General features: G+C 39.2%; 1 protein-coding gene and 1 non-coding gene across 2 annotated transcripts; both read right to left on the reverse strand.

Annotated features, from left to right (window-relative positions):
* Window positions 1-1,811: 1,811 nt before the first annotated feature.
* Window positions 1,812-43,291, reverse strand: dcn (decorin). The gene is made up of 8 exons (XM_003221044.4): window positions 43,079-43,291; window positions 35,461-35,701; window positions 18,790-18,902; window positions 9,809-10,022; window positions 8,802-8,915; window positions 6,808-6,901; window positions 4,733-4,871; window positions 1,812-3,169 (listed from the first exon to the last, which is right to left on the reverse strand). The coding sequence occupies exons 2-8, from the start codon at window positions 35,663-35,665 to the stop codon at window positions 2,975-2,977; spliced, it is 1,074 nt and encodes a 357-aa protein (XP_003221092.1). The 5' UTR covers window positions 35,666-35,701; window positions 43,079-43,291; the 3' UTR covers window positions 1,812-2,974.
* On the reverse strand, window positions 37,068-37,148 carry mir5425 (microRNA mir-5425). Its single transcript, NR_130025.1, has one exon. It is a non-coding gene; the product is annotated as a microRNA mir-5425 (primary transcript).
* Window positions 43,292-72,089: the final 28,798 nt, after the last annotated feature.

Here is a 72,089-nt window from a genome sequence, read left to right on the forward strand (position 1 = left end):
ATGAAGTCATATATTAAAGTTTTTGGGACATGTACATGGATATGTGTGCATATGTAGCAGGGTGTCATGGATCACTGCAGCTCTTCATCTGCAGAAAAGTCTGTAGTGGAACTGCCACTTACCTAGTTACCTAACAACACCTTCAAATGCAGCTTCTCCAGGGAAGTGGGCATGGAGACATAAAAGTATCAGGATCAGATGAGGATGGGGGAACTGCCAGAGTCTCAGAACAGCAGATTTCTGCCACTAAAGCTCCTCAAAACAAGATGTAAAATCAGAGTCTCAAGTGACAACAAGAGAGGAGAAAGACCCTTGTAAAAGTATTTAAAGCCAAAGGAACACCCTTGACTAGCTACTGTTGAACCTGGGACAACTATTACAAGGTTAGCAGCTTAACGTCATCATTTCTATAATCAGTTCTTCCCCAGTAACTAGGTTCTGCTTGCCCACTCCTCAGGATCAACCCTTAGGGCTTGAGCCAGCCTTACCTGGCCAAAGCGGCCTGGCTAGCAACTCCTGAGCAACATCTAGCAGCGGAGCGTTAACCTGGAAGGCCTTATCTGAAAAAAGATGCTGGAATGATCTATTGGCATCAACATCCAGCACTTCCTAAGTTTGGCAGCTGGGCCCAGAATTGACTTATCAGATTCCAGGATCAACCTAGATGGATGTAAGGGCTAATTCTGGAAGTGACTTCTCCTTCCCTTTTGTCCAGTCCCAAAGCCAGCCAACCTTAAATCCAGCAGCTACTGAAGGAGGTGAGTCTGGCTACACCGTGACTCTTTACCCTGAAGAGGACCTTCTGTTGCACCTCCAAAATCAAGGGGGATTGGTCTATGGCAAAATTTATTCATTTCAATAGGGTTTGCTGTTATCCATAGTTTAATTTTTCCACAATAAATTCAAGAACATATCCCCCACAGATATGGGGAGTGTTATAACTCACAACCTCTGAGGATGCCTGCCATAGATGTAGGTGAAAAGTCAGGAGAGAATACTTCGGGAACATAGCCAAACAGCCTGGAAAACACACAACAACCCTGTGATTCCAGCCATGAAAGCCTTCAACAACATATGGGGGTGTTACATTATATGCTTTTAATTTTTTTTGTACACTTCTATAATAATAAATAATATATCTGTCTATTCAGGCAAAAGACTTTAGGACTGTGGTGGGAGAGTGACGAATAGCATCACTAGTGCCAGTGTGTAATCTTACAATGCAGAAGTCAAATATAGTGTTAGGAAGTGAATCTTAATTACAACTGGAGACACAAAAATAATGCAAGTATTTTTATGTTTAGACCAGATCCATAGAAATCAACAAGACATATGTTAATTATGACTAACTTTTTCTGCTGATCTGAGTTGGTGTGTTCTGATGGCTAACATAGAACAAATTTACGATCTCTAATGTAATTTACATGTGGCAAATCTAGACACAAATATTTTTACCCACAATATCAGAGATTTGTGCATTTGTTCATCATCCTGTGTGATATATGGCACTCTCTGTCAGCAATGCCATTCTGCTTTTTACATAGGATGATCAGAGTATAAAATGGACATTGATATGACATGAGAATTTACAGTGCCCCCAAACCATTTTTTATTTAAAAAACCTATTGTCTGTTGGAATGTTCCTATATATAATAGGTTGGATCCAAACTAAGGTAGTCATGATTTGCTCCATGGACACCAGGGAAGTGAAAAATTGTTTAAGCTTGATCTATGTGTATTAGTTTATTTCAGTATATATTAGTATGTTGACATTGTTACAGATGGCAGAGTTTATAGAAGACACACAGATATTGGAGTTTGCCAGTACTGTTTAATATAAAAACATACATACATTGAAAATATTGTAATTTTGGACAATGAAGAGGTATCTAGACTTATTTTTAAGGTGACACGTGGAAAAATATACCGTTAAATTTGAAGGCAGTGATCCACAGAAATGTGCAGTCTTCTTTTAATATGTTTGCTACTAAAGCCAGTTATAGAGATGCATAGAGAAGTTTTACTTCGGATGGTTTTTAAAAAAGAAATTTTAAAAATGCTTTGCTAGTTCTAGTCAGCTGATGTTTTCTTGTTCCCAGACATCATTCCAGACATAGATGAACTAGTTTAATTTTCTATATTATATTTCAAAATACTGTTTAAACCTAAATGTAGATGAATATGCACTTCTGTATTTAAGAGAATTACCCAATTTTGGCTTAAGTTCATTGGTCATAATCCATTCAGGATTTTTTCCTTAGGTTTTCTAAAACTGGAAATTGTACGATAATATTGCTTGATGATTATGATCAAAATAGTTTATCAAGAACTGTTCCTTTAGAAATTAACTGTTGTAACACAAAAAGGACAGTATCCAGGGATATGACAATGTAATATTTACCTGATGTTTCACAGAATTATCTGGGATGAATTAAACGTATTTCAAAAGAAAGTATTATTTTAACCAAAATACTAACAAAAGCAACATTTTTATATTGCTTCTGCTATATATAATGTAAATCCTTGCATATATGGCTTTAAACATGGCGTAAGTGATAATTAGATCAATGGGACTTGATTAAGGCTTCAGTTGATTAATTTTCCCTAAAATAAAACAATATACAAACACTGAAAGTTTAATCTGATCCTCTCCCCAAGTGATATTTTTGTGCTGCTATAGAAAACATTATCTACATAATTTGTCATTATGTAAAGCTTGAGAAATATTTACCCTCAGTCTCATGTAGTGGAATATTGAAACCTTTCTTGCTTAACTAATTCAGAGATACCACAGAACTATACCATTTGCTGGCAATCAAATAAAAACAAATTAGATGCAGCAATTTGTTTTGAAATGATCTTTTAGGTTGTCTACATATATAATAATATCCACTCTGCACTTAAGTCTTCAGTATTTTTAATGGAACAATTTTAACAGGCAACAGATTTCTATAGCCAAAATCTATTTGTGCAGTTATTTGTAATTTCCAAGTTGTATTACAGATCGTTCATAGATACATCTGAAAGAAGATGGCTGAATTTCCCAATACTGCACAGGGTTACTGAACAGACTCACTCCCGAATAAGAAGCTTTCTTGGTATTGTATCCAGGAGGACAAAAATCATTGGGTCCAACAGCAGCAATTTTGTTGTTGTGCAGATACACCACCTGAAAGTTATAAACATTGCAGAAATGAAACTATTAAGCTCTTTTGATGCAATAAACAAGGACGTGCAGAGTTATATTCCAACTCAAACTGGACATTCACCAAACATTAGTGTTGAGTAACTGTGGAAGGCCAGCAACTCCACATATATACACACACACACACACATATATATATATATATATATATATATATACACATATACATATACATATACATATACATATACATATACATATACATATACATACATACACATACACACACACACACAACCCAAAATGTCTTTTGGGTATGTGTTTGCAATGTTTTTAGTTTATAAAACCAAGTTTTCTGGTTACTTAATGTTTGTTTATTTTTTTTCAAATATCTATTGGAATGAAGTTACTCTGAGGGATGGAGTACAAAAAAGCAAAATATTGTGCCCCAGAGCACTGCTTCTTAAACTGTGGGTTCTGATCCTAAATAAGTTGGGGTCCCAAAATTTGGTAACAGTAAAAGGTTTCTGAATGTCATCCAGTAGCTGTTTTAGACATTTACATGAATATGTTGTGCAGTGTTTACAGTCAATTCTGCAGAAGATACTACAGCTGTACTTAATTAAAAGAAAAATCAGTCTGTTTTGCAAAACTTGCAAATGCTGATTTGTTATCAATATTTGATTTTTATACCTATTTTATATACCTCTATACCTGGATCACGTACGAAGTTCTTACACCAAAAGGGGTTGCAAGTGGAAAGGTTTAAAGAGCCCTGCCCTAGAGGACATTTGTAGGGAAATTTTGATCCCTGAGGTCCTCAAGGACCGCTTGGGGTCGCATGAAATCTGTACATCACATTTTGCCCACTAGGATAATGCAGATATTTGCAAAAAAAGTACTTGGCCATAACAGTTATATTTCCAAAATAAATTAATGTAGTTTCACTTGTAAAGACTATTGCAAGATCATTTCATCGCTCAATGTACAATTTTGTAATGTAATTAAAATAAAATTTCTTCAATATGAATATAAGTCATACCTATAGAACTGTTGTTCCCAACATTTGCTCCTCCAAGTGTGTTGGACTTCAGCTCCCACAATTCCTAACAGCTGATAAGATGAATGGGATTTCTGGGAGCGGAAATCCAGAAAACCTGGAGGACCAAAAGTTAGAAACCACTGCTATAGAATATATGCAGATATGGACACAACAGAGCCAACGTGGTATAGCAGTAAGTGCTAGATTAGGAATCTGGGAGACCAGGATTCAAATCCCCACTCAGCTATGGAAACTGGCAGGGTGACTCTGAGCAAGTCACACTCTCTTAACCTCAGCAGAAGGCAATGGCAAATCTCCTCTAAATAAATCTTACCAAGAAATTTCCATAACAGGTTTGCCTCAGGGTCATCATAAATTAGAAATGACTTGCGGGCACACAACAACAATCCACAGTGAATGGAAAAAGCCCACATTTGGGTGCCTTTTAGACACCCGACACCCCACAAACCAATGGTTAATATAGTTAGAGTTAAACATGTCTAATTTATTTTATTTTGCATTCAAGTCCTTATGGCATGCTTTACCTGTATGTATTTATGCTCTCCTAGTCCAGGAGGTACTTTGGAAAGGTCATTGTTGTCTAAATGCAGTTCTCTCAAATGTGGTACATTGGTTAAAGTCCCATTATCCACACTAGCAATGTCATTGAAACTGAGGCCAAGTCTACAAGGAGAAAAATAATTTTAGAAGTTGTAAGTATATAACTTTTCCCCCTCAAAGAATAGATTGCTTTTATATCCATAAATTTAATTATTATCAGCTCCTTAAGTTAGTTTTATTATTCTTGTAATCATTCTTTATTATATATATTCTTTAACTGTCACAAGATATGAAAGTGCATTTTATTCACAATTCTTTAGCAGTGATTCTAAATAGGCATTTACTATGATGATGTGGGATTTGGGGGAAATGTAATCCTAAAATTAAATTTTCCCATCTTTGTGCTGTTGCCACATAAACATATAAGTAATTTCACATTATACAGGCAGTCCCCAAGTTACAAACATCTTACAAATGACTCAGTTAAGAACAGGGGTGAGACAACAGGAAGGGAGAGAATTTTCTTTCTCTAGGAAGGAAAATTCCCTCCTGAAAGAGTTGTCATGGGGAAAAAGGTGTCTCTACTGAAGCTTTATCACCCATCCTTGTTTCTACAACAAGCCATTTTTTTTTCAAAATCCAATTCTCAAAGGGGCAAAAAGTGAGGTGAAATCCTCTGAACGGGGGCACAGACACAAAACAAACACCACAGGAGTATTAACTCTTCTCTGCACTTTCCAAAGCTATACACTTAAAAATGTACCTTTTCCAACTTACATACAAATTCTACTTAAGAACAAACCTGCAGAATTTATCTTGTTCATAACTTGAGGACTGCTTATATATGATCAATAATAATGTAGCCCACCCATCAGATTAGTAACTGGGTAATGTAAAAATTTGAACCTATCAGATTTACCTATTGCCAGCAGCACACAACTAAACTGTGTGAATTTGAACCCAAGGGCTGAGCAATGCACATTTTTCTTATAAATTTGCAGATTTCAATCATTTTCAATGTCTAAGTATGTCTACTGCCAAGCTCTTTCTGAAATTTGTGCCTGAAATAAATATTTTCAAAGCTTTCCCCCAAGAAAGTAAAAGCTCTAGGTACCCTTGACTGGCAGAGCCTGCCACTCCCCAAATACTTGATATACTCAGGTATAAATCTATAAATTTTAGTTAAAAAACCAATCTCCAAAACCTAGGTTGACTTATCCACAGATTAATGTAAGTGCTGCACCTTAACTCTTATCAAAAAATGTATCTTCCCCTTCTCTAAACGGAGTGGCAAAAGGCAAGAGCTGAGTCCACCCATGGGAACCTAAAGTGAGTCCCGACCCCTTGACTCTATCTGCCATGGTGCCACTTCTGGCCTCTTTAAATGCTTGGGCAGGAAAATGGCAGCAGACCAGGGTCAACTGGCTACCTGAGGTAGCATTGGTAATTGATTTATTTTACCTTTAATTGTTTTTGTCTGTAATCTATTACAATATTTGTTTTAGTACCCTATTATATTTAAAATTAGTAGTACCAGATACAGATTTAATATCTGTACTTTTAGCTACAGCTAGAGGGACCTATTCAACCACAATACTAAAATAAGGGTGAGGGAGGTTGCTTTGAATAGAGCAGAATAAAATAATGAGCATATTTGTGGACAAACTCCATCGTAACAATGACATAGATGTACTTTATTTCTTTATTGTCATGTATATACAGTTCTAATGAATATATACCCAGTCTCAACCTGGTCCTTAATTGAGCAATTGCAGAGAAACCTAAGTAAAAGTATGGTTGTTTCTTAACGTAATAGATTTTACTTGGCCATAAAAGCATAAAGAATATAAAGCTAGAAAAGTAATTAATTTGGAGGAAGATTTTTATTCTTTCTGCAAGATGCTTAATACTGTTACTTTTCAGGAATTTTCCCCACCAGATTGACCCTGATTTTGGCTCAAGATCCTGAAACTCATTAAAGAATGAGCTGAGCCTATAGAGAATGTTGTTGGTTACCAGTTGTACACAATGCTGAAAAACTGCATAAAAAGAAATTTACTTAGCCAAATTGTCAAGCCCATTTAGACTATCTGCATCAACTTTGTTGATCTTGTTGCCATCAAGATGAAGTTCTGTCAGAGATGAAGGCAGGCCTGCAATAAAAGATGTCACAAACAACCTTTTTCATTGAACATGACAAGACAGGACTGTCTCTCTTCCTGCAACACTCACTAAAGAAAACAAACCTAAGATTGACTCAACGTAGCACTATTTCAAAACTTACAAATGTTATCTGTACTGTTTCATATTGATATAAATAATATTTGACAACCATAAGCAATGGGAAATACTGATAAAATGAATCATAGATTGAGTGGAATAAAAACTGATGAAAAGAATCTTAGATGGATGAGAATCTTCACTGTTCAGAACTTATTCTGCACAATAATTATGTATGGGCTTTTTTGCAAAAGAAACTGCATTTTGCAAAGAGCAGAATATGCTGTGAGTGTATGAATTTTACACAGATACATCCTAAACAGGTTACCGTTTCAAATGTAGTGCAGTTTTTAAAGACATTTTGCAATGGGAGTAAAATGGATAAAATTATTTGTTGCTTCTTTGAGGGACTGTTTAGGTAACGGGTACATCTGTCTTATACGTATGGAAATATCATTGCTGTCCTGACTGCTAAGGAACTCTTTGGAAAAGAATTTACCCAGAGTCAACTTCCATATGGGTATAAATAATATCTTAGCATCCCCTCCTAGTTCATATCAAACCACAGTCATTCTAGAAATATATTTGAATAAAACCCAGTAGCCATTTCCATAGGGATAGAACACTGGAGAAGATGAGGTTATGAGGCATCTACATATGCCAAAAATGACAATGCTGATCTGCAGTGGGATACGTTGCACCAGAATTGTCATGATCTGCATAGCCAGGAACTGAACTGGGTTGGGGACCCTGCACTCTACACCAAGCCCGCCCAGTGGCTGAATTGTGTCTGCATGATGCAGCGGTACTGGAACCAGTTCAGTACATATTGGGCCACCACTCTTACCTTCCTCTCATTGTTCTGGGCTTTCCAGTTCCCACCAGGCACAAAAATGGCACTGGTCTGCTCAGTATCTGTAATGACTATAGCCAGAGCAATGCAAGAGAGAAGAGAAGAGACAATCTCCGAGGATGCCTGCCATAGATGTGGGTGAAACATTAGGAGGGAACACTTCTGAAACATGGCCATACAGCCCGGAAAACTCACAGCAACCTAATCACTCCCCCCCTTTCTCCCCTTCCTTCTGCTCTGGCTAGTGTAATTCCAGATGCTCAGAAATAAACACTACCATATATGTTTCCAGTGGGCACTGCAAAGATGGGGCAAGGTAAATGCCACCTCCTGTCCCCAGGCTGCCCAAGCTTGGAGAAAATGGAAAGATTGTGTAAATAGGCTTCCCAAATAGCAACCAGCAATAACTGTTTATACTGACCCAAAACACTGATGAACTCTTGAGCTTCAGGGAAGTTGCAAAGTATCCCATAACCTTTTAAAACTTAGGACAAGGCTCAGATAAGGCAAATGGACCCCACGAATCATATTGAGGCAACTGAGTCAATTCACCCTCAAACTGACTCATTTGGCCCAAGTATGCCTCTCACTGTCATTATTGCAGATCTAAAAAGTAAACAGAGACTTGCTGTTTTTATAGGAATTTGGTATTCTAAATCTTGCATTTGATGCTCCATTTTAAATTGGGTCATCTCATTTAAGGGGAAATTTTAACTGCATAGCTCCTTTCTCGGTAAGATGTGAGTACCTATTTCTTTTTATGGGAAGAAAAGAATAGTGAGAACTCTAGCTCGAAAAAGTTTTTTTATTCTTTTTTAAAGACTACAGCTTGCAGAATGCTCTAGCCAGAGTGGATTCAAGAAGTTCTAGTCCAAGAAAAGAAGCTTTCGAGTTCCTGGGAGCTCTTGACTCATATTATGTAGATACAGATGGGGAAATGAGAACAAAATTGGATATAGTAACCAAATCAGTGTACTTACCTTTGGGGATATTAGTTATATTAGTATCTGAAATACGAATGTAGGAAAGTCTCTTCATTCCCTGAAAAGCTCCATTTTCGATACCTGAACTTTTTATTGGGTTGGTACCCAGTTCTAAAAATGAAATACAAATAAGATAATGAATATATAGTTAGCAATTCTGATGGTTTTTAGCAACAGATGTGTATTTCTCTTGTACCAAATTGTGCAGAATTGCATTACTTGCGAGTTTTTCAGTTTTAGGGTTGTTGAATGTCTTTCAGACTGTGTGGCCATGTTCCAGAAGTATTAGGAGAGAATACTTCTGGAACATGGCCACACAGCCCGAAAGACATACAACAACCCTGTGATACCGGCCATGAAAGCCTTCGACAACACATTTTCAGTTTTATATCAACAACTAATGACTAAGTTGTTGTTATGATATATCTGCAAAGATCACTTAACACAAATAAAGGGTTCAGAGTCAGAAATATTCAGTCAATACAAACCTTTTGGAGGTTTCTTTTACTTAATTTTATTCTTGGGTTCACTATCTGTTGTGAAATTTCATTCCACTAAGAAAACAAAAACCAGGGAAGCTAGGAAGCTAAAGTTTCTACCAATTTATTTGAGAAGAAAATACAGGGTGTTTCAAAATGCACTATAGGTTTAATTGTATATGCTATCTATTCTCCCCCTATAATTCTCAACTACTGCTAAGAAAAATGGGTCATATACTATCAGATGTAATGATAGCTGACCATATAAGAATCCATCACTTTCTATGTACTTCAGAACTTTACTGACCTCTGCATGAACCATGACAAATGCAATCACATTTCCTTCATATTTACACTCATCCACCCATTCTTGTATCATCTCTTGGGTGTGTTTATATCATCTGTTCAATTAAGATACTCTTCTATCATCTGGATTTTGTCAAATTACACTTGATATTTTGAATTTAGCCATTTTTCCCTAACATTCTCTTTTTATGTACTTTCTTTGAATTCAGTGGCACATACCTACAACAATCATATTATTTAGTCCACTGAAGACAGCTTTCCGTAGTTTGTTGATATCATTTTCATGCGCCCGGAGTTCTTGCAAACTTTTGGGCATATTTTCTGGTAGTTCCTTCAAATTGTTTTTTGAAAGGTAAAGTCTCTCCAATTTCTTGAGTGGTGCAAAAGCTCTGGGGCTGATTTTGCTGATTTTGTTGTTAACAAGGATCAGTGCCTGAAAAAAAAACCAGGAAACAGTAAAAATGTGAACATGTTGTTAATACCACATGAATTTGTAACAGAGGGAGAGCATAGGTGCTGGCAGATTAATTCTATATGGCTTAGTTTGCATTGTTCCTTTGATGGGCATTTCTATAAAAAGTGCAGAACTAGAAATGTGACAACTGTTGTATTGCTATATGACTAGAAAAAGTATTGACATTAAGATGAATTTGTGATCAATCTCTCCTGCTGTGCTTAGTGTGTGTGTTTTGTGCTGAATGCCACAAAGTGAAAAGATACTTCTTTTGCACCAAAAGGAGTTTTAACCCAAATGATATTTCATGCAAGCTGCAAAATCCAGTGTCAGCATCAACAAACTGATGTTGCAGCTGATATAAAATCTCATATGGAGGTTTCCAAATGCTGTCAGTGAACCCTTACCACACCAAGATGAACAGATTTGTGTAAATGCTGCAAGGAACAAAAAAAATATCTCGGCCCTAAACCCAAAGCACATGACAAGATGCCCATTAAGACCTTGATTCTTGAATACCCTAGGAATTAATTATAGTGTCTCTTTTACCTTTAGCATCACATTATGTGTTCAAAGAGCATTCCTGCTTCAAAATGTATGCAATCTTGTAGCAGCCAGGTCCACATGTGCACTAGTCCGAGTTCTTTGACTTCCTGCCCAACTCTATAAATGTTCATGATTCTCCCTCACCTCAAGACTATGTTTGTATAAGATCTAATCCTAGAAAACTGCTTTCATTCAGTACCTAGGGTGAAACTTCAAAGTACTCCATCCTGTCTTTTAAGAGAAGGTCATTCCATATCCACCTCTCTATCCACCTCTCAACCTTCTTTTCAAGTAAAAACCTGTGATAATAAGATAGTGAGCACCAATCAGACTTAGCCAGCGCCCCATCCTTTATCATCAATGGAGTCAACAGGTTTTGTACCTCCCCTATGAAATATTTAACCATGCTGGAGGTTTCCCGCCACCAGAGGGCCTTCACTCTGGCACGATGCCATGCCCTCCCATGTACCGTATTGGAAGGTCATTGCCGGAAGACCCCATATGCCGAGAGACTGTGCCCCTGTGACACATAGAGACAATGGAACATGTGCTTCTTCAGTGCCTGGTCTATAGAGATATTTGATCCCGTCATATTACGCCATGTCTATACAAACACCCAGGATGCTCTGGACAATTTTACATCTCCCTGCTGCTTTCAGACACTAACTCAGCTATAACTTACAATGTCTCCGAGTTTTGCACAGCATTGATTACAATTTGGCAGTCAATGACTGAGAGCACAAGTTAGCACAAGCTGGGACTTCATACTAGCAGAAAATTGGGGTCACAGTCTTTTAATTATAATATGGATGTTGCTCCCTCCTCTGTTTGACTGGACCTCTCTTCCCTGTGCCACATGAGCACCCCTGTTCCTTCCCCTCCCCTTAATTCCATAAATATTGTTGGGTGTTAATATAATTCTGTATATGGCTTTTAACTTAGCTTAGATTCCTAAGTTAATTATCTTAATGTCCTAACAATGATACGCTTATTTTAAAGTTTTAAATCTCTTAACCCATAACTCAGATATGCTTGTACGGGACTATGTCCTTCCTCTCTTGAACTGGTCATTGACCGTAATAAAGTGAACTTGACTTGACTTGTGATAATAGGAGCAAAAGAAACATCTTAAAAATATCTTTACCATATGGAATCTGGAGTGAGACAGAAGTTCCCAAGTTAGAACTGGAAGGTTCAGGAGGCAAACTAAGGGGTACTGGCAGATGAGTTTTGCTAGTGTTTCTCTGGCACACAGATTGTTTCATGGGAATTTTAGTTGCCCATCCTGTTCTCTCCCTGGCATAGGGCAGCAGTCCTTCACACTAGTGGACCATGCTTCAAGCAGAGGTGGGCATTTCATCCACCGATGTGGAGTGAATTACCCCCTCTCTGACCATGAAGCACCACTGTAAAGTAGAGAAGCAACACCACTGACACAGAGAAAATTCATAGTAAAGTCACACATAAACCTTGAAGGGAGATTTTAAAAGATTCCTTTGCTCATAGCAACCAGCTACATTTGCACTCAGATTCCCAATTAATCAATTCACTACAGGGATTAATCATTCCTTTTCTTCTTTTTCTGTGTCCCTGCTTCCACATCGATTTGCACACTGTTTGAATCAAGGGTTTCACAATGATAACCATAACATAATATGGAATACCACATGGACTGCATTCATCTCATGTAAAACAGGATGGTGGATAAAAAAGACATTAGCAATCAAAGTAGAGTAACAGAGTAGACTTTCAATTAAGTGGTATTGGTAGATGCTACATAGATGTAATTTCTAGTTGTTTGAAAGCTATTATTAAAAATAGGTCTAAAAATACTATACTCCATATTATACCATATCATGAGTCACAAGGAGAGGCAGGTAATAAATCAATAAATGATTCTGTATTGACCTCATATTAATATTAAAATAAAATAATGAAAACAAATTAGTTTTAGTTTATTATAAAAACAATTTTGTGAATCTAATATGCAATTTTTGTTAATTTTTTCTGCTTGCTTGAGAGTTCCAGTTGCTTGAATTCTGGTTAACTAAGACTCTACTGTGCCTTTATAGAACCATCAAATTTTTTTATGAATGAATCCAAATGTCTGAATTCTTCAGAACTCTTACCTAAAATTATCACTACAAAATTGAGATAAAGAAACAATAAAATCTAAAAAGTGTCCTTACCAAATGATACAGATAGATAGTGCAGTTAGTAGGCATGGGCAAATTCCTCGGAATTGTCATTAATCGGAATAAAAACGTATCTATTTTGGATTCCGAACAGGGTTCTGAGGTGGTTTGGCGATTCAGAATTAACTTTCCAATTCAAAGCATTGGAGCCCATTTATTTAATGGCCTCTGAAAACTTTCAGATATATGAGAAGGCATTTTAATTCAATCAAAATTTGTTTGCAGAGGAGTAGCCTAGCCTGGACTTTGCTCCTTGCCCAATCAGTGCTGAGTCTTGGGAGAAAGAGAAGAGCATTTTCTCTCCAGTGGCTAGCATCTGGGCTTAATAAGAGCCACATAGAAAGAAAAGAAGTCCTGAGTGTTTTCTGTCCTGGCTGGGGCTAGCAACAGGCTTAATAAAAGCCCCACAGAAAGAAACCAAGTCCTGAGCATTTTCTGTCCTGGCTGGGGCTAGTAATGGTCTTAATAAGAGACCCATAGAAAGAAACCAAGTCCTGAGCATTTTCTCTCCTGACTGGGGCTAGCAACAGGCTTAATAAGAGCCCCATAGAAAGAAACCAAGTCCTGAGCATTTTCTCTCCTGGCTGGGGCTAGCAACGGGCTTAATAAGAGTCCCATAGAAAAAACCAAGTCCTGAGCATTTTCTCTCCTGACTGGGGCTAGCAACAGACTTAATAAGAGCCCCATAGAAAGAAACCAAGTCCTGAGCATTTTTTCTCCTGGCTGGAGCTAGCAACGGGCTTAATTTCATTAGGATAGCTCAAAAATGAGGGAGAGAGAAGCCCCTCAAGTTTCCTCATTGACAATAATGTTTTCCTTCATGTGCATGTGCATCTGCCATTAACGAGGTACATACGAAGATTTGGAAGTTTCGGAACATTTTGAACTTTTTGCCTTCAAAATTCAGAAATGACTTTAGAAACGAAGCACCAGTGCTCCCTACTTTCAAAGAGAGTTTAGAACCATTTTTTCCCTGGATCGCACATGCCTAGTAGTTAGACTGAAATTCCACAATTGAGACAGCAGGTTTGAAGAGTTGTCTTAAGGTGCTGAGTGGATGTCAGGTTAACCTGAAGAAATGCTGAATGTATTATATTTATCCATCCCTACGGAGAAAAATATGGTAAGCATTCAGTGAACTCCAGTGTTGCCTTAGAGCAGAAGCCCTGGATAACATGGTAATCTCCAAGGAAAATGGAAAACTAAATTTCAGAGATGCATGACTGAACAGTACTATTGGCCAAACATCTAGCCACCTAGATTGTACCAGCTGTCATTTGAACTTACTGCCTTCCTTCTCTCCAGGTCTCTGTGTTTCTTCTTCAAATTTACTAAATATTGTGAGATTAAATACATTTCTGTTTGAAATGTGCTTCAAGATGTCTGAGTAGCTATAATTGTCCAGGGTTAAAGCTCCCTTATTTATTATTTCAGCCAGCAGAGCACAGCTGTAGAGCATTTTTGGTCACTGAATGCATCATCTTGCTTGCAAGAATGGAGGAAAAACAGATGGCTCATCTCTCTCTGTTTTGATTTCTAGCCATTCTAAATCTTTTCATAATTAAACTGATGCCAACTACCCTTAAAACTAGCAGGAGTAAAAACTGAACATCAGAAAATATATAAACAGCTGCAGGGAGGAAAAGCACGAAAGGAAACATGACAGAAAAGCAAAAGGGAGAAATGATCATTTTGAAACGTCGATGTGTTGTGTATTTTCTCCCTAGTGCATTTGATTTCCTGCTCATCATCAGTAAAACAGGAGGTATGTTTTGCAGATGGTTCCACAGTGCATACAATAGATGGGTATGGTTCCAATTTTGTATACTAGCCAGCAGTGACCAGATTTATAAGAAGAAGGGTTCACTCACAGTTCACCAAGACTAACAAGAAGCCTTTCCCTGCAAACATCCACTGTTCCTTGAGAAGCAGTGGGTGTTTTTTTCTATTCTTTAGAGAACAAAGCTAGAAGAACTGATCTTGACAGGCTGTTAAAATATCAATTTCTGAATGTGGCCGACACTGATCTATGTATCCTTTACATTCTAGTACAAACCAAGACTGCTAAGCAATAATTTGCCTCCTTGGTTTTCTGTGATATTCCCACACAATCTGAAATCCATAGCATTAAATAGATAATGGGCTAGCAACTAGAATAAATCAACCTCACAATATGTATGTCATTGGCAGGTGACCCATGCACTTATTCAAATGTTTACCCCACTCATATGTTTACCCCACAATGCACCAATGCTGATCCTTAAGTTATGGATTGGTGATGTGGCATCTCTTTCCTCTCTCTCCACTGCTTTAAACTAAGATTCACTGAGAGAGAGAAATGAAGTTTCCAAGACATGCTAATAAAAACTACTTGAGTTTAAAAAAAATAACATGGGTAAAGCATGAGAGGTGTCTGATATGTTAAATTGAAATGTTAAAAGCTAAGTCCCAATGCTTCTTGGAAGTAATGGGAAAATGCTTCTGAAACAAGAACATTTGTTGTTTCCTTGTTCAGCTTAATTAAAATATGATGGTGGAGGGGGAAATAAGCCATTTGAGTCTCCTTTGTGGAGAGAAAAAGCAGGGTATAAATAAACATAATAATAATAATAATAATAATAATAATAATAATAATAATAATAATAATAATAACAACAACAATAATAATAATAAGATTTACATTAAATTTAAATTGAATAAATTTTTTTTGTGTCAGGAGCAACCGGAGTTGCTTCTGGAGTGAGAGAATTGGCCGTCTGCAAGGACGTTGCCCAGGGGTCGCCCGGATGTTTTGATGTTTTACCATCCTTGTGGGAGGCTTCTCTCATGTCCCCACATGGAGCTGGAGCTGATAGAGGGAGCTTATCCATGCTCTCCCCAGGTGGGATTCGAACCTGGCAGCCTTCAGGTCAGCAACCCAACCTTCAAGTCATAAGGCTTTTAGATTGAACTGCAAAGATTCTGGCACAAGCCAGTAAAGGTGATCCCAGTGGTGATCAGCACACCAGTGCCTAAAGACCTTGGTCTGCACTTAAACACAATCGGCGCTGACAAAATTACCATGTGCCTGCTGCAAAAGACCATCCTACTCGGATCTGCATGCATTATTCACCAATACATCACATGGGTCTAGACACTTGGGAAGTGTCCGAAGTGTGATCCAATACAACAGCCCGTATAGTGATCTTATTTGCTGTGTACTAATCATGTTATGTATCAAATAATAATAAGCATTATCCCCCAAATTGCTATCTATGATATCACCCTAAGAGGCAACAGAACTTTTCCTAGGACAGATTCTGTGTAACAGATCACCATGAACATTGAAGCTGGACTGAACTTTTCACTTCTGGTAATAAATACTGTACTTAAGTATAATTTTATATAGGACCATTTTCTTAGCTATGATTTACAGATAAGAAGCATAATAGACTGAGTGATAATTTTTAATGATAAACTGTGTTGACATATATGCATGCATGCTTTTTACATGGTTGTGAAAGGAAGTATTCACTAGCTTCTTATGCAATGTTCAATTTCCACCCAACTTCTAAGCACTTGTTAAGCCTTGAGTGTCTTTGGTCCCACAGCTACAGCCCCCAAACCAAAGACTTTGATTTAAATCTATTTTGCTACAGTTGAAACTTCTGCAGATTTTTCACAAAACCTTTTTCATATATATATATATATATATATATATATATATATATATATATATATATACACACACACACACACACACACACACACACACACACTTACATACACACACACACACACACTTGGGATATTGAAGTCCAATGAGTTGCCTGCATTGTACACAAAATTATGTTACTACCACATGTTATTGAATTTGCTGTGATACAGTCCTGGATAGTATCAATGTTTCCTGTGGGACCAGTAATATATAGTATTGCTATTTCAGTTTTTGGTTGAGCAAGGGGAGAAGACTTTGCTAGATGTGAGATGTATTGATGCTTGCTGTTTTTCATCTGGGCAGTCAAAATGAATGTCCTGATGTTCTCTCAGCAACCACTACCTATCAATCCAATTGCCTCTGGAGTATTTCTAAAGAACTACCATTTTGTCTCACATCCACTATGAAGGTTAGGTTTCACTTCTGTCTTTCAAAAAAAACCCCCTAAAGTCTTTAAAATAATAATTAGAAACAGGTTTTTCATAGAGCAGGAAATAGCACCTCAGGTGGGAACTAGTCCGTTACTGAAGTAAAAACATGAGAGGTATGCAGACAGTTCCACAATGATGCTCAGTAGTAAACTTGCTAGGGAACAAATATTTCACATGACAAGATAATCATAGTATCTGGTATAACAGATTAACTGTTTTGACAGAATGTGCACAAGCTAACACCCTCAAGTATTCAAATTATTGTGGATTTTTAAAAGCCTTTCAGCTATTGGGGAACATTTTTGCAAAATGGCTAACTCTTCCTCCAGCTACTTTATTCTTGACCCCAAAAAGGGGAAAAAGTGTGTGATAACAACCTTTAAGTTGGTGTTGTGGAATGTATAAGATTATAAGAAAAAATAACTTCTCATAAACCACAATCTCTTAAGTCATATCCCCAGTAAGTGGAGGAACAGCAATACTAACATTTACCAAGGCAAACATAGGCCTCAAGGCCCAACTACATGGGTCATATATTGAAAGCTGATCTGTAGTGAGGCACACTGAATCAGTACCACATGTGTCCACACAGCCAGTCAGTTTGGTAGCTATTAGGTGTCCACACTGCATGGCACCAAGACAGCCCAGTGGCTAGATAGAATCTGCAGCACCAAACTCAGGCCCCTTCCACACAGCTGAATAAAATCCCACATGGTCTGCTTTGAACTGGGATATATGACAGTGTGGACTCAGATAACCCAGTTCAAAGCAGATATTGTGGGATTTTCTGCCTTGATATTTTGGGATATAGAGCTGTGTAGAAGTCTGTCATCATTGAACATCACCCTCCTTATTGTCTCCCTTGTGTCATTGGCTACTAAATTTCGGTGGTAAATGCTTCTTACATCTGCTGATGCTGACCAGAGTACCAGGGCTACACAGGAGAGGGGGGAGGGGGAAAGTGGAGCTTCCCCCAACTCTTTTAAAATACAAGATAAATCTGTGTTAAGTATTTTCCTGACTTTTTTTCATGGAGGATAAGGCTGTGTTAAGTACACCCGACTTTTTATAATACAGAACAAGGCTGTGTTTGGGCAAATGGGCCCCATGCATTGTGTACACACTGAAGCGTCCATTCACCCCCACTCTCCTCAATGGCCTGCAAGATGGGTTCTCAATCTAGTTAATTTGGCCTAGACAGAGTAGATCTATAGAATCAATTGCTGAATGCAATATCCAGAAGTAGATCGATCCCAGTGATTCAGTGCTATCTGTTCCAGTTGGGAGTCAGACCAAAAGAAGTTAGCAAGGTACAGTAAAGTCTTGCTTATCCAACCTTCACTCATCCAACATTCTGTATTATCCAATGCTGTCTGCCTCTCACCATGAGCAACAGCTGTTTCTCTAGGCAGCAACGTGCAGCAGGCCAACATGCCCAACAACAACACAAGTGCAGCCATGCTCTCAAACTAGTGGCAGACTTGTTGTAAAACATGATGTTTTGGTGCTTAATTTATAAAATCATAGCGTAATTTGACATTTATTAGGCTTTTCCTTAATCCCTCCTTATTATCCAACATTTTTGTTTATCCAATGTTCTGCTGGCCCGTTTATGTTGAATAAGCGAGACTCTGCTGTATGTCTATTCTAGTTGTGTTTTTACATCATCTTTTCCTCATTCCAAGACATATTTACTTCCTGAATGTTTCCTCCTTTCCCCTTCTTGACAGAAGACTTTATCTCTTGAATACATCACATTCCATCATTTGGAATGGGATAAAAAGGGAGACTGAAAGAAAAAGAGAGAGGTGGAGAGAGAGAGAAAGGGAGAATGTTCCTTTCAACCATGAGTAACATGGAGTTTGTATTTGACTTACGTGAAGTTCTTTCAAATTCTTGAAATCTCCATCCTTTATTTCAGTGATCTTATTGTTCTGCAGGTCCAGAAGAGTAGTGTCTGGGGGAAGATCTTTTGGAACTTGAGTCAGTCCTTAACACAAAAAAGGATAAAATGATAACATATAAAAGCATAAATATACTCAAAAGGAAATCAAGTCAATTTTCACTCCAGTGGCATATCTAATTTCTAGACAACTAAAGGACTAACAACTAAACTTAGTTAAAAAGGAAATGATTCATCCAACTCAAAAGTTTACTGAAAAAACCTGGGTTTTTTTCAGAATATATTCATGTGGATTCTTGACAAAACTAGTTGTTTCCAGATCAAAATATATGGAAATGTTAACTTTGATCAAGATATCACTAAAGGAGTTGGTAGATTTGGCTCCAAAATTGTAGTAAAGTCTTTGTTTTGGCCTCATTAGAAAATGCACTCAAGGATGATTAATATGGATTTGTTTACCAAAACTGACAGACATTTAAATTATAGTATGAGTTATTTTGATGGATCTTGAATTCCACTTTGGGAGGAAGACAAGATATAAACTGAATGAATGAACAAATGAATGAGAACAATACTTTAGTCAATAGGGAATATGCTCAGTCAGTATAATGTAAAACTGCACAACAAATGTGCAGGGTAGGATTATTTAAATATACACTTTTGTGTATATATGGGCATGGGTTGAACCTGAAGGAACTGGGAGCGGCGATGGCCGACAGGGAGCTCTGGCGTGGACTGCTCCATGAGGTCACGAAGAGTCGGAAACGACTGACTGAATGGAGAAGAAGTTGGGCATGGGAGAATCATACCTTGACAAATATAAAACTAAAATCAGTATGCTATCACAGATCTTCAAACATTAGTAATGGCTTTGTGTACTGAACAATTCAAGCTTCACAAAAATCAAATATAGCCAAAAATAATTCCATAATTCAAGATCAGGGTAATACCCAAGGCCACAGAAAATGTGCAAACTACTGTGATTGCCAGATTATTTTATCAGGGAAGAGATTCCAAAAAAAAAGCATGTGCGGGCGGGAGAAGAGTAGAGGGAATGAGGTTAATGTTGCTGAAATAGTGAGAATCAAATAGTCTAGAGTCTTATAATGAAATATGGCGCAAAATGTGAAACAGTTTTTCACATACTCAAATTGTGTGTCGCTATATGATTGGTTATGTTTAAAGCTGGCCCTGGGACTACCACAAACATTTATGAGATTAACAAAAAACAATAGTAGATCATTTACCTTGGCATATTTCCATATAAGGAATTATATGGTAATTTGTCTGGCATCCATTATGAAAACATTAAGAAACCAACTTGACAGATATTTCTCTCTACCTCGTTGATAGGATCAGTCACATTGTCATCAATTTTCCCTTCTCCAACTGGTCAAACAAGAAGCTCTTTTAGACAATGTCAAGACATGTCTTAAGTGCATCTACTCATACTTCAAGTCTTCCATATTCTAATTATGGTCAGTTAGATCCACAGCTATAATTCTGTATGGCAGTCAGGGGCCCATCTTGGAAACTTTCCAAATACCAAGTTCTGCTGACTTAAGCAAGTAACTGCATAAAGAAAGGCCATGTTTGGATTCAGTTTCGTCTTATGTATCTGAAGAGAGTAAATTGTCTATAATCAGTGGAGACAGACCAAAAACATGCCTCATTTGATTTGTATCCCTCTTTCCCCTAAAGTAAATAGCTAAATTATCACTGAATGTAACAACTAAAACATCAAAGTATAATGAAAGAAAATGTCTATCAGGATTTTAATTTTTTGTCCTTTTCTACATACCAGTGATCTCATATTTATCCTCATCTAAACTGCTCAAAATACAGGCAGTCTCCAAGTTATGAACGATATAGGTTCCGTAGGTTTGTTATTGTATGTTGGAACATTTTCTTAACTATGAGTCATTTCTAAGTCATATGTTTGTAACTCGGGGACTGTCTGTATTAGATTTATAAAAATAGAAAGCATTTTAAATGACTTTGTCAAATTCCATCTTTATGTAACAGTGAGGTTTCTTTGTGTTTTAATGTGAAAGTTTGAAAAATATCAGACAGTTTGATTAAAACTGCATATAAAACCAGTTTCAGATGTGCAAGTTAAATGTTTCAGATGTGTAAGTTAAACAATACAATGTAAATTATGCTGCATTAGATACAATCAGTTAGCTCTACACTTTTTGCCCTTCTTCCAAATTCAGTACATCCAAAATAATTTGCATATCTTGGCTGGGCTCCAGAATCTATCCTACCTGCCACACATCAGTCCCGCTGAAACAGTGTGCCAAATTAGTAAACAGTATTACTTCTCCTCTTCAAAGTTTAATTGAAGCCACATATGAGGTTATGTTAAAAATATGGACTAATTAATTAATTAGGACTAAAGCATAATTACCTTTGCCTAAATCTAGGTGTTTGGGATTCCAACTCTCAGAAGCCCTAGCCAGCTTGTCCAATTATCATTTTTAGATGGCAATTATTCTCACTCTAAGGCTTTGTCCACACTGAGCACTTAAATCAACCCTGTGGTGGCCAAATGCAGCATGGGGCTTAGCTGAGGTAACGTGTGATAAGACAATCTTAATGCAGCTATGCCCCACATCGCCCAAAGTCAGCTCCAGAATTTGGACTATTCCCACTGCCATCCCATGTTTCTCAGCTCGAGTAGCTTGGAAATATAACATAGCAGTCCCCTTCCCCCCAACCCTCTATGTCACACAATCCTGCCTATCCGCCGATGTGTGCAGTAATGTCAGCCAGAGCAATGGGGAGAAGGAAGAGGGGCTCACCCCTCCCTCATGCCCCATTATCTCAGCTGATGTCATTGCAGGTGATAGATAGGTAGCACCCATGTTGTGGCTGGAGACCCCGCAACATGCAGGGTGGGCAGGACAGTTAAGATGGCTGCCCAGTGGTGGCAAATCATTTTCGACGTTAATGGACAGTGAGTCCCTGTTAACCATTCCCTGGTCTAATCCAGTATTGGACATCCCAGATTAGGCCCAGGTTATGCATTAGTGTAGATCTATCCAAAAACATAGGGCAAAGTATGGTGGACAACGGTTTTGTAAACAGAGCTGCCACTTAGATCCAATCCAGGGTCAAACATGAAGTTCAAACAAACTAAGATGCCAAAGTCAAAAGTCAGAGTACCAGAAGTTGAAGCCATAACTGCTTAAATAATAAACCACGAAGCAGCAGGGTCAGCTCCCAGGATGAGAGCAAACAGACATTGGATTCAAACCAGGAAACTACTTTGTTTGCCACATAGGAATCCCATTGTTAAAGCTTTATATTTTTGGATCTCAGCTGGTGCTTGATGAATGACCATTTCTCAGTGAATCGCTGAGGAACTCATCAGAAAGGCTAGGTGAAGCATCCCACAAAAAGAGAGAGGCAGAAGTTGGAAGCATTGCCATTCTACACGGGAAGCCCCCTGTGTTGTATGGAAAACCTCAAACAAAGCTTCCATCTAAGTTGGAACAGGACCTCCACACGATGTTGTATGATGTCCACCATGGACCTCCATCCCCAAGACAGGGTAAAAGCATCCCAGGATGCTAAATTTATCCTGTTTGATGAGGACCTGAAACTTGCTCTTTCTCTATAGCAGTCTAGGTGGCCTCCAAATGCTGTGCTGGTCATCCGAGGAGACGGAGTAAAAATTTTGGCTCATTTCTGCTTTAAATGTGTTTTGTTTATTTGAGGGTGGGCTTTTTTGTGACTATTTTACACCAGTTAATCAATAGTTGGTATATGTTCTATTGGGTGCCATTCTGCTTGTAAAGAGATGAATTGGTCACAGTTTGTCAGGATGTGTAGTTAATTGAGATTAAAAACATGTAGGTGAGTTCCTATGGATTGCTTTTAAGATATTGACCAGGCTAGAGACCTGCACTCTAGGGCTATGATGTAGAATATGTTTGGATCCTTATGGTCTCCCGGAGCTGTGAAGCACTAGGAAGGGTGTTTCTTGGAAGGCATCCTCCATGCTCTATAGGTGGCTGGGGAAGAGGAGTGGAAGTGTTGTTTTATTCCCTCCTTAGGCCAGGCGTATTCACCCTAATCTGACAGGTGGGAAAGGGTGCCCCTGCAAATCAGTTTTCCCCTGCTGTTCGTTCTTACTGGATTTAATGAATTTTGATCCTATTTAAACTAAGCCTTTGTGTTTACTCTTTATTTCCCCCCTCTCTATGAAAAAGGTGCATTTTTGATAGAATAATTTCTCTAAAGACATTGTAAAGTGTGTGAAATCTTCACCACTATGCTATTTTTCTTTAAGGGGGTTCTTAATAATTCTATTATTTGTCAGGAAAACTAGGTATGATGAACATTCTTTCAGTCCCTTTATTATATATCACCTCTGTCCAAAATATTTCTAAAGAAATAATTAATTTCAGGTAGATCATATCATTTCATCCTCACCCCCGCACGTTTGCTTCCTGTGAGGTCACACATTTATTGTCTTTATTTCCAAATGCAACTGTCATACATTTCATGGATTCAAAATATGATTCAAGTATGAGTTTGTGCATCTATCTATGTTAATTACAGGAGCAGATAGAGTTGCTCAATGTATTTTTTAAATTTTGATATATTTTGATTTACTCATCCTGTTTAACATTTAAAGTTCCTTGTCACCACAAGTCTGTATTAAATCCTCATTTGGTTGCAATCACAACTTGAATAAACATGCATGATTCTTTTCCCTTCAGATTTTTAGCAAATTGAAATATATGAAACAGATCCAGCAGCAGGAAGTGATATGGCAGTGACTGATTTGCTAGAAGATTTCTTGTTCATGCTATAATTCAACTCAGGCATCTAACTTAGGCAATATCCTTTTAGAGGTTTTCCTTTTTTTTGTCTGGAATGGCTTCATCTGATTTAATGTACTATTATAGACCGTAACTATACTTTTATTGTTATGATCACAGACCACTAGTATAAAACTTTAAAACTTTATAACATTAAAAAACAGAGGGTTTTTTTTAAAAAAGTGTCAACATTAAAACCAAAAATTCACATTAAAAGCAGAAAGTCCATGAGTAATAAAATGAGTAAGTTAAAACTTCATCCACTTAAATCATCCACAAACAGCTTCCTTATTTTTATTGCTACTACACAAAACCTAGCTACTCTAAAAGTGCTTGGTCCCTATCCTCTATAATAGGGGTCCCCCAACTAAGGCCCATAGTCTGGATGCGACCCTCCAAGGTCATTTACCTGGCCCCCACCCTCAGTTTTGGACTTAGGTTCACCCAAAGTCTAAAATGACTTGAAGTCACACAACTACAACAATCCTAATTAACTTGTCTATCTCATTGGTCAGAAACAGGCCCACATTTCCCATTGAAATCCGGATAGGTTTGTGTTGGTTAAAATTGTTTTTATTTTTAAATATTGTACTGTTCTTTCATTGTTGTTCTTGTTGTTGGGGGGGGGGGGGTTGCACTACAAATAAGACATGTGCAGTGTACATAGGAATTTGTTCGTTTTGTTTTTCAAATGATAATTCGGTCCCTTAACAGTCTGAAGGATTGTGGATCGGCTCTCCACTTAAAAAGTTTGAGGATCCTTGCTCTATAAGATATTTTAAACAACGTTCTTCATTTCTGCCTGTGATCTTCTATACCAGTGATTCCCAAAGTGGGCGCTACCGCCCCCCGGTGGGCGCTGGAGCGATCCAGGGGGGCAGTGATGGCACTTATTAGGACACGGGGGCAGGGCCAGAGGAGGGGCGGGGCCTCTTCCCAAGTGCAGGAGGCAGGGCTGAGCACGTGAGGTGCCTGTTAGGACACACAGAGGGTGGAGCTAGAGAAGTGGGTGTGGCTTCTTCCCAAGAGCCCGAGACAGAGCTGAGAATCTATACCTCTCCTGAGGCTCTTGTTGGGACACAGAGGGCGGAGCTAGGGAACCAGGCGGGGCCTCCTTCCAAGAGCCTGAAACAGGGCTGAGCCTCTATACCTCTCCTGAGAGGCCTTTTAGGACTAAAGGGCGGGGCTAGGGGTGAGGGTGGGGCCTCTTCCCAAGAGCGCGAGACAGGGCTGAGCCTCTCTATAACTCCCCTGAGGTGCTTGTTAGAACACAGGAGCGGGGTATAGAGGTTCAGCCCTGTCAGGCACTTGGAAAGAGGCTGCGCCCCCTCCTCTAGCCCCGTCCCCTGTGTCCAGGACAGGGAGAGAAGCTCAGCCCTGTGTCAGAGCTCATAACTCCGCCCATCCCAGTCCTGGACGTCCATTTGTGGCCCCGCCTACCTCCCCTCGCAGCCCTGCATCTTGGACTAGGGGAGAGGCTCAGCCTCACCCTCTTGAGCAGGAGCCACGCCCACCCCTCTAAGTCACGCCCCCTTTCCAGGGGGCGCTGAGTCATATTTTTTCTGGAAAGGGGGCAGCAGGCCAAATAGGTTTGAGAACCACTGTTCTATACAATGAGAGTAATAAAAAAGATTAAATATCTTTATAGAATTGACATCACAAAAGGACATGCCTGGCAGTTTCCACCTTCTCCATGCCACATGGGCATGGATGGTCATGGTAGGGGATACCTGTAAACCTATCCTGCAGTAATGCTGATGGTAACACATTGAATCTGGCCAGGGTGAAGGATCTCTTAAATTTGGAAATATAAGTGGGGAAATTGTAAGGGAAGTCTGGCAAGCTTACATTTTGAGTGCACAAGATTCAGCTTTGCACAAATGAAGATACTAATGAAAAGAAATTTGAAAGGTAAAAGTCAAAAATATCCAAATGGCCAGAACTATGAAAACCTTAGCAGTGGGGACTCAGGCCAATTTCAGTGGTGTACCTCTGAATGCAATGATGAATCTTTTCATACAATGCAAACAAAATGTGATTCACTTCATCTTCCCATCCTATTCTAGTATCCTGTTGAGGATTACTTTTAAGGTAACAATATCTGGCAAAAACAGTAGGTTATAGCAGAAGTACACCCAGTCTTAAATCATATTCCATAGATAAGGAAAAGTATTTCTGCTTCCCAGACCTTACCAGTATGGCAAGCCAAGCCAGCAGTACCAAGGAGCCTATTTCAGAAAAGAAAAGCTTCATTCAGAAAATGGAGATACAGCACTGCCTCCCTTCCCCCAAAATACCAAAAAGAGAGGGGGCAAACTTACACAAAACAAGTTTAAGTGGACAATAAGGATTTTTTTAAGGATTCAGAGAATTTTCCTTTGACACACAATGAAAACATTTATTATTAAATTCCTTAACTTACATTCCTTAGCTTAGTAGGGGGTGGATTGTTACATGGTAGGTGTTTAAAGGACACGTTGTTTAAACAACTGCCAAAGGCAGAATTGAAAATTGTGGAGAAGTTCAATGAACTAATTGTAGATACTTTCACTGGAGAAGAAGTAGGATAAATACATCTGCCTGAATAGATATTTTCCAGGAAGATCACAAGTTGTAACAAAGGCAACTAACTCGAATGCCCCTATTAAATCAAGATAAGGTTAGAATCATAGAATCATAGAATAATAGAGTTGGAAGAGACCTCATGGGCCAACCAGTCCAACCCCCTGCCAAGTAGCAGGAAATTGCGTTCAAAGCACCCCTGACAGATGGCCATCCAGCCTCTGCTTAAAAGCCTCCAAAGAAGGAGCCTCCACCACAGCCCGGGGGAGAGAGTTCCACTGCCGAACAGCCCTCACAGTGAGGAAGTTCTTCCTGATGTTCAGGTGGAATCTCCTTTCCTGTAGTTTGAAGCCATTGTTCCGTGTCCTAGTCTGCAGGGCAGCAGAAAACAAGCTTGCTCCCTCCTCCCTATGACTTCCCTTCACGTATTTGTACATGGCTATCATGTCTCCTCTCAGCCTTCTCTTCTGCAGGCTAAAACATGCCCAGTTCTTTAAGCCGCTCCTTATAGGGCTTGTTCTCCATACCTTTGTTACCAAATGTTACCAAATGTTTGTCAGTTATTGCTGTGGTAAAAGGATGGAAGGCTGCCATTATGCTCATAACCTGCCTATGGACTAGTTATAGTATCTGCTTGACTGCTACAGGGACAGCTTTTGTAGACTAAACTTGTGCTACCAGCTTTTTTTATCTTAGTTTCAAAGATCTTTCTACAATAATACTAGACCAGAAAGCATTTCATAGTTCACGGCCTTCCAGCATGAATGGCATTATTTCTTTTTCACTGCCTTTTCACCAGGAGCTTACCATCTCCAGCCAACAAAATGGCTAGTTACATAATTAGTTGAAAGAAATGTGCAAACAACCTCTCCTAACTGTTCTTCCTAAGAGCGTTTTACACAAAGATGTGCTCTTGATTTATTTGCCTCCTTTGTTTGGTTCCATACCACCTTTGACTCCCCCCCCCCTCAAAAATACCCTTTCTTTGCCCTCTCGTTTCTTTTTCGCTCTATTTGTTTTCATGTGTGCATGATTTAATGCAGCAACTGGCAACAATAGAGTTGCTTGGCAGATGCAGGGAATGCTGTGGATGTAGCATATCTTGATTTCAGTAGGACATTTGACAAGGTCCCCCATGATCTTCCACATGGGATTCGTGTGGATAGCTTTGCAGATGGTCTGTCATATATTCATTCAATATTGAATGTGTTAAGAAGAAGGTATTGAATATCCACATATTTTCATCCACCATGACAAAAAGTGTCTTGAACGCTGAGATTTTTGCCTTGGGCATTCTTGAGTTCTCATTGCCTTTGCATGAAAAGGTTTCCCAGCCATCGAAACAAAGTCTACTATCTTTTTGGGATCTGAATACAGTATTACCACTAGTTTCAACAGTATTCTGTACAGTCTGCCCCCAAAGTGACCATGGTAATAATATTACAGGAGCAATTTATTTTATCAGTAGCATTATGGGTTGTCATTCTTGCTCCTCCTTCAATGTAATATATGTCAACATTGGCCAGCAATGTCCTACTGGATTTCATATCAGGTAAGCACACCAATCCCTATAGAAAAGACTAAATTGACATTAATTTGATATAAGAAATTACAGTCTTCAAATGTTCCTCAGCATGCTTTTTTCACAAATGGTTCCAAACTGTATCTATTTTTACCTGATATACTCCTACAACCATATAACTGATAGTATACAAAGGTTTGAGATTAATTCCATGACTCTCTGAAGAGGTAAACTGAAATCAATGAAAGCTTATGAATCAGTCTTAAAGATGCTGCTGGACTCTTTCCCTTTTCTTTTTAAATTATTATGCTGTGGAAATTATCCCAGCTATCTGAAATCCAATTCCATCTTTTTTGGTTTGAATCAAATGGCTTTCTGTTTCACTACTGAACTGGTATAAAAGTAAAGTTATCTCATTTGGATCCTATTGACATGCTTTGCTTTTTACAATCCCTAACATTTTATCCAGATAGATAGCAAAGAGGCTTCCTAATAGCTTTAGTACAGGCATGGGCAAACTTTGGTCCTTTAAATGTTTTGGACTTCAACTCCCACAATTCCTAACAGCCAGTAAGGTGTTATGCGAATTGAAGTCCAAAACATTTGGAGGGACGAAGTTTGCCCATGCCTGTTTAGTACCTCCTCTCTCTAGCACACATGATGAACAAATCTGGATCTCAAAATGAGGTTATTCATGAATTAAGCAAAACTTCAATCATTTTTTATCCCTTTCAATCCCAGCCACTTTGTTGTGATATAACCCAACTTTTCTGTCTGGGGAAAGAAAAAAAAAATCTTGATACTACCTAAGGCAGGGTGCAGACCTGTGACAGGACTATCATTACTGTTCTTCTTCCAAATGTTTTTACTGACGGAGAAGGCAGTGGGCTTTGAAACCTAGCGTGATAATTTTGATTGGCCTAATGAAGGTAATATTCAAGATAGCACTTGAATTATCATCCAACTTGTGTTTATTTAGGCAATTATGTCTACCTAATATTTTAGTACTTCTATCCCCTATAGTACTTTTTATTACAGTCTCCTACTCACAAGAGTCCATTTAGACATTAAACTCTATTTTATTTGGACTGGGCAAAGGAGTTTTTTTTAAATCAGTATTTGATTTAAAACACATTAACGTGATGCTTATGAATCAATCAACTGTAATAAAATACAGCAACACTGAAAATTCTTCCACCCAAATTATCTAAGTAATTAAATTGATATCAATGTGGCTATCAAACTTAGTCAACTAAACTTTCTAGTACTTTTCCCTCCCAAACACATTTAGATTAGATGGAATTTAAACATATGTAAATAATGGGGATTAAGGTAATATTATCTTGTTCCACTCTTGCACAATAGGGAAGATGACATCTGGACAAAGGAGAAGGAGAGTTATTACAGCATGACATAATTAAATCAGTCAGAATCTTGAATCTCCAACCATTGGCACAAAGCACTAACTTCTGGTGTGGGAAGTCTCAGAGGATGATGTTAATGATTTAGAATTAAGCAACATTGTTCTGAGCATATTCATGCATGTCAGATATATGCCAGAGGTATAAAATAAGTTGCTGATATAATTAAAACCTTCATATGATCATCATTCATATGAACTCCAACTAAGCAGAGAGCTTGTGAGCTCACTTCTCATTGTCTTCTCTGAGCAAAATGTTTTGAATCACTTAGCAGTGAAATCTAATTTTCTTTTACACAGTATTCTTGCAATGCGAAAAAGATTTAAAAGTGGGATATCTGGATGAAATTAACTGAAGTAGGGAAACTCCATTTCAGAATTGTTTTGGGGGCATTTGAAAATATTAAATTTCCTGTTTTGTTACTAAAATTTTAGGACTTTGGCACAAAAAGCGAAAGATAAGGGGAAAGAGTTGATTAGGAAAAATAAATGTTTATGTTGGAAAAGTTTAGTTATGGATAGAGGAATTACAAACTCTTGAAAATGTTCTGGGAGCCTTATACATGAATATCTTCTTCTATATCACAAAGTCTTTTTTCACCCTGGTTCAATAAAAGCTCGATATGGATGGCTATATCAACAGTCAATTGCCTGTAAGAAAAATTACTAATGGCTGCTATAATATTAATGAATTCCATGTACAGTCAGCTGCATACATTCTCTGGGGTAGTGACACTGGGCTCCCACAAACATAAACATAAACAAAAACTATTTTTTATTTAAGAGAACACTTCTCCAGGAATCTCTAGCTACTGGAAGTTAACTATGGATCTCACTGGGGGATTTAGAAATTCTTATAGACTAGAGAAAGGTCTGAGTATTTCTAGTCCTCTTGCATGATTCCAGTAGAACCTCACCAGAGTCACCCTACAAGATCTAGAGCAGTGGTTTTCAATCTGTGGATCCCCAAGGTGTTTTGGTCTTGTTTTGGGAGCTGAAGGCCAAAACATCTGGGGACTCACAGGTTGAGAACCACTGATCTAGAGATTCCTATCATCTCATCACATTGGGGCAAATTGCTCTTTTGAAGGACTTTGGGGATGGGGCCTGCCAAGCTTCATCACATGACACTCAGCAGGCCCCGCCCCATTTAGTGCCAAGTGCCAAGGAAGCATTGCAAAGATGCTTCCTCGGCAATGACAGAGAGCTAAGTGGGTTTTGGGTAGCTCCAACGTAGCTACTTGCATTTTTGGGCCCTTTCTCCATCTGATGGGGACAGCTTGCTAATGTGCCTTGTTCCATTGTCCCTGTCTGGTGGGGGAAGTAGGGAGGATGCACAACCCACCACGAGGCACCCACGAGCCTGCTGTTTCACTGCCTAAATGGCACAGGGACCTAGGACATGTGAAGATGTCTCTAGTGGGAAATATTTAATCCAATCTACCAATTTCAAACCTGCAATTGTGATATTTTTCATGTTATCTCAAGCATTGACATATTTCCACATACAGTGATTCACTTTGAGATAAGAGTATTCACTTTGAGATAAGAGCATTTAGAGCTAAGAACTCTTTAATTTGTTCCATGCTCTTATCTCAAAGTGAATTTTCCCATTGAAATGCATTGAAATCCTATTAATCAATCCCCCCAAACCACTCCCCCTCGATTTTTGTTATGTGTTTTTAAATACAAAAATGCACTTTATAAATAACAAGTAATGTATAAATTCACATTCACATGGAACAATAAAAAAAATCCACTTTAAAATGGTAGAAGTACAAAATTGTGGCAAGGAAGCACAAAGCACAAGTGAAGAGGCAGAAGTATAATTTTCTTCATACTGTACTCATTTTGCCTCCCTCCCTATCTTGCTATCTCTCCCCCTCTCTCTTCATGAAGTCAAACATACCAGGATTAAAAACCACACAAAATCAACAAACCCAAAGTTCCTCAAAGTGGAAGAGATAGGGTGGCCTATAAATAAAGATTTTTTTTATTTTTATCATCATTATTATTAGTTTTATTAAAGCAGACAGCAATCTCCCAAAGTGGACAAGAGCATGAGGCATGAAGGCATGAGGCACAAAGGTTGCTCAATTGAAGCCTTTAAGCCCTGTACTCTCGTGCTGGTGCTCCCTCTTGCACTAGCTCTTAACTTAAAATTATATTCTTATGTCAAAGCACAACCTAGGCTGAGTGACAGCTCTTAACTCAAAATGCTCTTAAATTGGGATGCTTTTAAATAGAGGTTTCACCATACCGTACTATACTGTTAGCACTACTAGAAAATCATATCCCCAAGATATAGTACATATGGGCTATCAAAAATACTAGAAGGTGAACAAATATTTTCTTATGAGAAAGAAATGCTACAAAAATCATCAGAAAAACTTATTTATTTATTTATTTATTTATTACATGCATTTATACCCCGCCCTTCTCCCCGAGGGGACTCAGAGCGGCTTACTTATTAGTCATTTCAACTAAGCACTATTCGTAAATTCCTCACATTTCATTATCACATCCATTATTAAATTATTAAGGAAAGTTAATGTTGTTATATGCCACTTTCCTATCATAGGAGACACAAAGTACTTTTTCTGATATGGATGCAGATCATGAAGCAAAACTGGAAAAACCATAAACTTCATGCCCTGGTGTGACTCACATTTATGTGTCATTTCTAGTTTAGTTTTGAAATTTACTAATAAACTTAGGAAACCTTTATATCATAAAAAACTCATTTTAGACATTACAATCTGATGGTAATAATTGTTTACTGGTAAAGAGACATTGATGAAATGTCATCCTACTGACAAAGTAAATATAACAAAGTAAACAAATATTAATATTTTAAAGTCTTTTAGCAATGCTTGATTTATATACTGAACCACCAGTTCTTTGCTAAGGAGACAACTACTAGCTGTTTGCTGAGCAGCGATAAAGGAAGATGTCTCAATAGAAAATGAAGATTCAGTGACTTCATCAGATGGCTGCTAAGCTCCGTTTCCATGTGATATGAAAATGGAACCCCACGGGAGTCCCACTGAGGACATCACATGATATATGGAAATGGAGCCTAGCAACAGAAAGCAGGGGAAAGGTGGGGAAATATGCAGTAAGAACATTGAATGACTGGCCATTCCAGAAGATGGGGAAAGACAGGAGGGAATGGGGTGAGATGGTTCCTTCCGCTTTCCCCCACTTTCCCCCACTCTGTCTATAAAGTTCTGGTTGAAGAGTCAGGTGTCACCAATAAGAATTTTGAGAAGTGAAGTTTTTATATCATTAAAGAAAAAGTTGGTGAGGGTAAATAAGGAATATAAGAAGCAATTATGTATTGGTACTAAAATTAGATGAAGGCTGAAAGCATTTTGGGGTGTGCTCTCTTTCTCTTGCCCTCTCTCTGGGGATCTGATTTAAAACCGCAGCTCCATTGCTAGCCAAGAGGTCTTCATGTTTCTTATCTCACCTCAAACTCTACTTGCATATTTGTGAATAATAATACAAGCACACCATAATAACTATCACTTTTTATTCCAATGGAAACTGCACCCCCTAATACTATCCTTGGAATTCTTTATTATTAAGGAAAGTGGTGGGGAGTAGATGAAAATAAAGCTTAATGGGAGAAGCTAAATAAATAGCTTGATACCACTTTGTTCTGATTCCTAAATATACAATCTGTGCTCTGCCCTAGACAGTTTCATGAGCATGTCAAACTGTACTTTTTCACTGGTCACTATAATGCAACAGCAATTATTCAAGGATTTCATATTCCTTACAGCAATATGAAATCCTTGCCTCTTTTATACCCAGGGTTATTGTATCATAGGGATGCTATTAGGATGCAATTTTGATTTTTAAAAATTATGAATTTTCATTTTAGCTAGCTGGAAAACATTAAAAGGACCCGAGTTATAGCTCATAGACTCTATAGGCACAGTGGTGTAATAGTTTGCTATGATTCTATCTTGGACTTGGGACACTGGGAGATCCCACTTCGCCATGGAAATCACCTGATAACCTTGGGCAAGTTGAACTCTCACAACCTCAGAAGAAGGAAAGGGTCAACACTCTTTGAATAACCACGAAAACCCAGGTATGTCTAAGGTCATCAGGTGGATTTCCATGGCCAAGTGGGATCTCTCAGCGTCCTAGTCCAAAACAGAACCATGGCAAACTACTACAAATATGACTTGAAAACATAAACAAAAGCAGCAGCAACATCACTATAGCTTGGCCAAAGTGTCACTGATTATTGTTATAAATTATAGGGACATGTACTTCACATAGTACAGAAATGCCATGAGTAGGAGAAATAATCCTTCAAGAAAAAAAATCTGCACACCAAACACAGAGTAATAAAATTTTGAGCTACACAAGAAAAAGTCATTTAGGAAATAATAGATTAAATGAGAGTCTGAAGAGGGGCCATATCTTTCCTTTTGGTATCTATTCTTCACTGCTCCTATCATACACTATTTTTAAAAAATTGAGGTATTCTACAAAATAAACTTCTCTCAAAAATGTTTCTTTATCACTGTAGACAAGAAAATGTGTGAGTATTCTTTCAATTCAGGCCGGGCTGTGGCGCAGGCTGGTTAGCAGCCAGCTGCAACAAATCACTCTGACCAAGAGGTCATGTGTACAAGGCCAGCCCGTGCCTGCGTTTGTCTCTGTCTCTGTTCTATGTTATGGCATTGAATGTTTGCCTTATGTGTATGCAATGTGATCTGCCCTGAGTCCCCTTCGGGGTGAGAAGGGCGGAATATAAATACTACAAATAAATAAATAAATAAATAAATAAATAAATAAATAAATAAATTCCAACTCTGGCCAAGTGGCCATATCTAAATATGGATGCCTGTGAAATGGCCAAATGTAATACAGTAGAGTCTCACTTATCCAAGCTAAACGGGCCGACAGAAGCTTGGATAAGCGAATATCTTGGATAACAAGGAGGGATTAAGGAAAAGCCTATTAAACATCAAATTAGGTTATGATTTTACAAATTAAGCACCAAAACATCATGTTATACAACAAATTTGACAGGAAAAAGCAGTTCAATATGCAGTAATGTTATGTTGTAATTACTGTATTTACAAATTTTGCACCAAAATATCACGATATATTGAAAACATTGACTACAAAAATGGCTTGGATAATCCAGAAACTTGGATAAGTGAGACTCTACTGTACTCCCATAAAACTGGACTCTAGATTACTGTGGTTTCCATTGCCTTTTTGCAAGGCATTATGATGTCCTGTTATTACATCAGACATTCATTTCATGTACCACTAGCAGAAGTCACAGGATTTCTAGTTTCTTTCTGTATCACAGTGAAAAACTAGTGATTTTTGTATATATTTTAACAGAGTTTAATTCCTACTTTTTGACTTGTCTAATCTCTGCATCATCTTACTTTCTAGAATGTATATTTTATTAGAACCTACTATTTTTTGACTTACACAAGAAAAAATATACAAATATTTGTAGTTATCACTGAAGAATAAACTTTTGCCATTTAAATCAAACTTGGATCATTAATAGTATTTTGTCTGATCTCTTGATTATAATAAATTATTCATTCATAGTATTACTAATTAGACCAAACTGAGTCAAATACTAGATTATCTTAATTTTCATATGTTCAGTGCTCCTTCAATAACCACTTGACATCACACTTATTTTACTTTTTAACAACATGAAAAATTATGAATAGCAGATTGTGATCCACAAAACGTTGGATTTATCTGTGTATTTATTACCAGACTATCTGTGTTTGCGGTTGTGTGCATTTACATCTTTTCCAACTTATGGTCACTTCAAGGTGAACCAAACCTATTACTGTTTTTTTGGGGAGCTGAGAGCACATGGCCTACTCTAGTCACCCAGTGGGCTTTCATAGACAAGTAGGGATTCAAATCTTGGTCTCCAAAGTTGTATTCCAACACTCAAACCATTACAGCACACTTTATTTCATTCATGTTTGATAATACATTGTGAAAAATACTCAGGGTCTTGAATGAAAGGCAAAATAAAATCAATAGAAAGAGAATGCCATACCTTCCATGATCTGTTTTGACAAAGGGAGACCTATGTATAATTTTATAGCATACCACTGTGTAATTCTCTCACTCTCTAAATTTGCTTGTTGACAAGAATATACAAATGGCAACAGCAAAATTATACCATGACAGCATAACTCAGTAAACATGTCAGTGTGGATGCCCTAAAATAACTCAGTTTTCATTGTAAGCTTGCATCAGTAGACACTTTATGATGTAATGTTTTCTTCAGCTTACCTAAATCAGAGCACTGTACAACCCGAAGATGGCACTGGCAACGGAATGGGCATACTGCCATCCCTGGATATCCTGGAGGCACTGTAGGTTCAGGTGTTCCAGAACCTGCTTCATCTTCAAGCATAAAGTCAAACAATCCTCTTTGATGGAATGGCTTGGCCAAGCATAGTGGCAGGAGTAGAAGGAAAAAGACAGCCAGCTTCATGGCTCAGTTCATCTATTCAAGGGAGCAGCAGTAAATCTAGAAGACAATCCAAAAGTGTACTCATTAGCAATGTGTTAGTGCTCAGATATTTGACTCTTGTTATTGTCAATTATGATAATACAGTTTTGCTCTGTGACAACTCTATGAATAAAAGACCTCATGGACACCCTGTTTTCAACCAAGCGAGGTAAAGCCAAGACATAATGCTCAGGTTCTACGAACTCAGGCTTCTTTGATTGAATCTACCCATCTGTAATGTCTTTTTCCCTACTGCCTCTGACTTTATCACACATTACTGTCTTTGTCCAATGAGTTATCTCATAGTATAGCAGGTCATTTTGACTTTTAGCTAAAGTTCAAGCTTGATTTGCTCTTGGATACATTTTGGCAGTCCATGATACCTGTACAATCCCAGCACTGAATTTTAAATAAGTTAATTCTATCTTTCTGTCAGCCTTTTTTCACTATCCAGTTTTCTTAATCATACATAGATACCAGAAATACTACCCTATTGTTAAGCTCTATCAGATGAGAGCCACTGAAACAACTGGATGTACCTACAGGTCAATTTAGCATTCAGCTATTGATTCAGTATTGATTCACCAAGATTCCAACTTACATCTTTTACACATTTACTACTGAAACAGTTTTTGTGTACTAGTGCTATAGTTTGTTCAAAATAATTAAAGTAGTGCATTTATTTAGGAAACAAGGAGGTGTTTCTAACATAGAAATTCATAAAGAAACAATGGAGACAATTATAGCCACATTAGTTTGGACAGTTTGATTTTACTTTCATATATTAATAACAGCTTGCCATGTTAGAATTCTGCAAAATAACTAAAGAAAGAAACCACACTTGCTATTTGCCAATTCTTAGTCAATACAGGAACTGTGTTGAATTATGCTCTTCCCACATTTTTATTACTATGGTAAATTATAGGTTCTGGTTGGCCTCTTTCTTTCTTTCTTTCTTTCTTTCTTTCTTTCTTTCTTTCTTTCTTTCTTTCTTTCTTTCTTTCGTTTGTTCTTTCTTTCTTTCTTTCTTTCTTTCTTTCTTTCTTTCTTTCTTTCTTTCTTTCTTTCTTCTCTCTTTCTCTTTCTCTCTTGCTTTGCCTTTTAAAAAATTCTGCCAAGCTGGCCAGGTCATATGTAAGGATCTTTTAGCTGCTTAAAGCAAATCTCATCGTGTTTTAAATAAAATGTTCTGTTTCCAGTTGGTTATTCTTCACTTCTTTAACAGTGAATCAACACTACTGGTAACCTTCAAGCAGATAAAAATAACAGAAAGCCCCTTCCAGTCACATTAGACATTCAAGACCATTTTAACTTGGAGGCATGGAGCAGGAAGGGACATGGGAGGAACCAGGAAAACTGCCATACACATAGAACGTAATAACACAGGGGGCAACAGAGTCATCCCTTCTGCCAAGCTTGTGTTTCACCAGAAAGCTTGGCAGAAGCGGTGACTCTGTTGCCCTGCACGCCACTCCAGCACAGCAACGCTTCCCACATAGAGGAAGCATTGCCCACCTGGAGCAGAAGTGTGCTGGTTTCATTGGAGATAGCACAACATAGGGTCTCCACTGGAACTTGAGGAATGTTGTGTGATAGGCTGCATGCCCATTCTTCCCTCAACTGACTGGCAAGCATTCTTGGATCTTAAATTGGTAAGTGTGATGATGTCCATAGTTGCTGGTGGCCACCATTGCAGTGAGGAGGCAAACCCACTCCAAGGGCATGTGTATCGTGGCTGCATAATCTGGGGATAATTGGCCTGTGATCAACCATGATGGTGGTTGCCCATGCACTAAACTGAGTCCTGTGTGGTGCTATGTCACTGTCTGCACAGACCATACAGCCTGGCCCCACATTAATCCTGCTGGCGATTTCCTTGGTTTCAAAACTTCTACCACTTTTCCTCATCAGCCTAGGAGATCCATAGAAAGCCTGCTTGGCAATGGCACACCATCATTTTTTCTGAAGTTAGAAATGGGTGTCTGGACATGTGATCAGCACAGAGAGATTGTTCTACCCTTCCGCGTTGATTGCCTGGGAAAAAAGGATGGAGCAGTTTCTGTCATGTGGGCATCTAATTTTCCCAAACTGGATCTGATCCATCTATCCACTGGCAAAATAACTCAAGATCACTCTGGAGCCGCCAAGAAACACTGGACGTTCCCCAACTCTGCTCAACTTGGAACAAAGTTCGGTTAAGGTCACAAAAATATAGATCCTTCCCAAAAGTAGCCATACATTGTCTGGACTGCCAGCACTTCGGAATTAGTCCATGGTGGGTTTTGTTTGTTGTTTGGCCAATGTAGACATGGCCCCAATGGAACTATAAAACCCTGTCTACAAAGTGTGTTCAATCCTTTGATTGCTCTTTTGAAGTTCACATAAAAACCCAGAATACATTCATTCTACTCTACTAATCTTGAAACCATTAGCCACACTGCATAAAAACTATAAAACTCTACTACGTTTACAGGAACAAAGCTTATAAAATGGACTGTGCTCTGTTTACAGTTTTATAAGGATATATAGTCAACTTCTTGGTCATGTTTCTTGTTAACCGTTAGTCCATTTTTAGAGTCAACAATATAGCCATATGGATGTACCAGTATTTAGGTATTTATCTGAAATGATAATTTTGTGTGTTGCCATGGAAAAAACCACATATTTTTATCCTATACCAACAACATCTGTCAACAGAAACCACACAGGAAGAGTGGATAACAGTTACTTCCCACATAAGCATTGCCTGTGTGATGCTGGTATAGAAAGAAACCATGTCATCCCCTTGCTTGTTGTTTATAAATGTTACTTGTGGTACAAGACTGCAATATGGAAGCATGCTCCAGCAGTAATATAGAATGTAGTAAAGTCTATGCATTGGAAGACTATTATAGCAACTAGAGAAACAGATTTCAAAGATTTTGCTAAGCAGCATTCCCCCATGCATCACCACAGAGCAGAACGGTAACTAAGCAGTACTTTTTTATTTAGCCTAGTCAAGAAGATCTAGTACAGTTCTATAATGCAGTTATATGTTTCTTCGTTGCTTGCAACAGAATGAAGTGAGCAGAAATGTCTTATATAAACAAACCCAATTGTCCTGATTCATTAATTAATCTTAATTTGGATGAGAGAAACTGCATGTAGCACCTAAGGGCTTTATAGGGGTTGTCCAAAGCTGGTTCCCCCCTCTCTCTGACACACACACACACACACACACACACACACACACACGAGACTAATGAAGGAAAATGGCTTTACGTTTGTCTATCATCATTACTAGATACCTCCAGGATACCTTCAAATTACCATCTGAACCCTCTGAAATAAAAAAAAATCAGACAAATGAAAAAATTATAGGATTGTTGTGTGTTTTCCAGGCTGTATGGCCATGTTCCAGAAGAATTCTCTCCTGACATTTCACCCACATCTGTGGCAGGCATCCTCAGAGGTTGTGAGGTCTGTTGGAAAAACTAAGCAAGGAAGGTTTATATATCTGTGGAAGGTCCAGAGTGGGAGAACTCTTGTCTGTTGGATGCCAGTGTGGATGTTATAATAATTAATCACCTTGATTAGCATTAATGGCCTTGCGAGCTTCATGTCCTGACTTCTTCCTGCCTGCAGGAATCCTTTGTTCAGAGGTGTTAGCTGCCCCTGATTGATTCATGTCGGGAATTCCTCTGTTTCCAGAGCGTTGTTCCTTATTTACTGTTCTGATTTTAGAAGGTTTTTTTTAAATACTGGTAGCCAGATTTTGTTCATTTCCATGATCTCCTCCTTTCTGTTGAAATTGTCCACATGCTTGTGGATTTCAGTGGCTTCTCTGTGTAGTATGACAAGATAGTTGTTAGAGTGGTCCAGCATTTCTATGTTCTCAAATAATATGCTATGTACAGGTTGGTTCACAGCTCTGCTATGGCTGACTTCTCTGGGTGAATTAGTCTTCAGTGCCTTTCATGTTCCTTAATTCATGTTTGGGCAATGCTGCATTCGGTGGTCCCTATGTAGACTTGTCCACAGTTGCATGGTACACAGTAGACTCCTGCAGAGGTGAGAGGATCCCTCTTGTCCTTCGCTGAATGTAGCATTTGTTGGAGAAATTATAACTGGAAGTTAGCTCTGGTCTTATTTTTTCCATGACTTTCTTTTTTTTGAAGGGGCGGGGGGGTGAGAGAGATACATTCCACCTTCAGAAAGCCATACACTTCATTTTAATTTCATCTTACTCCTTTCAGAAAGGATATCTGGGTGTCATAAAAGCTTGGTTTGGTATTGTCTTTCTAATAAGGCTCATGATCATTCAAGAAGGCATTCTGTGTGCCCCACACCATCACAGATACAGTTGGTGAAGACCTAGGAGAGACCTTTCTCTGTGGCAGCTCCCATGCTATGGAATTTCCCTTCTATGGGAGGCTAGAGTACTCCTGTTCCTTTGATGTCTTTTTGCTCATTGAGCAATGACCTTGAAAATGTATCAAACCTTTGGTTTTTTACTGAGTGTGGCAGAAATGTCTTTGAATGGTGAGTGCTATACTTTTATCTTGATTATTTTAGAATATATTTTCAACTATTACAAATATTTTAATAGCTTGTTGTTGTTGTTGTTTGTTGTTGTGTGCCTTGAAAAGACATCCAACTTACAGCAATCCTAAGGTGACCCTATCATGGAGTTTCCTTGGTAAGATCAGTCCAGAGGGCATTAGTCTTTGCCTTCCTTTGAGGCTGAACGGGTATGACTTGCCCAAAGTTTTCCAGTGGGTTTCCATGGTTGAGCAACTAATACAATGCTAGATCTAATTTTAATAGGATTGTGCATGTATCAGGTGTTTAAAAACCTTGTGTTTGTTACTTTGCATTTCAAGATTCATATTGGGGAAATGTGAGGATGAAACACACACACATACAATAAAAATCAACAATACTTAAAACACATGCAAAGCAATCTGAAGATATTAGAGTGAGATATAGTAATTGGTCAAAGGCTGGACCACTAAGTTCCCGTACTAACTCGGAACCTGGGCTTAGGCCACCTTGTTTAACACAATGCTCTAGAAATGTACTACAACTCAAAGACTCTCAGTGAAGAACTTGCAGTAAACTTCTGGATTAATTCTTCATGCATTAACCTGTTTGATTAATAATCTGGGGTAGGGGAAGCAGCCTAGGCCCTTTGGGTGCCATTGAGTTACAATGTCATCAAATCTGATAGTTGATCATGTTGACTGGGTGCTGAATTTCTGTAGCATGCAGAGGATCAGTTTCCCTCAAGTAGACTTTATAGTCCAAAGGCATACTGCATAGAGTGGGCACTTGGTATCCACTGGGATTTGCTTATAGGGCCCCTTGTGGATTTCAAACTCTGTGGATGTTTAAGTCCTTTTATATACAATGGTGCAAGAAATTTCTTTGTGGATTTTTTTTTAGGGAGGGGCATTTTTCAAGCTCTGGATGATGGAATCCCTGTATGCAGGATCTGTGGCTATAAAGGGCCAACCATATATATAAATTGTGGGAGGATCCAAAACTGCATCAAAATTGCATCATTTCCTCTTTTACCCAATCAGCAACCATTTTCTATAATCATTTTTTTTTAGCTGCTGTAGTTCCATTCTGTGGGATTTGGGGTTTATAGCTTGTTGAGGCACTAGAACTCTAGCTGTGAATTCTAAATAGTCACTTGCAAACTGCAAACCCCAGAACTGCACAGGACATAGCCATGGCAGTAAAAGCACAATCATAGCACTACAACTATGCAACTTCAAAAAAAATGAAAAAGTTAGGAATCACTACTAACAATTAATATGAAGTTTAGAATTTGTTTTAGTAAACAGTTTCTTTCTTTATAAGCATACCTAGGTGCAAGTACTTTCTACGTATTTACATAAATTTCCATAGATGAAAGAAAATGTACTACAAATACTTAATCTCAATTGACTTGTGTTCCCATAGTAAAAAAGAAGCAAACATGTAAAATTAAATATCTAGTACTTTAAAGAAATCAAAATGTTATTTTAAAATAATTTTAATAGCCTACTAACTAGCAATGGCTCCTAGAATGATCCTTAATATCCCTAGGTGTACTAAGGATCACTTTGAGTAAATGTGACAAACTCTGTGGCTGACAGCTAACAATGGGCCTCATCCTCCAAAAACTGCAATAACCATAATATCCTTTCAGCAGCTTTTCTATAGCTAGAACCTTGGCACAAATGTATCAGGAAACAAAAACTACTTATTCTTCAATAAATGTTCATAGGATTGCATTTGATATTATTTTGATGGGTTTGATTAGAGTTTTTTGTGAAGAGAGCAAGCAAAAGTGGTGACACACTGATTACTGGGCATTTAACACATTAGTTCACAATGGGAAATAGTGTATACATGTAATTAAAAATCAGTAAATACAACTGGAATAAAACATATCAATGTGCCATTTATAAATATTCTGTCCCTATGAATCATATAAGGGAAAACATTTGATTGTGTGGTAGGTTGTACTGAGTGCAAGGAATTGGGAGTGGGGGTGGGGGTGGTTTAATTCCATACTGAATTATATTAAGATATTTCTATTCTAGCTAAGACTTTAAAAGTCACCTTATCCATGACTTGGGTAAACTAGAATACCAGCTTGAGTTAGTATTCCACATCTTGCCTTTATAAAATGTAGGCAAATAACAATGACTTTTCTAGGAAGAGCGGAATCCCCAACACTAAATCTGACTCCATCAGTCGTTTTTACAAATCTTCAATAACTAGCATTTTGCCCGTTACTTTCCTAAAAAGAATTAACAACAGCGTCCTTTACAATACAAAGAACCGAGAAAGTAAAGAACACTTCCTAGACACATTCAAAATTTCTGAAATATATTCATTTTTCATTTCTAACAGCATGAATGTCTCTTATCCAGTTTGTAACCTTTTGCTGCAAAACAGCACTGTATGTTTACCTTCAACTTCTTCACTCCAGAATTCTGTTGTCTTAAATATGTAATCACTGTTTACATATGCAATACTTCATTTTCTAATGTTAAGAAAAATTCTGGGCATAGCATTCCCTCCCTAACATAAAATCAAAAATGCCTTCCACTTTTCAAACTTCAAACTCTTCTCCCAACACATCAACTGCTTTCAACTTTTCATTACAACAAGAAAGTCTATGGCTATAAATGCAAAACATTTTAAGAATGACAACAATCCTTTATGAAAACAGAAATGAAAACCCCTAAAGGGAAAAGACTGCAAAGAAACATCCATAGTTCTCAGGAATGATCCCAAGTAATGCAGAGAAACCATATTCATGCTTTGTTAAAACCTCCTTCTTTCAGATTCCCTTTAGCTTTTTCTGAAGTTTTACTGTTCTGTGGCAGAGTTCAAAACATTTATGGAAAACTGTACCTTTTAATCCAGGGATTTGCAATAGGCGCCCTCCAAGATGAGATGCAATTAAAGGAAAGATTTCAGCCGGGCAGAAGACCTTGCAGGTGGGGAAAGGAGGAGGGGTAGATTGTTGCTCAGTGACTGTCACTTGGTGGAAAAAAACCCTCCTGCTTCTTCTGTTCCAAAAGCTCCGTTAAAAAACTTAGGTTTCCTTCAATGAACAGATTCCCGGCTGCTAACACCCACTGTAGATCATATGGTAATGACATGTCTCCTGTATGGTAGCCAGAAACTTTATCAGCCCTCTTTTTCCCCCTTTGCCTTATTTCTTTTTCATGTGTTCAGGTTCCTAAGTGCTTTTACAGACTAGCACAGATGCTTGATGGCTTTCCCCCTCCTTATTTCTGTCATTTTCTTCAAAAATCACATATTTAATTGTAGAGTTTTCTAGCTTTGAAGCATTTTCTTTAGTGAAAGAAAAAAGAGCTAGAAGGCTTTCTGGTTCACAGTATATATTAGACTCAAGGAATCATCTTTCCATGTGAAGAAAAATATACTGATTTACAGTAGAAAATAAACAAGCTATTTTAGAATAAAATATTTCAGCACAAAATGTTTTCATTTATATCCCTCCAGGACTGGAGCTGATAGTCTGTAACTTGAAGTTGAAGTTAGGATATAATGAGAGTGAGTCTTAGGATACAGTGGGCTTTTGCAGCATAGGTATGCTGACAAATGTGTCATATAAAAGATTCTGAAAGTTATTAGAAGCTTGGAGCAAAAATTAAGAACTAATTTCTAAAAAAAAAAGTGTGTATATATGCTTTCCAATGGAGCCCTTGATGGCGCAGCAGATTACACCACTGAGCTGCAGAACTTGCTGACCAAAAGGTTGGCAATTCGAATCCAGGGAGTGGGGTGAGCTCATTGACCTCAGCTTCTGCCAACCTAGCAGTTCGAAAACATGCAAATGTGAGTAGATCAATAGATACTGCTCCAGAGGGAAGGTAACGGTGCTCCATGCAGTCATGCTAGTCACATGACCTTGGAGGTATCTACGGACAACGGTGACTCCTTGGCTTAGAAATGAAAATGAGCACCAACCCCCAGAGCTGGTCACGACTAGACTTAATGTCAGGGGAAAACCTTTACCTTTAACTTATGCTTTCCAACATATTCTAGTTTTACTTATTTTACTTATTATTGTAATTCTCTATTGCAATTATTATTTTATTAAAAGGTCGCAAAATAGCTTTTCAAATTTGAGATACCAATGCTAGTATCAATGAACACATGTAACTTTCCTCTACTCACATCTTTCTTGGTGTAGGTTTGTGATTCTGTTCAAACATGTACTGTTCTCTTTGCCTCTAGGCTGCAACCAGGTGCACATTTAGAGTCAGCAACAGGAGCTTTTCTGAAGAAGTATACATTATTAGTTCATAACCATTCCTTAAGGATTTATCCAGTTGATTTTCCTCATTCTAACATCAGGCATTTGAGAATCATTCTACTTGTTCATGTAGAGGTAGACTTTAAGAAAAATATTCAGTTTGAACACAAGGGATCTGTATGAAATAAAGCACAATGTCCATTGTCCTGAAAACAATCCTTCACCCCTGATTCCCAAAGATCCTATAAGTGCAGTATTAGCAGATGGGGAGCTTGGATCCACCACAGCTAGATCTTTCCAACAGTTGCACACCTACACAGAACTTTGGAAATGCTTTAGCTGATATTGGGAGCAGTTTCATCTGAGTCCATTGTTTGGAGATAAATTTGAATTGTAGCCTCTTGACACCTTGGGCACTCCTACCCTTGTGTGTAATTCCAAAATGTGAAATACTCCAAAATTCAAAAGGAACCTCATGGGCGGCCGAGATAGTGATACATTTGCTTTCCAGTGATTCAATGGACACAGACTTTCTGTCATCCACAACATCATTAAACATATGAAATAAAAGTTGAAGTAATGTTATGAGTATATATGGTGTACATGAACCATAATGAATGTAATGTTTGGACTTGGGTCCCATTTCAAAGATAACTCATATTACACACACACACACACACACACACACACACACACACACACAATTACAGCTATTCCAAAAATAAATAAATAAATAAATAAATAAAATGATGATAATAATAATCCGAACTCCAACACACTTCTGGTTCAAGTGTTTCAGATGAGAGATCATCAATCTATATTTCCCTTGAGCTTTACAGCAGATTAGGATGGGCATTGGTTGACAAGTAGACTAGTCAATGTATTGAATCCATGGTCCATGCAATGCTAAAATTCAATTTGAGTTGTAAGAGAAGGCATTTTCACAAAATGCACTATGCTCAAAAGCATAGTCCACCTTGGAGACATTTTGCCACAAATAATGATGGCTAAGGTGCAATTCTGTTTTAGTATAATAATGGAAATCATTGTTCCATCTTTCTGTAATGTTGAATCCATGGAGGATATTGCTATACTTTTTAACTATACAGTGACAATGACAATGGGCAATTTATGACAACTATTGATACATACATATATAACCCTGTCAAGCACCTACCAAAATTCTGTTTTTCAGTACCAACTTTATTTTATCTTGAGTTCATTGGGCTGTGAGTCTTTCCTTCTCTCTCTATAAATTCAAACACATTTCTTTTCAAAAGTACATGTGTACTTTTCAAAATGACATTTTTTAGACATTTTCCCAAGAGGAATGTTGCTATATGAACTTTCCTACTGACTAAACTATTCGTCTGTATTTTTTTCTGGGTCCTTTTTTCTCTACCCAGGTGACTCATTTGGAATGAATCCTTTTTTCTTATAATCAAATAGAAAGCTCAGAAAAGTATGGATTTCTGCCTGCAAATAACAATTAGACTCTTGTTCACTTCTATGAGGTACAAATCAATATCAAATTAAAAGCAAGCTTCTCACAAGCCCCTAGCATGCACGCGCATTTGTGCTTTTTTCTGCTCAAAGCACTGAGCAGAAGCTAATCCTACTTAAAGGTGCCTCTGTTTGGTTCACTGACGCTGTAATGGCGTCTTGGCAATTTCAGGTATTCAGATCCAGGTCACTTGCCAGGTCTGTTGTGATATTTGAAGTTGAATTCTTGAAGAACAGAAAGATCAGACAGTAGTTTAGTTTTCACCTTCTTCTACTGTCACTTTTCTTTCAAATTATTTTGCTATATTTCAATAAAATAGCTAAAACAATTACATGCACAAGTAATTCTCTAATAGAGTCTTTCTCTAGGTAAAAAGGTGGAATTAACATTCCTTATCCCCATACTTTATTCACCTTCATATCCTTTTACAGAAAGAATTTGGAAAGCTTCTCAATTATGCTAAAAGGAAGCAGGATTATACTATTTTAAAGCAAGCTTCTCTGATTTGCACTCACAGAGTTAAAACACTAAATAAAGGAGATGTCAGTGGCAATCTCTCTGCTTTTAAAAGGTGACTGTTTTCACTGGCTTTCAAATGAAGATATTTTATGATATTTTCTTCAGTTGGATCCAAGATACAAACTCTTCGGCACCCATCATTTCACACAAGTGGGCATGCTGGCTAACGAAGATGGGAGCTGCTGTCCAACACTATTTACAAGGCCACACATTCTTCATCCCTACATTATATTCTGGCATTGTATTTTAAATATTTTATCATAATTTGCTTGATTGTAAGGTAGTTTTTTTTTACAATTTGATACCATATTTGATTTTTCTATAATGTTAAGCACTGAAGACATTATGAAATTAAGTGGTCGCAGTCTGTCTTTTACTAATAATGACGATGATGATGCTGATGTTATTTCTTACCCACCTCTCCCCATGGCTCAAGGCAGGTCACAGCACAGTCAAAAACACACAAATACTGTAAGAATTCTACAAACGCAGATATTGAAATGCAGTTCCATAAAAGATACATATCAAAGCATTTCTATAAAATACACATTAATCACACAGGACAGAGACCAAAACACAAGACATGAGTTTAAAATTTATGCTTTTAACTGATTGGGTAGGCCTGCAGGAAGAGATATGTCTTTGGATGGTTTTTAAATGAGCTATTGGAGCTCTTCTTTCAGGTGGTTCCACAGTCTTGGGGTTGCCGATGAAAAGGTCCTATGGATGGTGGTTTCCAGTTGAGTATTGGCTGGTTGGAGTAGCCGCCCTCCAGAGGATCTAAGTGGGCAGGGTGGACTGTGCAGGAGGTGATCCTGTAGGTAATCTGGACCCAAACCATGTAGGGCTCTAAAGGTCAAAACCAACACATTGCACTTCGTCTGGAAAGTAATTGGGAGTCAGTGGAGTGACTTTAAGATAGGTGCTCACTCCTAATGTTCCCATAACCAATCTGGCTACCATATTTTGAAGCAGCTGAAATTTCTGAGCTTGGTACAAGGATAGCCCAATGTAAAGCACGTTGCAGAAGTCCAATCTTTCAGTTACCAGTGCTGGAACTACCATCTTCAATCACAATCTAGAGTCAGTGAGTACTAAATGGATTAAGCAATAAGTGATTTTTTCTAATATCATTATATCTAGATATTAGCTTTGCACAGTTAAACATGGGATGTATCTTCTACAGCTTTAATTGTGAACAGATTCAGAAAGAGGTACATTGCACCAAACAGGTCTCCTCCTTCACCCATCTTTTACCTGCTGCGACATCTCCTGCACAACACAGTTATTCACTGGTTAGCAAAGCAGATAAGTGAGGAAGATTCTTCCTATATCTTGGCAAAACAATTATGTCACTTTCAGTGAATCCAGCTACAGAAACAAAACTGGATGCTTCTCCATACGCCCCTGTTCTCCAGCAGCCAGTTAAGGCATGGAGGGAGTTTGATGGTGGTACATTTGCAGCTGTCAAAAGTCAGGTAGTGGGTGAAGAAAGAGAGATGCCATTGTTCCACTTAATAGAACTTTAGCTTTTTCTGATCCAGGATCTGTAAACAGTTATAAAGCTATAGAGGTTCTGTCCCATAGCCATCCTGGCAATCCTAATGCTTGGGTTTGAGGCATGGTGACAAGTATACTGGATATGGACTTCATCAGATGGAATGAGAGGAAAGCGGGGTAAAATGGAGGGAACTCATTCCATTCTGTCTTTCCCCATCTTGAGGGATGGTCAGCTATCCCATGTCCTTACCCATCTTTCCCACACTTACTTTCTTCTTGAATCTGCTTGGAGTCGGGTAGCATCAGAAACGGAGTCCCACGAGTTCCCACTGGAAGTGCCTTCATGTCATGTGATGCCCTCCATGAGACTGCCATGGGTGAAGTCCCTAATCTGCCATAGCCTAGAATGGCCTGTGGTGAGATCCTTGTTTAAACCAGTGCTTTTTGGGAAAGTGGAAATTAGTCAATATCTTTGTGTAACCTACCTAAATTGTTGTGTAACCTGCTTAAATTGAGGCTCAAGAGAGGAATCATGTATACTACCCTGAGATGATGAAAATACAGTTAACAATACAAAAAGAATTTCCTATCCAGGGGCATTCTTCCTTGTTTAGTTTTGTTTCCTGAGATTTTTACCTCAATTTTAACCTTGTTTCTCTAGCAGTCTCTCCAAAATCCTCATGAAGAATTTTAAGTATGTTTCATATTAAGAGTGCTAACACACTCAAGCAAGTACAAAACCTTTCCACTAAGTGTGCTGGAAACAGCAGAAATTGTCTATATTGGCCAAAAGACTTTTTGGACCTCAAAGGGAAGGTTCAGTCTGTCTGGAAACATTTTTATGGCTTCTTCTGTGAAATTATATCTGTAAAGATCTTACACAAAAATGGGACCACAATGGGAACTTGTGTTTATAATTAAGACAATTAAACTGAACTGACTTGCGATTTGGGTCTAACTTTTGTTGTAATACTTCATTTTTTGAAGGGGAAAATGGAATAGGGATTTTTATATATAATAAAGCTTTGAATAGCTTTGATTTCTATAGCCTGAAGATATATTAATCTTGTGTGGTCTTGCATCTAGACAAAGATTCCATCATGTAAGAATTCCATTTGTTTTATTGAAAAAAATAGGCTTTTTCATGCTCCTCTTCTTCCCTTGCTGTCCTGAGGAAAGGATGTTCCCATGTTATTCTTTAAAGCATAAATTAGATCAGCCATAGAGTAGAGTAAATGGATCAGTGAATGTGTGTATATGCTGTTCAAGCTTATTAAGAAATTACTTTAAACAATTTTGCAACCACTGCGCAACGGCCATGAGAAATCTGAACTTCACATACTGCCCCTTTCCCAGGGCACTTGGACCCCACTTTGTGCTGGTCATGGACTGTAAAAAGTTTTGTTGTTGTTGTATTGCCTCCTCTCGTAAGTACCTCTGGGGCCTTGTCATTGTCCTGCCCTACAGATGAGCACAGCAGACAGAGCCTATTTAGTGCTGAGTTTGAGACTGAAGAATTGTCTTGTGGTGGTTATTAAACATATTTAGATGGTTATTCTAGTCTTGTTCAAGGTTCTATAATACAATTAAATGCAGAACTTGAAAAAAAAACTTTGTTTTGAATTGTAACTTCTAGAGATCCCCAGCAGCAAGGCTACTGCCATGCTAGCACAGGGGTTTTGAGAACTTTTTTTTTTCAAAAAAAATCCCCCTCTAAAACTGGAACACATAAGGATTTCAAAGATTTTCTTTCCAATGGGCAGGATTACTAGACATTTTATGCAAAGCAACATTTTACAAAGAAAGTGATGTGTTTTTTGGGAAAGAGTTCTGTCAGTTCCAAAAAGAGTTGCACAAAAGCCAAGGGTGAATGAGTTTTTCACAAGAAAAGTGTGGATATGTGAGAAATCTTGTGGCAGTTGATTGATTTCTCATGTATTGAGACACCCTTTCCTATTGTGGATAAGATTTGTTTTTGAGTATTTCATAAATGATTCCCCTATGTTGACGGCACTTGCCACATGTAGGCTTGTGGTCAGCTTTTAACATATAAATATGATTAGGATAAAATCATTCCAACAAATCTACTTCACCTCCCCACCACTGTCTTAAATTCAGCCTGAGACTTGTGGTGGGATGATGGACAATGTAATCCAGGTGTCCTGGTGGGCAGAAGAGGAGACGGGGGTGGTGAGAAAAGAAGTGAGTGGTGAAGAAGTGGATGGGCAAGGAAGGCCTTTACATTCAGGGTGAGACACCAGAGAAAGAGAGCGATCAACCAGGCTAAAGGACTCTATACAGCATATGGGAGTTGGAGGTTGCTAGAGTTATTCACATTTTTAAACTTTCATAGAGATCCTGCATCATTATCCCTCTTGAATGTAGGGAGCCAACTGTAATGTCTTATCATTTCACTTATTATTTATATTGAAATAGAAACGAACTTACTTATGGTTACAAATGCAATCTTAAATTCTAATTTTATTTAAAGTGTAGATTGTAGTCCCTGTACAGCAAAGCACTGCTTGCATTGTCAAAGAACGGAGTTGTAAATCTCACTTAAAATTTACTTTGTAATTTTATAACAATTTTCTTCTACTGGAATCTTCAATCTTGTTAAGGGTGTATACATTTTGGGGGTACCCTGTAGATGCAGCCTTTAAAGAGATATGTGGATTTATGGCATTGCTTGACTTGCTGAGGGCCCTTCTATCATGACCCAAATGCACAGAGAGAAAAATGTAATTTAAAATTCAGGTACTCTTTGCATTGCCTGCCCACAAAGAGGTCCCAACCCCCAACCTCCCTTTTCAGTGAGGGTTCTGGTAGTCACCCCAGAAGCAACTTGTAGTTTCTGGTCTCCTGTCCTTCCTGGTGCCATTTCATCATTTAAAAGGGAAGGAAAGCCTCCTTACTGAGGCTGGAGACTTCTCCATGATCTGTGGCATGTCTAAATAATGTGATGGGGTTTTGGAGAGGAGAAGGGGGAATTCATACCTCCTTGGGTTGTCTGTGGGGGCTGCCCTCTGGGATCACACATGGCGATTCCAGGAAGCAATCCCCACAAGGCCCACACCTGGGAAGATGCAGAGCTCCCTGGAACACTTTAAATGATGTTGTAGATGAAGCCTGAGTCTGCAGCATTTATATTTTTGCAGTGGGCCAGGGCAGACTTACTTTCCACTGAATTTAGTTCTTCATCAGCCAGGAATGGCTTAGATGAAATGGCTCATCTACTAAGAGGAAGATGAAAGCTATCTGAACTATAATGTTTAAAAATATTTGTATATTAAATCTTTCTTCCTCAGGTTTACAATGTGCTTGGATGTTTTACAGCTTGGTAAACCTGAATAATCTGGAAGCCATTTTCTCTTCAGCCAGTAAGACCACAGTGATCAGCAAACAAACATACCTAAATAATTTTTAGAGGTTCATGGTATGGGCGGTAGGTCCTGAAGACTGAACAGTTTGTAAACTTATTTTCAAATAAATGTAAAGAGATTTATCTAACTATCTGAAGACCTAAATAAACAAAAAAGCAAGCAAGGCACTTAATGGCAACTATACAGATGCTGATGACTGATTGCAAACAAAAATCAAGAAGAGTTGCAGATGAGATTCATCTTTGAACATGGCTTCAGGAACCCTTTCCAGCTGACTTTGCTTGAAGGTTTTTGTGAAATCCTCAAGCATGAAGTTAAAAAAAAAATCCAGACCAGGATTTTGTCATTTTTTTCCAGATACTTCTTCTTGTAAATATTCTGTTACTGGAAGTTGGTTAGTAACAGCAAAGTTGTTGATGTAATCCTGCAAGGATTTTCACAGCAGTGATGACTATCCTATTACTATGTACACATTTATTCTGTGTTTGCGTGCAATGTTTTGCGCCACACTACTCTGACGTCTACAACAGCTTAAAATATGTACCTTGTATATAACAACGACACAGATTGCCAGATGTCCTGGATCCAGCCACAAAAGAGGAAAGTAACATTTATTTTAGATCCATGGCTAAATGAACATGTTAGTTCCCTCCCCACATTGCTTCTGTTATGGTTTTCTGTTCTTTTTTTTCTTTCTTTTTTTACAAAAATGTTAGTTACTGTGATCTTCCAAGCCAAATGCAAGACACCAGCCAAGCACGACAGGGTTTGATATATCTCTTGTTGCAGCTATTCACTCTGGCCCTGTAGAAACATATCTAAAGACTTAGCTATTCAGGTCACAAGTAATTTTGGAACTTTGATGTTTTGAGAAGGCTCACATGAATTCTTCTCCAGTGGGAGGAAATTGCCTTCTTTTCTTCAGATTTACTCCCTGCTGTGTGAATTAGAATGAACTCTGCCACCAAGTGATAATAGACACTGTGGAATTTCAGAATCAAGTTCCACTTGTAATTTTTAGGATGAAATTATTCAGGCATTCTAAGGATGGATCTACAATGGAGAATTAATGCAGTTGGATGCCAATTTGCTGGCATGGCTCAATGCTTTAGAATAATGAGATCTGTAGTTGTGTCCAAACAAGTAAGCAACATTCTTTCCCAGAGGAGGCTAAAACTCATGTAAAACTGCCAGTCCAAGGATTCCACAGCAATGGAATGGGCAATGGCAGTTAAATTGGTGTAAAGTGCATTAATTCTACAATGATGCACTGTCAATCACAACAAAGATCAATAAAGGGTAAAGGTAAAGGTTTCCCCTTGATATTAAGTCTATTCGAGTCCAACTTTGGGGTGTGGTGCTCATCTCCATTTCTAAGCTGAATAGCCAATGTTGTTTGTAGATGCCTCCTAGATCATGTGGCTGGCATGACTGCATGGAGCGCTTTTACCTTTCTGCCTAAGCAGCACCTCACATTTGCATGCTTTCAAACTGCTAGTTTGGCAGAAGCTGGGGCTAGCAACGGGAGCCCACTCCATCCTGCTGATTTGAACTGCCGACCTTCTGGTCAGCTAATTCTGCAGCTTAGCCATTCAACCTACTGTGCCACCATGGCTCCTTTTTTTAAAAAAAAGTCAAGACAAATAGGCTTTTTCCACTCATATCTTGATAGTGGTACATCAATAAATTTACCAACACCCCTCTTTCAATACCAGAATATGCCCCATTCAAAGAAGCCATTTTTAGCCTTGGCAAACTGTGGCACTGATTCTGAAAGTATTGTGCTCTGAAAGTCTTTGTGGCTGAAGAATCCATGTCGACTGAAAAGCTAGCTGAAGTTGCCATAGTGGAAGCTGAGACTCTGTCAAAATATTTATTCCTGTTGGCCGTCACCGCCCCCAGTTCCTTCAAGGTTAAGCCAGTCACTTCAAGGATACCGTCCATCCATCTCGCCCTTGGTCGGCCTCTCTTCCTTTTTCCTTCCATTTTCCCCAGCATCATGATCTTCTCCAAGCTTTCCTGTCTTCTCATGATGTGACCAAAATACTTCAGCTTTGCCTCTAATATCCTTCCCTCCAGTGAGCAGTCGGGCATTATTTCCTGGAGGATGGACTGATTGGATCTTCTTGTGGTCCAAGGCACTCTCAGGATTTTCCTCCAGCACCAGAGTTCAAAAGCGTCTATCTTCCTTCGCTCAGCCTTCCTTATGGTCCAGCTCTCGCAACCATAGGTTACTATGAGGAATACCATTGCTTTAACTATGCGGACCTTCATTGCCAGTGTGATGTCTCTGCTTTTCAGTATTTTATCGAGGTTGGCCATTGCTCTCCTCCCAAGAAGTAAATGTCTTCTGATTTCCTGGCTGCAGTCTGTATCTGCAGTGATCTTTGCGCCTAGAAATATAAAGTCTGTCACTGCCTCCACGTTTTCTCCCTCTATTTGCCAGTTGTCAATCGGTCTGGTTGCCATGATTTTGGTTTTCTTGACGTTTAAATGCAACCCAGCTTTTGCACTTTCTTCTTTCACCTTGGTGATAAGGCTGTTGTTCTGTGGTCTGTTCTACTTGGTCTTTATACAGATTTCTCAGGAGACAGACAAGGTGACTTGGTATCCCCATACCACCAAGTACATGCCACAGTTTGTTATGGTCCACACTGTTGAAGGCTTTAGAGTAGTCAATAAAGCAGAAGTAGATGTTTTTCTAAAACTCCCTGGCTTCCTCCATTATCCAGCGGATATTGGCAATTTGGTCTCTCATTCCTCTGCCTTTTCTGAACCCAGCTTGGACATCTGGCAATTCATTCACCACACCATCAAAGCTATCTTCTATATTTTTATCCCTCCTATACAGATCTTCTGTATATTCTCGCCACCTTTTCTTGATTTCTTCAGCTTCTGTTAGGTCTTTGCCATCTTTGTTTTTGATCATGCCCATTTTTGCCTGAAATTCGCCTCCAGTGTTTCTGATTTTCTGGAAGAGGTCTCTTGTCCTTCCTATTCTATTGTCTTCTTCCACTTTCATGCATTGTTTGTTTAAAAATATTGCCTTGTCTCTCCTGGCTAACCTCTGGAATTATGCATTTAGTTGGGTATATCTCCCCTTATCGCTGTTTCCTTTCGCCTTCCTTCTTTCTTGGGCTACTTCCAGTGTCTCAGCAGACAACCATTTTGCCTTCTTGGTTTTCTTTTTCTTTGGGATGTACTTTGTTGCTGCCTCCCGAACAATGTTGTGGACTTCTGTCCATACTTCTTCTGGGACTCTATTTATCAAATCTAGTCCCTGAAATCTATTCTTCACTTCCCCGGCATATTCATTAAGAATATTTGTGAGATCATATCTAATTGGTCTGTGTATTTTCCCCATTCTCTTTAGTCTGATTCTAAATTTTGCAATAAGAAGTTCATGGTCTGAACTACAGTCAGCTCCAGGTCTTGATTTCACCGACTGGATGGATGTCCACCACCTTTGGCTGCAGAGGATGTAGTCAATCTGATTTCGGTGTTGACCATCTGGTGAAGTCCATGTGTAAAGCCATCTTTTAGATTGTTGGAAGAGAGTGTTTGTTATGCACAGGGAGTTTTCCTGGCAAAATTCTATCAGCCTACGTCCTGCTTTGTTTGGTTGTCCCGGACCATGCTTGCCTGTGATCCCGGTTATCATTTGACTGCCCACTTTAGCATTCCAATCTCCTGTAATGAGAGTAATGTCTCTTTTTGGTGTGTTATCCAGTAGGTGCTGCAGATCCTCATAGAACTGCTCTAATTCTGCTTCTTCAGCAGCTGTGGTTGGGGCGTATATTTGGATCACTGTGATGTTAAACGGCTTGCCTTGAACTCAAATTGAGATCATTCTATCATTTTTTGGGTTGTATCCAATCACTGCTTTTGCAACTTTATTATTAACTATGAAGGCTACTCCATTTCTTCGCTGTTCCTCTTGTCTGAAGTAGTAGATTTGGTGGTCATCTTTTGTGAAGTGGCCCATTCCAGTCCATTTCAGTTCACTGACTCCCAGAATGTCTATCTTTAATCTTGACATCTCACCGATAACCACATCCAGTTTGCCCTGGCTCATAGATCTTACATTCCAGGTTCCTATAGTGTGTTGATCTTTAGAACGTCGGATTCATCGTTCACCTCCAGCACCATCGGCCGTTAGCCTTCCTTCCGGCTTTGAGCTAACTGCGTCATCACATCTGGGGCTAGGTGGACTAGTCCTCTGCTCCTCCCCAGTAGCATTTTGACCATCTTCCGACCTGGGAGTCCTATCTTCCCATGGTATACCGACATTTCTCTGGTTGTACTGATCCACTTAGTTTTCATGGCAAGAATACTGGGGTGGATTTGCCATTGCCTTCCCCAGGGATCGTATTTAGTCTGACCTCTCCGCCATGACCTTCCCGTCTTGGGTGGCCTGCACGGTATAGCTTACGGCTTCATCAAGGTGTGCAATCCCCAGCACCACGTCAAGGTAACGATCCTTTGCTGGTGGACATGGCAGTAGTCCTCCCTTAAAAACTCTTCTGAGTATGTTAAAATTTATCGGCATGACATCTTAGGTCTGGCACGCCTTATCTTTGTGTCTTCTTAAAGTCCAAGATGTCTCAGCAAAGACAGGCTAGCCTTAATTTGAATAAGCATCTGCCCAAATGTCATACTTAGCTCTCAAATTCTGAGCAATGTTTTGGTTATTTTGATCCCAGAATTTGCAGTCAGGCCCATGCTTCTTTTTTACACTATTGTTTTATATTTCTTTTTGAGACAGGACAGCTGCAACATTTCTTAATTCTGACTGAATACCTGGACAATGTCAGAAACAGGAAGGTATTTGAGGCTCCAAAGTATAAACTAAAATGACATTTTCATGGAATTAAATTGGAAACAAAGATCAAAGCTACTCAGCATAGCAGTCAAAGTGGACTCATAAAAGTATAATGATCCATACAAAATAGTTTGTGAGAGCCAGAAATAATGTTCCTGTTTATTTTTGCAATAATAGTTTTTATCTCAAGAGAGGATAGGTCAGAAGCACAATCTATAAATTATAAGACAGGGTCTCTGTGAAGTTGTAATCTGCTGTTAATTGATTTCATTTTTGGTTGTTTTTACTAACAACCCTTTCCACTAATATGTACTCAATGTGTCTGCAGTATCAGATGCATCGGATATCCATCCCCCCCCCCCCCCCCGCCACCTCCTTATGCATCATTTTGTGTGTCAGGAGTATTCTGCAGAGGGGGCTGTGCTGCTGGCAGGCCCTTCCAATAGGTTTTTGGGGGAAATTAAGGATGGAGGAAGACTGGATGCCATCCTGGGTCGACCAAAGGTTGACCCGGGATGGCATCTAGCCACACCTCAAAGAAAAGTCCTGAGTTTGGATTGGAGGTAGGGACAGAAACCTGGGAAGAAGTGGGGTAAAATAACCCACTTCCTCCCAGGTTTCTGCCCTGCCATGGCTGAATCCCCATTCAGCCATGAAAACCCACAGTGTGACTTTAGGCAAGTCACACTCCCTTGACCTGAGAAGAAGACAATGACAAATTGTCTCTGAACAAATTTTGCCACACAAAGCCCATGACTTTTTGTTTTAGGGTTTTCCTCAAGGTAGCTATAAGTCAGAAACAGCAGAGATGCATCCATCTATTTTCTTTTATCTAGATACACTAGCATCATGCTCTGGGGCTTTCTAGGACCCTCTCTACTACTGACTCTTCAGAATGCTTCTTGCAGTGATTTTCCCAACTTTTCGCCTGCATAAAAATGTGTTCTCCCCACTTTCCACCAACACAGAAACATCTTAGGGAACTGCCATACTGAAAAGATGAGTTTGGGCATTGGTATTGCACTAGGAAGCTCTTTTTCAAAAATAACATTTCCTGATTCAAGATCTCAGTCCTTGTTTGCAAACTAAAAAGAAAATTGTCACTAAAATGAACAGAAGTATGAATATTATTGGTGACCCTTCTATCTATTCAGTACAAGTCATATTAATTTCAGTGGAGCTTATCCTATTGATTTGGAGGACCTACTCACAGAGAAATAGCCTTGTCTCATGTTGGTTCTTGTCATGCAACATTATTATTCTCAAAATCCTTTATTTGGTATGCAGTGCCTGAGTAGTTTGAAGATTTTAAAGATCAGAAACTTAACGCTTTGAATTCTGACTGAAAGTTATTCCAGGCTTCTGGATTCTTGTCATGTAGAGCAATTTATCTTGCCTTCACAGTTAATTCATGATCGCACTTGCCTGGAAAAGGGCCTATTTCCAATCATAAATTAATACTGATAATGGAAATATTTATCCTCCACTTCTCCCATCATGACATCCAAGGCAGAATATGCATGGTCTCCCATTCACACCCTTCTTAGATCAAGACCTGCTTTACCAGCACAGTTGCATCATCCTGTCTCCAGGAAACATGCCCTGATGAATGAATCAAATATTCTCAATAGGAAGAAAAGCAAACAAAGAAAGAAAACCAACAGCATCCTGTTTAATCTTAATTATAGAGCATTCTTTATTCTTTAACATATTAATCATCCCCCTTAGGCTTCCCCAGAGCTTCCTTAAGTCAAAAAATAATTCTTGGGTGAATAAAGACAGATGTCTTGGTTGACAGCACTCTCAGCCACTATTGTTAGGCTACACATGTGTATTATGGGATTAAATTGCTTGAACTCCTGGCATGCTTTGCTATTTCTATAGAAGTGATTCTAAATAGATAAGATAGATTCCATTGTACCATTTTACCAGCCACTCCCTAGCCCTCAGCCATGTGAATTGCACTGTTAAATTTGCACCTTGCCTTCTGATCATCATAATAAATAGATGCTCTGGGCTGTGTTCATGTCTCCCTAAGCCACTATCCATTGGCATGTTACTTGACAAACACAAAAGCTTTTCTCTGTGTGTTTTCCTTTCTAAGACAATTATGTCAGCAAGAGGGAGGGAAAATTGTATTATCTGAGGAAAGAGAGTAACATGATTTCAATTAATAACCATTAATACATATCCACTAGGTGATTCTTGCTTTTCGACTCACTTTTAACATTTCAGCTGCTATCAACATTTTGTGACATTTATCAGAAAAATTAATTTGGACAAAATAGCATGTGTTTTCTGTGGAGAAAAAAACCCAGCTTTATCCAGGAATTAATGCATCTTGTGCACATCACTGTGCTGCAGCAAAAACCTGCTGAATGAAAAGTTAGGAGTTCAAGCCTGGGTCGGGGTGAGCACTTGCCGTTAGTCCCAGATCACCTGCCCACCTAGTAGGTCAAAAGAAGAAATTTGAGTAGATAAATGTGAGGAGGCCCAGCTCTTGGTTCTGCCTTCTTCACAGGTGCGATTTGTGTGGACGAGAGACAGATGGTGGCCCCTCGGTTGTCGAATTCCCTCTCCAGGGATATTAAATCAACCCTCTCCCTCCTGATCTTCCATAAGAGAGTAAAAACATGATTTTGTGACCAAGCATTTGGAGAACTTGTGAAATAGACAGATATGGATTGATGTGAAATTACTATAGGAACACCATATCGATTATGCTTGTAGATTACGTAATTAATTGTGATTGAATTGTTTTAAAACATTTCGAATTGTTTTAATTCTATTTTATTATTCTATTTTAAATGTTAATTTTAATTTTATATTGTTTTTAAGGCATCAAATAGCTGCCTATATGTAAAGCTGCTTTGAGTCCTCTCTGGAGTAGAGAAAGGTGGGATAGAAATATCATAAATGGGTACCACTTTTAGCGGGGAAGTAATAAAAGGTGCCCTTAAGGACACTGATCGGGAGGAAATATGGAGTGACAGCACTCCCCCCCCCCCCCCCCGTGGCCAGAGTTGAGCACAGCCTCCAAGATACCAGAAATAAGATGAGAAAAACTGCCTTTACTTCTGTCTGTCTTGTCTGTCCTTGTTAATTGTATTATTGGCATTGAATGTTTGCCTTAAATGTGTTCTGTAAGCCACTTGGAGTCCCCTTTGGGGTGAGAAGGGCTGGGTATAAATACTGTAAATAAATTAATGTTTGGTTTGTATTCACAATCTCTATGTAGACAGTGTTTAAGAGAATACATAAAGATGGTGAAAGTTCTCCAGTCTCAACTTTCTGGACAGCAACTATTGTGAGTGAGGAGGGTTTGTTCCCCTGTCAGTTGGGAAGCAGCTCACTAATATTCTCATCTACTCCCTGGTAGATTTCTGGCGTGAAGAGGAAATCAGAGAGGAACATTGCTTCTGACTGCTGTAACATAGATCACTAGCTACTGCCATCACTGGTAAATGAAGATTGGAGGGGTAATGAAACTGCTGAGTTACATAACAATTATCATTTGAGGTAGCTAAATAGCTGAGAGAGAGTTCCAGTTTGCATTTCCTGTGAAAAAATCAAGTTCTTGTGATTGTTCTCTATTTTTCCAATGCTTTACCATTTTCCCAAGCAGATTTAGAGCTATTATAACATTGAATATTGTTTGACAAGGGAGAACAGCGGTGTGCTGATAACCTTCTAAAAGTCCATATTAGACTATAATTTTATTTGCTTCAGTATGTGTTCAATGCATGTAATTTTTTGGCAGTTCATTCCAAAGTTAAATGATTGCACTGAAATACAAAGAATTCTAAATGCTTCATGGCAGTTCTCCTGTGAAGTCTCACAATATAGCAGTATTGTGAGACTTGTGGGTCTGCTCTGAGCACTGCAAGCACTTAGATAATGTCCATGGCGCCATCTACATGGACTATTTAATGCAGTTTGAAGCTAGCTTCATGTTGTGACAGCCAGACAACAAACACCCACAAAAGTGCATGAAAGAAAGCCCTTAATTTGCATCAGTTCCCTCTGGTTATCTGGGGCTCAAACTGGTTTCAGGATTTTCTATATAATAATCCAAACCATTTTCTTCAATACCAGTTTGAAACTGCATTAAATGATCAGTATAGATGTACACTGTATGTAGCTAGTATGATGCCAACATCTAAGCTTTGGTTGAAGGGAATAGCATCCAAAGAGCATCAGAAACTGTTTTTGGAAGGCAAACAATGGAGAGGATGATTGATAATAGCATATAAAGAGTATGTAATTAAGTAACCACTTAAGCTGACATCTTTGTACAGTAGCTGGTTTTCATGTTCTCATAGTACAAAACAGCTGCCTTAAATTAGAAGTTTAATGCTATGGCCTAGATTTAGCTGTAGCAGCACACAGGAGTATATGGCATTTAGCCCATTGGAAACAACTGCACAAACGAATCCATAATGTAGCTCTTGATCTAGTGGAGTAGGCATCAGGAAGATGAATCATAGGGCTTTTTCAGACTCTAACCTAGGGATCCTCACACTTTTTAAACAGGGGGCCAGTTCACTGTCCCTCAGACCATTGGAAGACCGGACTATAGTTAAAAAAAAACAAAACTATGAATACATTTCTATGCACACTACACACATCTTATTTTGAAGTAAAAAAAACATAATGGGAACAAATACAGCCTCAATGTTAATGATAATAATATTCATCATTATAATCACTGTGAAGGCACGCTGGGGGAAATGGCTATCTATAGGTCTGGCTACCCAAGCAGCGTTCAGTTTACCCTTTCCTTTAATTATACCTCAAACCCCAAAGTAAACACTAAAGATAACCAATAATATGTTTATTGAACACAGGAAATAGTCCTTTTACTGTATTAGAAATAATATGAGGTAAAATCACTGAAATTATAAAGAAATAAAACTATATTGCTAGAGAATGAAGGCTATAAAGAATACACAAGCTATGAGGAAACTATAAGGTAAGGACCATAGGGTACATACAAGGCTATGATAAGCACTATCTATAATGGCTATGAGGTAAACTATGAGGTAAGTACAAGGCTATGATAAGCACTATCTATAATTACTATAATGACTATGAAGTGAACTATAAGCTATGCTCTTGGTAAGTACATAAGGTAAGTACTTCACTATGAGGTATGCTATGTAAGCTATAGGTAAATACTAGCTATGAAATAACTATAAGGTGATAAGCTATAAGGTAAGTACATAAGCTATGAGGTAAACTATCAGATTTGCTATCTTTGAGGTAAGTATTATTTATTTATTTATTTACATCACTTTTACCCCGCCTTTCTCTCCGAGGAGACTCAAAGCGGCGTACAGTAAATAGGCAAAAATTCAATGCCTAAAAACAATGTAAAAACAACAATTCATATAAAACAATCTACAAAACAACAGTTCATATAAAACAGATACCATTGCAAAATAAAATCACATTATATAAAATTTTAAGAATGTTCAAGATTAAAATCCATTCATCCATAATCCTCAAGTCTTTGTACAGGTCATGTAAAGTCCATGTTCTCATTCATTAAAAGCTTGCGTGCACAACCATGTCTTTAAGGCTTTCCTGAAGCCTAGGAGAGTTGGTATCTGCCATATGTTGCTGGGGAGGGTGTTCCACAGCCGAGGAGCCACCACCGAGAAGGCCCTGTCCCTCGTTCCCACCAGCCTTACCTGCGAGGCTGGAGGGACCGAGAGCAGGGCCTCCCCCGATGATCTAAGAGTTCTAGAAGGCTCATAGGGGGAGATACGTTCAGACAGGTAAGATGGGCCAGAACCATTTAGGGCTTTGTAGGTCAAAACCTGCACTTTGAATTGGGCTCGGTAGCATATCGGCAGCCAGTGGAGCTGACTCAACATGGGAGTAGTACGCTCCCTGTAAGCCACTCCTGTTATTAGCTGTCTTCAAAGGCAGCCCCACGTAGAGCACGTTGCAGTAGTCCAAACGAGCTGTAACCAGAGCGTGGACCACCGTGGCCAAGTCAGACCTCCCAAGGTACGGGCGCAGCTGGCGCACAAGGCGGAGTTGTGCGAAGGCTCCCCTGGCCAACACCGAGACCTGGGGCTCCAGGCTCAGCGATGAGTCCAGGAGAACCCCCAGACTGCGAACCTGTGTCTTCAGGGGGAGTGCGACCCCATCCAACACAGGCTGTAGCCCTATACCCTGTTCAACCCTGCGACTGACCAGGAGGACCTCTGTCTTGTCTGGATTAAGTTTCAATTTGTTCGCCCTCATCCAGTCCGATACAGCGGCCAGACACCGGTTCTGGACCTGAACAGCCTCCTTAGTGACAGGGGGGAAGGAGTGACAGAGCTGGACATCATCAGATGACACCGCACCCCAAAACTCCGGATGATCTCTCCCAGCGGCTTCATGTATATGTTGAACAACATGGGGGACAGTATTGACCCCTGCGGGACCCCACAAGTCAATGGTTGTGGGGCTGAGCAGGTGTCCCCCAGTGACACCATCTGGGAACGACCCTCCAGGAAGGACCGGAGCCACTGCAGAACAGTACCCCCGAGACCCATCCCGGCAAGGCGCCCCAGAAGGATACCGTGATCGACGGTATCAAAGGCCGCTGAGAGGTCCAGCAGAACCAGCAGGGACACACTCCCCCTGTCCTGGCAAAGATCATCTACTAAGGTGGCCAAGGCTGTCTCGGTACCATGCCCCGGCCTGAAGCCAGACTGTGCCGGATCCAGAAAATCAGTATCTACCAAGAATGCCTGGAGTTGTGTGGCCACCACACGTTCCACGACCTTGCCCAAAAAGGAGAGATTGGAAATAGGCCGATAGTTCTCCATTTGAGTGGGGTCCAGCGGTTTGATCACAGCCAATTTAAGGCTCGCTGGAAATATGCCTTCCCGAAGGGAGGCATTCACCACCACCTTCACCCACTCTGCCAATCCCCCTCTGGCTTCTCTCACCAGCCAGGATGGGCAGGGGTCTAGGATGCATGTGGTCACCCTCACCTCTCCAAGCACCTTGTCCACGTCCTCGGGCTGAACCAATTGAAACAAATCCATCAAAATAAGACAAGGAGGTACACTTGTTACATCCTCGGAGACTGCCGTTAATATGGTGTCAAATCCAGAGCGGATCAAAGCGACTTTGTCCGCAAAGAACCGAGCAAATGCTTCACAGCGGACTGCCGAGTTGTCAGGGATCCCATCCCGAGGGACGGGATATAACAAACCTCGGACAACTCGGAACAGCTCCGCTGGACGGTTCTGTGTGGAAGCAATATTAGCTGCAAAGAAAGAGTTCTTTGCAGCATCTATTGCCGCGGCATAAGCCTTACGATAAGAGCCCATCCGTGTTCGATTTGACTCGTTCGGTTTTGAACGCCACACGCGCTCTAGTCCCCTCTTCTTTCGCTTCATCGCTGCCAACTCCTCAGTAAACCAAGGAGATGTTTAGCTCGGGTACTCGAGAAGGGACATTCCGGAGCGATCGTGTCTATTGTCCTAGTCATCTCCCGATTCCAGAGAGTGACAAGGGCATAGACAGAATCACCAGCTGAGGTGGCAGGAAACTCCCCAAGAGCCATCAGGAAACCGTCCGGATCCATGAGCCTCCTGGGGCAGACCATTTTAATGGGTCCTCCACCCCTGCGGAGGTTAGGGGGCGCAGCAAGTCTAAACCTGATCAGGTGATGGTCGGTCCATGGCAACGGAGTGATGGTAAGCTCCTCCACACCTCCATTTTCCTCCCATCCCTGACAGAAAACCAAGTCAAGTGTGTGCCCAGCTCTGTGGGTGGGACCAGATACTCGTTGGGACAGCCCCATGGTTGCCATGGAGGCCATGAAGTCCTGAGCCACGCCTGAAAGGTTGGTCTCAGCATGGACATTGAAGTCCTCCAGCACAATGAGCTGTTGGGACTCCAATGCCAGGCCCGAGACCACCCCCGCTAGCTTAGGCAGGGAGACTGTAGTGCAGCGGGGTGGTCGGTACACTAGCAGAATCCCCAGTCTGTCCCGGTCACTTACCCTCAGGTGGACACATTCGAACAAGGTTGACTGTGGGATGGGGCACCTGGTCAGGGGGATGGACTCCTTATAGATTACTGCGACACCACCTCCCCTCCCTCCAGATCTTGGTTGATGCTGCACGGTGTAACCTGGCGGACAAAGCTGGGTGAGGTTAACCCCCCCAGCCTCGTCCAGCCAGGTCTCCGTTATGCACCTAAGCTATGACCTATATGGTAAGTATCAGCTATAGTGAACTATCTATAATGACTATGAGGTGAACTATAAGGTAAGTACGTGATTTATGTTGCCTGTATGAATTTGCCAGGTCAAAGAACCCAGACCAAATTCTAAGACCTATCTCTAAGAGGTTTTTCTCTGGAATCCCAAAGGAGGGGAAAAAGCCTTTAGAGGCTAGCTCACAGGCTGAACCATCTCATCCAAACCTACAGGGGAGTCCCAAGCTCCACCCCCAAAACAGGAGCCAATTGAACATTCCACCCAAGAACAGCAAAGCAGGAAATAAGCAAGGGATAGGAACCCAGTAAGATATCACAATCACCATAAAAATAATAAAGAGGGTAGGAAGAGATCCCTTCAGTCATCTAGTCCAACACCCTTCTGCCTTTGTGCACCAAAACATAATCAAAGCACTCCTGACAGATAGCCACCCAACAACAACAACAACAACAACAATTAAAATACCATAATAAACAGGGTTGGAAGAGAGCCAACAGATGGAAGGTGCGTGTGGGGTGAGGGAGGAGGGGGGAGTTATGTGCCTTCTCCTTCACCTTTCCTGCCTCCTCCCTCACCACATGCACACTTTCCTTGGTGGCGGCAGCAGTGGAAGGAGCCACTGTGGCGAGGTTTGTCCCCACGGCTGTGGTTCCCTCCTCCATTGCCGAGGAAGGCACACACCAGACGAGTGAGGAGGCGGGAAAGGTGTGCAACTTTTCCTCTTCCCTTGCTTTGTCTGTGCCTTCCTCGGCAATGGAGGAGGGAGCCAACCTCGCCACCATGGGGACAAACCCATGGGACAGGCAGCAGCAGCAAAATACCCAGCAATCCGGATAAATGTTTTTGGCGGGCTGCATGTGGCCAACGGGCCGGAGTTTGGGAACCCCTGCTCTAACCTTCACTGTTAAAGAAAAAAATCCCTGCGTGGCATATTAATTTCATTGTACACAGCACAGGCATAATTTGTGTTGGACCAGACTACATACGTGTGATCAACGGTGTGCCCACCCCTGTACATAATAGTGACGTGGGGGTGGTGGAGGAGTAAAATAGTTTAGCCCTTCTTTCCTTTTCCAGTTTTCTTTCCCCATTTTTGAATTCCATCAATTTGAATTTCCATTAGTTTGAATGGCATTTACTTCATTTTCCCATTTGTTAACATTTTCATTTGATTTCAATGGAACACCAACCCACTGACCTTCTATACTTCCCACCCAACAGGTTATCTATTTAAACATCCCCAAACTCTTCCATCCCTATATAAAGCCTTCCAAATATAAAATAGGTAGGTTAGAGACCTCTGTTTTGCAGACCTTCCTTCATATCTATTAATTCTCTACCACACCCTTTAACCTTTCTCTGCTGTAGGCAGTTCCAGATTTTCATCTTGGTATGAAAAAATGAAAAATAAATCAAATTGATTAAAAACCACATGAGTTCTACTTCAGAATGCATTCTCTGAATTTTTGTTTGTTTTTATAACAACAGTGATTGAAACAAATGGGGCATGTTGACTTCACTTTCCATTTGTAGTCAAAACAAATGCTTGCCCCGAAGAAATCCATTTGCCACTAGGAATTTGAATTCGAGCTTTCTGGATTGTGCCCTGGTGCTTCTTGTTGCAAGCCATGCAATACAGGACAATGCAAATGCAGCAGACACATGTCTACATTTGTGCCAGTACATACAGAAATACATCTCTTCTATGAAATGGCTATTGGGAATGGCAAGTATCTCCCCCCTTTCTCCTATCCGCCAGCTGAGTCAATTTATTCCAACTTACTTTAGCACTTTGGAACTCAGCAGCAACTCAAGTAGCCTGAGGACAAAAGATAAACATGGAAGGAAGAAACAGAAACTGGGACACTTAAAAGCAAGCATTTCGAAAAATGGGATAACAGAAAATTAATCAAAATTGTCTTTGCAAATCAGAGTTGGTGGGTACAGAAGTGCTGCATCTAGGTGCCTAGGCATTACCATTTAAAATATTGCCAAAAATGGAGATTGGGGGGGGGGGGGGGTTGAAAGCCATGAATTAATTTCAGTTTTTCCTGAAACCATTACATTTAAACTATTCAATAATTCTGTTATATTTTATTTTGATCTCATCTGGGTCAGAATGATTGATGGTTAGCAAAGTAGCAGTGCATTCTTCAGACAATTGCTGCTTTGGTTAAACTCTTGGCATCATTAGCTAGTGTTTTCTGCAAATCAGCTAGTGCCTTGAGTATTATTAGAAACCATTACTTTGCAAAAGTACAGTATTTTGAAAAGTACAGTAAAAAGCATGTACAGAATCAGTAGATTCCATTGGGAAGCTAACCCATATATAGACTTACTCTGAAATGTTAGGATGCAAGCTATAAGGAGCCTAAAACTGGTTCTTTTGTCTTTTTGTTTGCACTTCTACAGCCTTTCATATCAAGTGAAAAGCTGTACAGCAACTAAATTGTAGTTAAAGAGAACTTGCCCTATGTAAATAAAACTTTTCAACCACTTTAAAAAGACATTAACCTTTTAATAAACTCAAGCTTATGGGAATGAAATACTTGTAGATTCTATATAATATAGAACAATTATTATTATTATTATTTGTTTATTTATTTGATATTTTTTCACAACTGTAGACTTTTGGTGAACTGTAGAATAATGGCACTTGACATACCAATGAGCCTAGAGAATTTCTATGTGCAGAACATAAATGGAATAGAATTATACATCCCAAGGCTGATGAAGGCAGAAGTGAAGTGTTGCATGAGGATTTTCATCTCAGAATGGAAAACCTTGAATAGGGATCGTGTCATTGGTCAGTTTTTCTTTTTCTCAGAATCTCCATATTTTTCCATCCTGAGTATTAAAGAAATGTAAATATTTCGTAATTTTGTCAAAAACAACCTGAAAAGAAATTCTCTCCCATTTGTGCCTGACAAAATAAATAGAACCATAGACTTATAGGGTTAGAAGGGGCACCATAGACAATTGGAATCAACATCTTGTCCAGTGCTTAGCTTGAGCATTTCCAAAAGGCTCAGCTTTTTTTTGAAGCCATCCAGAGAAGACCCTATCTAGGCAATTGGTTCCACTGGCAAATTTCACTTACTGTGAAGAAGTTCCTTCTAATGTTCAATCAAAACCTACCCCCTCCCGTCCTGTTGCTCACATCACAGCACATATACTCAACTAGTTTATACTGCAGAAGAATCTCTTAGAAAAAAGAAGTCAGAATTTGAATTCATAACAGAACTCACAGGAATTCAAAATGAGGCTTTTAATATCCAATATGCCAAATGTCTGGGTCTGTGAAATAAAATGATGGAGAAGGCTGAAAAGAGAAATAAATCTTAACTTAAACAGAAGGAACGATCCAAGTTTTATTTCCTTTTTTAAAAGATATTGAGAAAAATTATGGCTGAGTGAAGATTTCTATCCAACAGCTAGTTCCAACTAGATTCTGTCTATTAAATCAATTGGTGAATGATATGTCAATATGCATGTGAATCCTATTACTCTAGTGAATGTAACCTGATTGGGAGAAGCAACAAGATATACATATCAGTATGGACTTCAGAGTTCTACAGTATAAAGGTAAAGATTTCCTCTTGACATTAAGACTAGTTGTGTCTGACTCTAGGGGATGATGCTCATCTCCATTTCTAAGCTGAAGAGCCGGTGTTGTCCGTAGACACCTCCAAAGTAATGTGTCCGGCATGACTGTATGGAGCGCTGTTACCTTCCCACAGAAGTGGTACCCATTGATCTACTCACATTTGCACGTTTTTGAACTGCTAGGTTGGCAGAAACTGGGGCTAGCAGCTGGAGCTCACCCACTCCCTGGATTCAAACTGCCGACCATTTGGTCAGCAAGTTCAGCAGCTCAGCAGTTTAACCTGCTGGCCACAGGTATACTCAACAGTATACGAGGCAAGAAATAGTAATTGATGCCATAGTATTGGTATCTAACATGGGCTTTTTTCCATATTTGGAAGAGGGCCACATACTTTTTTTGGGTCTGATTTATTTTATTATTTTATTTTTTGCTCTTTTTGACTTCCAGAACAGAGACTTGGCTAAACCTTTCTGTCTCCATATTCTGACCACACTGCCTGCTTCATTTTGTCCAAAATTGCTTTTATCCTGCATTTGCCTGGAAACAGTTCTCAAAGAATGCAATGAATGTCCTTGTTGAAATACATCCAGAGTCCTTTTAAGGAAGTGTAAGTGTGTGACTCAGTCTACAAGATCAAATCTAAATTAGGCACATTATCCAGAGGGTTTCTTATCATGAAACTGACTGAGTTAATCTGCAGTTTACAGGATTTCTTTAACATTACAGAACCCATCCATGTTTCTGTTGAACATTGGTCAGAAATAAATTGCATTATTCAGGCATAAATCCAATCCATTAATTCAAAAGAAAACTTGGCATAAAAAACAGGATATGCCAATTATCCCTCTTTAATTGAAATAGTCACCCTTCCAGTGCAAGAGCCTGCATGTCTCCTATAACACATCTGTTTTATGTAGAGGAATGGGCGGTGAGTCAAATGCCTTATGTCACAGATTCATCAAGTGGGTTACTGAGAATGATGTAGAATATGTATGTCTTTCTAGATAATTTTGAAAATAACTGTCTCTCAGTTGCCATACCCTATCTCTCCCCCCCTCCCAATGACTTAACACAAACCTCCTTCAGGAATTCATATGAATGTGTGTGTGTTAATCTGTAAGGGTGATGCTATATATTTTGATTGCATGCTAGCCCCCACAGCCTCAGTTCCTAAAGTTTCTCAAGACAGGAGGAGGCCACTATATTCCAGCAGCTCTTAAGCTCTTTGAGGCCAAACCAATAGCGCAAATGATGTATGGGGCCCAGCTCGGCCCCTACCCAAACTTTGCCCCTCTGGAGCAGGTACAATCAAAATTTTTAAGATCAACAATGCAAGCCCCCAGATGCATCTCCAACGCCATCCTGCATTTAGAGACAGGCCTCGTGAGAGTGGAGGCGAGAGCATGGATAGCCACTCTCAATTACTGGCTGCATCTGTCTCACTCGCCATGTGGCCTTGCCCCGCTAACTCTGAGAGATGAGTTTCAATCTACATGGAACAAGGTAGTAGCAACAAAAATCGCAACTCTAGGCTTCTCTCAAAAACATCTACTAAGCATGGGATGGGACCAAGCTAAGGTCCACATCAGACAACGGATCCTGGACAAAGAGCGACAATCTGATTTAGCTTGCTCTCCAGTCTTTAACATTAGTGCAGACAACAGATATACCATTGCTCCCATGGCTTATTTAACAAACCTGGAGGTGCCTAATCATCGTAAAGCCTTCACTCTTGCAAGATGTCACGCCCTCCCATCGGCAGTACTGGAGGGGAGGTACCGGAAGACCCCTGCTCCGAAGAGACTATGTCCTTGTGAGTCTGGCCATATCGAAACTATCGAGCACGTGCTCCTCCAGTGTATGTTTTATAGAGATATTAGAATCAATTTCATCACTCCTTGGCTTTTAAAACATCCAGGCCGCACTGAAAGATACTACACCTCTCTGCTGCTCTCAGACTCCTGTTCTGCAATAACCTATAGCGTCGCCAGGTTCTGTGCGTCAGCAATTTCCATCAGACGGACGATGACTGACCCCACAGGGCCTGTAGCCAGAGCAATCTGTTATAACTGAAAGACTGCAAATGCTCCCTCTATCCCCCTCCAGAGCCACTTAGTGGATCGATATTTACTATTAGCTTACCCTGCTAATAGTCTGCTTTTAATTTGTTTTTATTATAACATGTTTTTAACTTGTTCTTTTATCTGACTTTTATGGGAACTGCGATTCCCCTTTTCGGGCACCTGTGCCCATTTCTATATATTCTGGTCATAGACCGTAATAAATTGCTGATGTATGATGATGATGTATTCCATTGGGTATTAAGGTGTCAAAAGGTATTCTACTCAGATTCACTTGGATATAAAGTAAGATTGACCTTATTATAGATCATATGGATAAAACAAGGTGCCTGATTTTGTGAAATGTTCTGCTTGTGTTCAATAAATAAGAGCAAAAAAGAAAGAAGGAAGGAAGGAAGGAAGGAAAATAAAAACACATATGATTAAAAACATGTATAAACATTTCAGAAATCCTCTCATTCATTACAGGATGAGACCACAATAAAACTTTTTAACAACCTCAGCATTTGATCTGAATTTGAAAAGTCCCTTGAACAAAGGTGGAGACAGAGCTTTGAAGTTCCAACATTTTGTAGAGTCAGACCAGTCAGCCACATTTTTCTTCCCTCCACAATGGTCTGCTCAAATGTTATAGGATGAGGGGAGTGATATATCAGCAAAGGTAAAGGCAATTTTGTACATGACAGATATACCGTACTTATTTTTCTCTAGCTCTCTCAGAATATAACAATCTGAGATGAAAATGTTAGCCACATCTCATTGCTGAAAGCTACACGAAGTTCCAGTGAGCAATCTCCTAGTTATGTATCCCCCTTTCCATTGCCAAGATCATTCCCAGCTTTACAGCTTGAAATGGCACTGGAGGAAGGGTAATGTATCTAAGCCCACATGACGGTCTACTTCAACAATGTTGTTTGCATGTGGTGAAATGCTTGCTAAGGTGAGAAAGCTTCCAGAATGCTGTAGTGAAGTTGTCAGTTTGATAAATTACTTTAAAGGGGTTTCTTGCAGAGAAATGAATCTTTTAAGAAAGTTCTTTCTTCCTTCTCCTTCTCTCTCTGTTCCTACATTTCTCTTTGTGTATTCAAAAACATCTGGTTGAGCTCTTATTACAAATTTAACTACACAGAGCACAAAAAGAACTGAGCAGTTCTTCACTGCTTGGGTTGCTCACGTTCTCCCATTTTGGGTTTGATTTTCCATTTCTGAAATACAAAAGAAAAAATAAGCCCCACAAGATGTTATGAAATAGGTTATGTAAAGTTCAAACGGATGAAGAAAACAGCTGTTGCTGTCAGTCTTTAAAGAACAATTGGTTCCTACTTCTATAGCAGTGCATACACTGAGGTTAATGATATAATCTAAAACACTATGAAATGGAAAACTGCATTTTCCAAGCTCACTGAATCAGCTTTCATAATGCAAGCCTTCAACTGCCTTCATTGACCCTCTGTTCTTCTCTCTCTACCACAGTATTTGTATGAAATGTAATTAGCAGCTCTACATTGCTAAGAGATGTGAAAAAACTCCTTTATATTATTCTTATTCAACGGCACAATATTTCTCTACGTTTTAGAAGACCAAAAATTAATGGGAACCACAAGTCACAAAGTGAAAGAGGACAAAAGTGAGATTTTGTTATTGTTAAAAACTTTGCTTTTTGTCTCTTAACTTTTTTTCAGTATTCTTGTAATGCCCTCTGTCTCCAGCCTTTTCCATTCAGGGAGGGAAAGGTCCTCACTCTCTGTCTCCTGACCTTCCTTGCATCCTGGCCATGTTTGCTCCATTTTCTGAATTGGAATCTGAAACCTCTATCCCTCTTCCTTTCTATATTTTCAGAAATAGTAGAGCCTCTTCCACTGTTAGATAATCCCTGGTTTGTAAGAAGTAGAGGAAGAGATTTTATTTGTAAAGAAAAGGAGCCAGAGATGCCTTCTCGTTTTGATTTCCTCCCTTTCCTTTTTGCCCTTTTCCCCTTTTCATTCTT

This window comes from Anolis carolinensis, chromosome 5 (assembly GCF_035594765.1).
Source record: "Anolis carolinensis isolate JA03-04 chromosome 5, rAnoCar3.1.pri, whole genome shotgun sequence".
NCBI classification, from domain to species: domain Eukaryota; kingdom Metazoa; phylum Chordata; class Lepidosauria; order Squamata; family Dactyloidae; genus Anolis; species Anolis carolinensis.

Excerpts from the sequence above, each read along its gene's own strand:
- dcn (XM_003221044.4), bottom strand. The coding sequence starts at position 35,665 with ATGAAGCTGGCTGTCTTTTTCCTTCTACTCCTGCCACTATGCTTGGCC. Across the intron at positions 18,903-35,460 it reads TGTACAGTGCTCTGATTTAG|GACTGACTCAAGTTCCAAAA; the intron begins GTAAGCTGAAGA and ends TTTTGTGTTAAG. Across the intron at positions 10,023-18,789 it reads AGAATTTGAAAGAACTTCAC|GCACTGATCCTTGTTAACAA; the intron begins GTAAGTCAAATA and ends TTTTTTTTTCAG.